Here is a 72,089-nt window from a genome sequence, read left to right as displayed (position 1 = left end):
CAACTTACCCTGCTTGTCCCCTTATGCTATTGAGGTCAAGTAACTTTACAAAGTGGTGTATGATCCATTTATGCCTGGACAATTGTTCATCTGCTAAATACATTTATTGTGTCCTGCTGTCTTAACTTAGTTTGATTGATTGCTAACGAGTAAGGAGAGGAAAAAAAAAGGAAGATCTTAGAACTGGCCTTCTATAAATTCAGAGCTAGCCTGGGAAAGGCATTTATGCAGGGGGGCATTTATGTACATGTAATCGAAGTACATGTATCAAAGTACGCTGCCAGTTATAACATGGCAGTTAGACAGGGCAGGAGACAGGTAAGACAAATAAATCTATTCCCTGTACATTTGGACTACCACAAATATATACATGTATTTGTATAAAACTTATATCCTGGCTGTTGCATTCACTCACACCCACTGCCCTTGCATTAACTCTCTATAATTCAAACATATTGGCCCCTCACTCCTTTCCTCTCCTCTGTATAGCACTCACGCTCTTTTCACATTGCTAAACCTGCACTGATCCCTTCACTCGCACCATCCAACACAAGAGACGCTCTCACAAATCACTTAGCCATCTGCCCACTCTTTCTATCCTCCTTCTTCTAGTTGCAGGAGACACAAAGCTAGGAGGGATAGATAATACTAGAGAAGAGAGAGAGAGGATTCCAAAAGATATAAATAAACTGGAGCAGTGGGCAGCAACTAACAGAATGGTTTTTAACAGGGAAAAATGCAAAGTACTACATCTGGGCAATAAAAATGAAAAAAGCATATACAGAATGGGAGGAATAGGGCTAAGCAACAGCACATGTGAAAAAGACTTGGGTATACTAATAGATCACAGACTGAATATGAGTCAACAGTGCGATGCAGCAGCAAAAAAGGCAAATGCAATTCTAGGATGTATTAGCAGAAGCATACAGTCTAGATCACGTGAAGTCATTATTGGCCTCTACTCCTCTTTGGTCAGACCTCATCTGGAATACTGTGTCCAGTTTTGGGTGCCACATTTTAAAAAAGACATCAACAAACTGGAGCAAGTTCAGAAAAGAGCGACCAGAATGGTGACCGGTCTGCAAACCCTGTCTTATGAGGAAAGGTTGCAGGATTTGGGAATGTTTAGCTTGCAGAAGAGAAGACTGAGAGGAGACTTAATAGCTGTCTACAAATATCTAAAGGGCTGTCACATTGTAGAAGGATTATCTTTATTCTCATTTGCACAAGGAAAGACTAGAAGCAATGGGATGAAACTGAATGGGAGGAGACACAGATTAAATATTAGAAAAAACTTTTTGACAGTTAGAGTGATCAATGAGTGGAACAGACTGCCATGAGAAGTGGTGACTTCTCCTTCAATGGAAGTCTTCAAACAGAGGCTGGACAGACATCTGTCTGGGATGATTTAGCAAATCCTGCTGTGAGCAGGGGGTTGGACCAGATGGCCCAGGAGGTCCCTTCCAACTCTACGATTCTATGATTCTATGATCTCTCCCAACCCTGGCCCCCCATGTCATAGTAAGTCAAACCCCCCAACTGCTACACTTAGAAACCCCTCTAATCTTATTAATATTGCCTGCATGCCTTCTATCTCTTTTAATTGTGCCCTTTGGAATTCTCGCTCAGTGTGTAATAAACTCTCCTTCATCCATGACCTCTTCCTTTCCGATTCTCTTAACCTTCTGGCTCTTACTGAAACCTGGATCCAGCAGTCAGACACCAGCGCTGCTGCTGCTCTTTCATATGGTGGACTACACTTCTCTCATACCCCAAGATCGGACAACAGAGCAGGTGGAGGCGTTGATTTGCTCCTATCACCCAAATGTACCTTTCAGGTTATCCCTCAAGTACCCTCACTTGTCTTCCCTTCTTTTGAGGTCCATGCTGTCAGACTCTACGTCCCCTTCTCCATGCAAGTGGTGGTGGTGTATCGTCCTCCGGGCCCCTCCCGTCAGTTTATGGATCACTGCCACCTGGCTTCCACACTATGTCTCCTGTGACATCCCCACCCTCATCATGGGACACTTCAACATTCCCATTGCCCTTCCCCTCTCAACATCTGCTTCTCACTTTTTATCTCTAACCTCCTCTTTAGGCCTCTCGCAGCTTACTAACTACCCCACGCATGAAGATGGAAACTTCCTCGACTTGGTCTTCTCCCGGCTTTGCTCAGTGAATGATTTCACAAACTCCCCTCTCCCGCTCTCTGACCACAACCTTCTATTATTCTCTATCAAGAACTGCCATCCCGCCCAGGTCACCCCCACTTTCCACACTTAGTAACATACAGGCCATTAACACCCAGAAACTTAGGAAGAACTTGCAGTCATCATTGGCCCCTATCTCCTCCCTCTCGTGTCCTGATCTCAGGAGACTCCTCAGTCGATAGTTTCGGTCAATGGTACACCCTTGCAGGAGACCGTTACCTAGGTCACCGAAGAGATCGAGCTGCAGATCGGACCCCTGCACCGAGAGAAGATCACCTTCCATATCTTGTCAACTATGTGTCACACGCTTCTTCTAGGTCTCCCTTGGCTACGGACTCATGAGCCTACCCTGGACTAGCGTTCGGGCGAGATACTCCGCTGGAGCCCGCTCTGTCAGGAGAAGTGCCTGTTGCCCGTCCATCCGATGAATCCTGCCTGTCCGTCCTCTGCATCTACAGGTTTGCCATCGGCTTACTGGTCCTTTGCAGACGTCTTTGACAAAAAGGAGGCCGAGACTGCCTCTCCATCAGCCATACGATTGTCCGATTGACCTCATTCCTGGTTCTACCCCACCCAGGGGTAGAATATATCCACTTTCCCCTGCTGAAACCCAAGCCATGTCTGAGTATATCCAGGAGAACCTTGCCAGAGGTTTCATCCGTAAGTACTCCTCACCCTCAGGAGCGGTGTTTTTCTTTGTCAAAAAGAAGGATGGCTCCCTCCGTCCTTGCATAGACTACCGATGGCTGAACGATATCATGGTCAAGAACAAGTACCCATTGCCATTGATCCCGGAGCTCTTTGACCGGCTTAGAGGAGCTCGCATTTTCACCATACTGGATCTTCGTGGAGCTTACAACTTGATCCGCATTCGTTCTGGTGACAAGTGGAAGACCGCCTTTAACACCCGAGACGGCCAATATGAGTACTTGGTCATGCCCTTCGGCCTCTGCAATGCCCCAGTGGTATTCCAGGAGTTCGTGAATGACGTCTTCCGGGATATGCTGTACTCCTGTGTGGTAGTCTATTTGGACGACATCCTCGTGTTTTCTCCAGATCTCTCTGTTCACAAAAGAACATGCGTCAAGTCCTCCAGCACCTGAGGGAGAACCGCCTTTACTCCAAGCTCGAGAAATGTGCCTTTGAACAGACGTCCTTGCTATTCTAGGGGTATATTATCTCTGACTCTGGTCTACGCATGGATCCGGCAAAGGTGTCCGCCGTTCTCGACTGGGCACGGCCCCATGGGGTGAAGACAATCCAATGCTTCATTGGTTTTGAGAACTACTACCAACAGTTCATTCCCCATTTCTTCTCGTTGGTTCGCCCCATCTAATCCCTTATCCGCAAGGGAACTAACCCAAATTCTTGGCCCCCTGAGGCTGAAGATGCTTTCCAGTCCGTGAAACAAGCCTTCACCTCTGCTCCGGCGCTTCATTGTCCAGAGGTTAGTAAACCTTTCACTCTCGAGGTGGACGCATCCTCTACCGGGGCCGGCGCAGTGCTTCTGCAGAAATCTTCTTCTGGACGTTTAGTCACCTGTGGCTTCTCTTCTAAAGTATTCTCCCCAACTGAGCATAACTACTCCATTGGCGACAAAGAGCTATTGGCCATTAAATTGGCCTTGGATGAATGGAGATACTTACTGGAAGGTGACATACATCCGTTCAAGATCTTCACGGATCATAAGAACCTGGTGTACATCCAGTCCGCTCAGAGGCTCAACCCTTGACAAGCCAGGTGGTCCTTGTTCTTCGCGCGCTTTGACTTTGAGCTACATTTTCGACCCGGCGATAAAACGTTAGAGCGGATGCGTTATCAAGATCTTTCCTGTCATCTGATATTGAAGAGGAACCTTCTCATATCATTGACCCGTCCAAGGTAATTACCATGGCTCCTATCAAGTTAACCACATTACCTCCGGGAAGAACCTTTGTGGCTGAGAGCAACCGAAAACGTGTGTTAAACTGGGGACATTCATCTAAGATTGCCAGCCACGTTGGTGTCAAAAATACTTTTTCCCTTATCTCTCGCTACTATTGGTGGCCTTCCCTTTCCCAGAATGTTAAAGACTTTGTGGCATCTTGCCCATCCTGCGCTCAGAAAGATACCCAGACAACCACCCTCTGGTCTTCTGCTCCCGCTTCCTATACCGTCGGCTCCATGGCAGCACATAGCCATGGATTTCATTACGATTTGCCTTGTTTCTCCGGTTGTACAGTGATCCTAGTGGTTGTAGAACGATTCTCGAAGATGGCCCATTTCATTCCTCTTCCCGGTCTACCCTCTGCTTCTGACTTGGCGAAGATCTTCAGAATTCACGGCTTCCCTCTGCACATCATGTCGGACAGAGGTGTCCAGTTCACCTTCCGGTTCTGAAGAGCTCTATGCGGGCTCATGAAAGTGTCATTGGATTTCTCTTCCGCCTATCACCCCCAAGCCAATGGGCAGGTGGAACATACCATCCAAATCCTTACATCCTATCTCCGGCACTTTTCAAATGCCCATCAGAATGACTGGGTCAGTCTACTTCCTTGGGCTGAGTTCGCCTACAATAACCACTCCAGTGAACCGTCCACCAAGTCTCCTTTCTTCGTCTTTGGACAGCATCCCAGTGTGCCTCTACAGGTGCTTCCTGTCTTGGGGTACCTGCTGCCGACTCTCTGTCCGTGGAGTTCTCCAGGGTATGGCAGGAGACCAAAACCGCTCTAGAGAAAGCGCAGGACAGAATGAAACTACACGCTAACAAGAGGCGCCTGGTTGCTCCTACGTATCTCCCTGGTGACAAGGTGTGGCTTTCCTCCAGATACATCCGCCTTAAAGTACCATCTTACAAATTGGGTCCCCGCTACATTGGTCCTTTTGAGGTCATCAGGTGTATTAATGATGTTGCATACAAGCTAAAGTTACCCCCTTCGCTCCGTATTCCCAATTCCTTCCATGTGTCACTCCTCAAACCTGTGGTACGTAACCGATTTCCTCCTTCTCCAGGCCACGGCCCCCAGCCTGTTGGCATGGGGATGAGTTTGAGGTGAATGACATTTTGGCCATGAAGAAGGTAAGAGGGAAAATCTTGTTCTTAATTGATTGGAAGGGTTTTGGCCCTGAAGAAAGGACATGGGAACCCAGGGAGAATATTCACGCACCCCAGATTTTGTCTAAGTTCCTCTCCAGCCTTAGAATGAGGAGGCATAAAGGGGGGGTACTGTCATGCCGCTCTCACCTGGGGGCGGGACCTCGGTCCCGACGTCACCTCTTCCGGAGTCGCGGTCGCTCCGGGGGTCCTGTCGGGTGCGCACGTGCACCTCTCGTACTTAGCTTCATGTTTGCACCATGTTCTTTTTGCGCACGTGTGCTCTTCTCATCTTGGTCTCCGGTCCTGTCCTCTCTATGGTATTGGAGGACCTGACCTGGAAGTCCTGGTGATCATGTGCTTTGCCAGGCTGCCTCTTCCTATGGGATGTGCCTGATTATTATTGTGCTTCCTGGGTTGGTCTGCCTTGTCCTTGCCTGGCTGTACTCTGTATTCGGGTCCTCTGCTCTGTGTCAGTTGTGCCTCCTGGCACACGCTCTGATCTTGTCCTCTGCCTTGTGCTCAGTTGTGCTTCCTGGCACACGCTCTGATCTTGTCCTTTGCCTTGTGCTCAGTTGTGCTTCCTGGCACACGCTCTGATCCTGTCCTCTGCCTTGTGCTCAGTTGTGCTTCCTGGCATACGCTCTGATCCTGTACTCTGCCTTGTGTTCAGTTGTTCCTCCTGGCACACGTTCTGATCCTGTACTCTGCCTTGTGCTCGGTTGTGCCTCCTGGCACACGCTTTGACCCTGCACTCTGACTTACGCTTTGTTGTGCCTCCTGGCGCATGCTCTGATCCTGTACTCTGTTGCATCTCCTGGCACACCTTCTGCCTAACTCTATACTCTGACGTGTTCCTTTGCACGTGCCCTGCTTTGCTCGCACCCGGGCGTGCTTGTCTGTGCACGCCATACGTGCTCTCGTGTACTCGCCTTGCACTTTCCTGTATCTAACGCACTCCCATGTACTCGCCTTGTATTGTCCAGTACTCTCTGTGCCTCCGTACACTCGCCCTGTACCGTCCTGTACCCGGCGTGTCCCTGTGTCCATGCTTTGCACGTTCCTGCAGACACACTCACTCATGTCTCCTGTGAGCCGGCCACCTGGTGCCAGCAGTCATGGTACCTCACCCCCTTGGGCTTTCCCCTGACACTCCCTGTATACGGGGTGGTCCTCACTAGACCAGCTCGCCCTGAGAGGGTTGGCGCCACGACCCAGAGGGTCCACTCCAGGAATCATCACAACTTTAGCCCCAACCCTAACCCTAATGGGAAAATGGAAATAAATACATTTTTCTTTAATTTTATTATTTTTCCCTAAGGGGGTGATAACGGGGGGTTTGATTTACTATTTACAGCGGGTTTTTAGGTTTGACAGCTGTCACACACTAAAAGACACTTTTTATTGCAAAAAATAGTTTTTGCATCACCACATTTTGAGAGCTATAATTTTTCCATATTTTGACCCACCGAGTCATGTGAGGTCTTGTTTTTTTCAGGACGAGCTGACGTATTTATTGGGACCATTTTCGGGCACATGACATTTTTTGATCATTTTTTATTCCGATTTTTGGGAGGCAGAATGAACAAAAACCAGCATTTCATTTGGGGGGGTGCGTTTATATCTTTCCGCGTGTGGTAAAATTGATAAAGCAGTTTTATTCTGCAGGTCAGTACGATTACAGCGATACCGCATTTATGTCTTTTTTTTAATGTTTTGGCGCTTTTATACAATAAAAACAAATTATATAAAAAATAATTGTATTTGCATCACTTTATTCTGCGAGCTATAACTAATATAGTTATAGTTAAATATAATATTTTTTCGCTGATGACGCTGTTTGCCGGCTCGTTTTTTGCTGGACAAGATGACGTTTTCAGCGGTACCATGTTTATTTATATCCGTCTTTTTGATCGCATGTTATTCCACTTTTTGTTCAGCGGTATGATGATAAAGCATTGTTTGCCTTGTGTTTTTTTTTTTAAGGGGTTCAGTAAAGGAGTTAACTAATGGGACAGTTTTATAGAGCGGGTCGTTATGGATGCGGTGATACAAAATATGTGTACTTTTAATGTTTTTTTTCATAATCAAATTAATTTATTGGGGTATAGATTTTTTTTCTTTATTTAGGATTTTGTTAAAAAAATTTTTTTACACGTTAATTTTTTTTTTTTTTAACTTTTTTCCATTGTGGGACATTACTATATAGTGATCTAACACTTTGCAGAGCACTTTATCAGATCAGCGATCTGACATGCAGAGTAGGAGGCTTCTCAACACCTGTTCTCAGCAGGCACTGACAAGCCACCTCCCTGCAGGACCTGGAAGGACCCCAAGGCCATCTTGGATCCATGGGCCTGCAGGGAGGAGGCCCTTGGAACAATGCGATCACATCACATTGTTCTGAGGGTCTCAGGGAAGCACGCAAGGAGCCCCCTCCCTGCGCGATGCTTCCCTTTGCCATAGGAACACTGCGATCATGTTTGATCGCAGTGTGACAGGGGTTAATGTGGGAGCGGTCCGTGACCTCACCTGGCACATAGTGCCGGGTGTCAGCTGTGATAATCAGTTGACACCCGGCTGCGATCAGCCGCACTCCCCCCCGTGAGCACGGCTGATTGCGTATGACGTACTATTCCGTCCATGGGAATTAAGTCCCAGGGCACATGGATGGAATAGTACGTCATATGGCAGAGAGGGGTTAAAAAAGAAAAACTGAAATATCACATGGTCATAGGTATTCAGACCCTTTGCTCAGTATTGAGTAGAAGCATCTTTTGAGCTAGTACAGCCATGAGTCTTGGGAATGACGTAACAAGTTTTTCACCCCTGGATTTGGGGATCCTCTGCCATTTTTCCTTGCAGATCCTCTCCACTTCCGTCAGCTTGGATGGTGAACGTTGTTGGACAGCCATTTTCAGGTCTCTCCAGAGATGCTTAATTGGGTTAAGGTCAGGGCTTTGGCTGGGCCAGTCAAAAAAGGTCACAGAGTTGTTCGGAAGCCACTCCTTTGTTATTTTAGCTGTGTGTTTATGGTCATTGTCTTGTCGGAAGGTGAACCTTCGGCCAAGTCTGAGGTCTAGAGCACTCTGGAAGAGGTTTTCTTCCAGGATACCTCTGTACTTGGCCCCGTTCATGTTTCCTTCAATTGCAATCAGTAGTCCTGTCCCTGCAGCTGAAAAACACCCCCATAGCATGATGCTGCCACCACGTTTCACTGTTGGGATTGTATTGGGCAGGTGATGAGCAGTGCCTGGTGGTTTTCTCCACACATATCGGTTAGAATTATCACCAAAAAGGTCTAGCTTCATCTTATCAGACCAGAGAATCTTATTTCTCATAGTCTGGGAGTCCTTCAAGTGTTTATCAAACTCTATGCAGGCTTTTATATGTCTTACACTGAGGAGAGGCTTCCGTTGGGACACTCTGCCATAAAGGCCTGACTGGTGGAGGGCTGCAGTAATAGCTGACTCTGTGGAACTTTCTCCCATCTCCTTACTACATCTCTGGAGCTCAGCTACGGTGATCTTGGGAGTTTTTCTTTGCCTCTCTCACCAAAGCTCTTCACCCACGATTGCTCAGTTTGGCTGGACGGCCAAGCCTAGGAAGACTTCCGGTGGTCCCAAACTTCTTCCATTTAAAGATTATGGTGGAAAATTATTCAGAATTGAGAGTCCTCAGTGGTTGATACCTTTTAATGGCTAACTGAAAAGATGGTAACACATTGCAAGCTTTCGAAACTACTCAGGTCTCTTCTTCAGGCTTGACTAATACAAAATCTAAAGAGTCACATATTTATGCACAATACAGCACAGAAAAAATGCAATAGATAAGAAGTGACGTGAAGCAGAACTATCACTATGGGAGAGGGAGAAACATAAATATTGGACCAGTTCATAGATAAGGAGTCCGGATGTTTTATAGTCCTCTGATTGGGGTCTCCTAATGTGTTGTGATGCCTCAACAAGGTCTTGAAAGCAAATTCCTTAATTGATGTAAAAAGACATAAATCCATGCGACACATTCATTCCAGCACTGAGAGTGTCAAAGGTCGTCACAAATTTATACTCCCAAACACGTCTCTCTCTCTGAGATGTGAAGTTACCTTTCAATACCAGTAATTTCATATCCATGTTGCTGTGATCAGGGATACAAAAATGTTTTGCCACAGGTAGATCCATTCTTTTTTCTCTTATTGTGTGACGATGAGCATTCATCCTTGTTCTAAGCTTTTGCCCTGTCTCCCCCACATACAGACCCCCAGTTGGACATTTAGTATAAATAATTAAGTACACCACATTAGATGTAATGCAGCTGAAAGTACCTGGGATCTTGTAGTTCTGATGTGAGTTGGGGATCTTTATCTTGTCCGTGGTCATTATAAATGGACAGGTTTTACATTTTTTCTGGTTGCAAGGAAAGGTTCCTGCAGCTGTTGGAGAGGACAGGGAGCTTCTGACAATGATGCTTCTTAAATTTGGGGGCTGCCTAAAACACAGCAGTGGGGGTCTGGAAAAATGGACTGTTATCGGGCATCTTTTTGTAGTAAAGGTTGTAATTTCCGTGCAGCTCCCCATAGCACCTCCAGATTTGGGTTGTAGGTGACCACTAGAGGCACCCGGTTATTTTCTTCTTTAGCATTGTAATGTAGCAGGTGATTCCTTGACATTCTGGTGGCTCTTGTAATTTGGTTTTCAATTGTTCTTGGATGGTAGCCCTGATTCAAAAAGGTCTTTTTTAGGCGACCAAGGTGTTTGGCTCTATCCATGGGGTTGGAACATATACGATTGTATCTGATGGCTTGGCTATAGATAATAGAGTTCTTTATGTGTTTTGGATGGAAACTGTCCCATTTAAGGTATGTTGGATGGTCTATTGGCTTTTGATACAGGGATGTCTCTATTTCATTGTTTTTTAGCTTAATGATGGTGTCCAAAAAGTTAATCTCAGTGCTGGAGTAGTTGAGTGTTAAATTGATGGTGGGATGAAATTGATTAAACTGTTCGTGGAAGGTCTTTAGCTGTTGCTCAGACTCCGTCCAGATGATTAAAATATCATCAATGAAGCGGTAGTAGGCCAGGGGCCTGATGGGGCATGAGGACAAAATGTTGCTTTCAAGCTTGGCCATGAAAAGATTTGCATACTGTGGAGCCATTTTACTTCCCATAGCTGTGCCAGTCTCTTGTAGATAGATCTTGTTGTCAAATTCAAAGTAATTGTGGGTGAGGATGAATTTTATAAGTTTCACCACAGCATCAGTCCCTGTGTTTTCCATGAAGAATTTGCAGGCATTTAATCCATCTTGGTGTGGGATATTAGAGTACAAAGATTCCACATCCATGGTGGCCAGGATGGTTCCTTCTGGTAGAGGACCTATTGCTGCTAGTTTATTCAATAGGTCAGTTGTGTCCTGAATGTAGCTAGTTGTATCCTTCACCAGTGGTTTAAGAATACCCTCTACCCATCCAGATACCTGCTCAGTAAGGGTGCCCACACATGAAATAATTGGTCTTCCTGGATTTCCAGACTTGTGGATTTTGGGAAGCATGTAGAATGTCCCTATTCTTGGAGTCTCTGGTATCAGGTCATCGCCGACTCTTATGGACTGGTCAGGAAGGCAAGATACCAACTTGTTTAGTTCCTTGTAATAGTCCTGTGTAGGATCCGACTCCAATTTTCTATAGTAGCGTGTGTCCATAAGTTGCCTGTTTGCTTTCTTCATGTAGTCTGACGTATTCATCATGACTATTGCACCTCCCTTGTCAGTAGGTTTAATGATGATTTCTTCGTTGGTTTTTAAAGACCGTATGGCCTTTCTCTCCTGGGCACTGATGTTGGATGCTTGTCTCCTGTTAGTGTCTATGATTGTGGATTTTATCAAATGTCTGAAGGAGTCTATATATTTATCCAAATGAGGGTTGCGTCCAGGTGGAGGTGTCCAGTCTGACCTTTTCCTAGTTGTTAGGATCCCTTTTCCTTCAGTCTGAGTGTTTTCTGAATCTTCTGTATCACTGAAATATTCCCTCAGGCGCAGTCTCCTGAAATAATGTTCCATATCACTGCGGAGTTCAGTTTTATCTAGGACCTTAGTGGGACAAAATGAGAGTCCTCTAGAAAGCACGGCCAGTTCCACTTTGTTGGGTTTATAATCTGAGAGAGTGATGACACAGTTAGATGCTTTTGTGTCTGGAATGGAGTGTTTGTCCAAGTTGTCAAGTTTTGGATTGGTTTTGTATCTGTTTGTATAGAGTCCTGAATTGAGGCGCAGTCTGTGTAGTTTCTTTTCCTTATTATGAACCAGAAAGGTCCGTAGTTTGTTGTAGTATTGTTGTAATTTTTGCTCTGTGCTTTCTGTAAGTGTTTTCCTCAGAGTTTCATATTGCCCCTGGACTTTACTCCTTATGCTGTAGCAGACATGTAAAAGGTGGTACCTTAGTCTCTCAGAAGTCCTGTGACAAAGGTTTTGTGCATAATGGGTATTGTAGGTATAAAGAATTGGGTTTGTAATCCAGAGTCCTTTGGGAATTAGATTCTCCTTTTTGCATTTAGATAAGAAACAAAATGTCGCTGTCCATTTGTGCACGTTTCTTCAGAAGTGGTTTTAGTTCCATAAAGATGCGGTACATTCTGGTATCCTCCATTTTGATACAGGAAAGATGTACTGTATATCTTTGTACCGTGTTAGCCAGTAGATAGAAAATTATTTAGAATTGAGAGTCCTCAGTGGTTGATACCTTTTAATGGCTAACTGAAAAGATGGTAATACATTGCAAGCTTTCGAGACTACTCAGGTCTCTTCATCAGGCTAGACTAATACAAAATCTGAAGAATCACATATTTATGCACAATACAACACAGAAAAAATGGAATAGATGAGACAAGTGACGTGAAGCAGAACTATCACTATGGGGAGGGAGAAACATAAATATTGGACCAGTTCATAGATAAGGAGTCCGGATGTTTTATAGTCCTCAGATTGGGGTCTCCTAATGTGTTGTGATGCCTCAACAAGGTCTTGAAAGCAAATTCCTTAATTGATGTAAAAAGACATAAATCCATGCGACACATTCATTCCAGCACTGAGAGTGTCAAAGGTCGTCATAAATTTATACTCCCAAACACGTCTCTCTCTCTGAGATGTGAAGTTACCTTTCAATACCAGTAATTTCATATCCATGTTGCTGTGATCAGGGATACAAAAATGTTTTGCCACATGATAGTTCTGCTTCACGTCACTTGTCTTATCTATTGCATTTTTTCTGTGTTGTATTGTGCATAAATGTGACTCTTCAGATTTTGTATTAGTTTAGCCTGAAGAAGAGACCTGAGTAGTCTTGAAAGCTTGCAATGTGTTACCTTTTAATGGCTAACTGAAAAGATGGTATCAACCACTGAGGACTCTCAATTCTGAATAATTTTCTATCTACTGGCTAACACGGTACAAAGATATACATCTTTCCTGTATCAAGATTATGGTGGCCACTGTGCTCTTAGGAACATTGTGTACTGCAGAAATTCTTTTGTAACCTTGGCCAGATCTGTGCCTTGCCACAATTCTGTATCTGAGCTCCTTGGCCAGTTCCTTTGACCTCATGATTCTCATTTGATCTGATATGCACTGTGAGCTGTGAGGTTGCCCTCATCCCTATCCTAGTATGCATGGCCCCATCCCTAACCTGGTATGCAGGGTCCCCCATCTCATCCTAGTATGCATGGCCCCATCCTTATCTTGGTATGCAGGGCCCCCATCTTGTCCTGGTATGCAGGACCCCATCCCGGTTCTGGTGTGCAGGGCCCTCATTTCATCCTAGTATGCATGGTCCCATCCCTATCCTAGAATGCAGGGCCCCAATCTCGTCCTGTAAGCAGTGCCCCCCTCTCATCCTAGTATGCAGGGCACATCTCTATTCTGGTATGATTGGCCCCCATCCCGGTCCTGGTAAGCATGGCCCAATCCTTATAAATGGCGCCCACTTCCATCCTGGTATGCATGGCCCCATCAGAAAACATTAAAAAAATTTTAAAAACACATTACACTTACCTACCCAGCGCTCCCTCACAGTGTCCTGCTCCGATGCTAGCAACTGCCTTATGCTTGTAAGTAGCACATACTCACACCATATCGGGACACATGGTATCTTTACATCAAGCCTCCTGATGAGCCAAAAGGGGCGAAACGCATTGAGGCACTAATTTCCATATGGCAGGTGGCGGTTAATAAGATGAGTATCAATCTTTAATGTGCCATCACAACATTCTCTGTTTTATGTGCCTATTTGATCTTTTGTATTTCCCGGCTGTATAGGTATTGAGACTATGTGGCATATTATCTCTCATCGGGAATATAGGCACTGATTTGAGACACTATCTACAAGATTGTTTTTGATATGCTATGAGACATCATTGTTGTTGTTTCATTTGTCTATTGTTTGTGAATGTTGCTATTTTGCACATTTTTCCACTAAGTGATTTATCTGTGTGGGTTTAATCATGCTCCACCGACATCATGAACTATTCAAAAAGAGAAAAAGAAGCCAGCTCACCTGAAGGCATGTGTAGTGGGTAGCCCGGACCACATGCAGTCTTCACGCAGTAACCAAGGAAAAAGAAAAAAGGTCCAGCTTTGCAAATTCAAGTCCAATTTATTGTTAAAAACAAGTCCAAAACAGGGCAAAAAATGGTGTGCTCACATGAGTAACAAGTAGTAGATTAAGCGTTTCGAACAATAGCTTGTTCTTTCTCAAAACCAAAGAAGAGAAAGAACAAGCTATTGTTCGAAACGCGTAATCTACTACTTGTTACTCCATGTGAACACACTATTTTTTGCTCTGTTTTGGACTTGTTTTTAACAATAAATTGGACTTGACTTTGCAAAGCTGGACCTTTTTTCTTTATCATGAACTATTGATTGTGGAAAGTCTCTTCTAATCCTGCATCATATTTGCTACCGTTTTCCTAATGTGGTCTTTGTTTTTACATTGCTTTGGGGATCTAGGGTCTCCTTAGACATAGGACTGGTCTTTGTTTATTGATAGGGGTCTCTCTAGAGATTGGGTAGTGGGTCTCCCTAGTGGCTGCAGGGTCCCTAGGGACAGCCATCGTGGAGCGGGGGCACCACAACGTTCCCCCCTAGGGTGCCAACCTCCGCATTCAGGAAGGTGTGAGCTTAGGTTGCATACCAGGCACTTCAGTATATCATCAAACATTTTATGTTTTTTTAGCACATTTTTTCGTTTGTTGTTTGTCACTATTTTGGTGTCAACCAGTTTTCTGGTTATTTTAACCAGTAAAGTATTTTTGATAGGGATTTATATGATTTTTTGTTTTGAGGCCTAAGAATCTGTGTATTGACTTGTGATGGTGATAAGGCCAAAATGTTTTTTTTTTTTTTTTTTTAGGACAGTTAAAATGACAAATCCATAAGCAGTGTCTCAGTGGTATGAAGTATGTACCTACCAGAAGTAGAGAGTACTTGTGTGCCTCAGATAGTAGACACAATTGTTATACAGTATGGGACTGTGTTGAATTTGCTGCTGGCTGAGGTCATGAAAAGAACGTACATATTGGCGTGGTACTGGCTTTCTTTGTGCCATAATGGTGATGAGTCCAAATATTTTTAATTACTTTTTTGTTCAGTACAGTTAAAATCCAGAAGCAGTGCCTCAGTGATATGAACTATGTACATACCAGTAGTAGACAGTATTTTTGTGCCTCAGATAGTAGACAAAATTGATACACAGGATGGGACTGTGGAGAATTTTGTGCTGCATGAGGTAATCAAAAATCGTAAGTATGCATGCGCGGGTACACCGCGCAGTTATGGCTGTTACTGGGAATAGTGGTGACATATCTGTAACTTGCGCAGGCGCAGTTCATGGCCGTAAGGCTATTACTGCGGCTGCACAAGTAAAACATAGACATCACCGCTATTCCCCAAGCAGGCACAGTAACAGCCGCGTCGTTACCGCTCATGCACGGGTAGAGCGCGCAGTTGTGGCTGTTACTGCGCATGCATGAGAATAGCAGTGAAGTAAATGTCACCTGTACAAGCACGGTGCCTTATGGGATTTAGGGACAGCGTCCGGATGTCCCAACTGGTGATTATATATGTAGATTGCACTCATTCTTTGACAGACCGCAGCATGGCCATTAGTTAGAAGCTGCTAATGATCTTTGGAGCAGGTGAGTTTTCCCTGAGTGGTACATATTGGGCCGTCTGAAAACGGAGTTTAGTCTAGGACAATTTGTCTGCACTACTAATTAACAGCAGTTACATTACCAAACTAGGGCAGTCCCTATAGGAGGAAAAACACAAGAATTATACTGTATTATCACATACTATCTATTCCTGACACTGGAGTGGCTTATAAACTTACACAGTATATAGTTTGAGGTCTGGGATCTGCCTATATGGGGCTAGTTGTCTGACTGTTTTGGATAACATGATACATGAATTTAGTTTTTTTTGCCTAGTCTCACTTCAATATAAGTCAATATTAAAGAGTCGTCTTTGGTGAGGACGATGAAACCCATAGAAATGAGAGGCTTGGAGAGTGAGTGTGTATACGTCACCTCACCCCATATACTGAACTGTGGGGTACATGTTTTTTCTATTAGTCACCTTCTGACTAACCTTCAGGGGGTGAATTATAGGTATAGCTTTACATTTGGAATTAATAAAGTTTAGTTTTATTCTTTTTTCAGCAAACATGAGGAATGACAAGAGACAACCCATTTAAGAAGATTCAGTTTTGGTTAAACCTATTCCAACATTATGAACATAAAAAAGTCTTCTCCCCTTTGTGACATCTCTGATGTTTATTAACAGTTGATTTCCAAGTAAAATATTTCCCACATTAAGAAAATGAAAAAGGCTTCTCCTCTGTGTGACTGCTCTGATGTCTAACAAGATTCACTTTCCGGTTAAAATATTTCCCACATTCTGAACAGGAAAAAGGCTTCTCCCCTGTGTGAGTTCTATGGTGAGTAACAAAATGTGATTTATCTGCAAAACATTTCCCACATTCTGAACAGGAAAAAAGCTTCTTCCCTGTGGGAGTTCTTTGATGGCTATCAAGATTTATTTTACATTTAAAATATTTCCCACATTCTGAATATGAATATGGCTTATCTGCTGTGTGAATTCTCTCATGTGTAACAAGACTTGAATTCTCAGTAAAACATTTCCCACATTCTGAACATGAAAAAGGCTTCTCTCCTGTGTGAGTTCTTTGGTGTTCATCAAGATTCCTTTTCTGGTTAAAACATTTCCCACATTCAGAACAGGAAAAAGGCTTCTCCCCTGTGTGAGTTCTCTGGTGTGTAACAAAATGTGATTTCTGGTTAAAACATTTCCCACAATCTGAACAGGAAAAAGGCTTCTCCCCTGTGTGAGTTCTCTGGTGCTTAACCAAATCTGATTTCTGGTAAAAACATTTCCCACATTCTGAGCATGAGAAAGGCTTCTCCCCTGTGTGAGTTCTATGGTGCTTAACCAAATCTGATTTCTGGTAAAAACATTTCCCACATTCTGAGCATGAAAAAGGCTTCTCCCCTGTGTGAGTTCTCTGATGTGTAACAAAAAGTGATTGATGTGCAAAACATTTCCCACATTCTGAACATGAAAAAGGCTTCTCTCCTGTGTGAGTTCTTTGGTGTCTAACAAGACGTGATTTAAACGTAAAACATTTCCCACATTCTGAGCATGAAAAAGGCTTCTCCCCTGTGTGAGTTCTCTGATGTGTAACCAAATATGATTTATGTGCAAAGCATTTCCCACATTCTGAACATGAAAAAGGCTTCTCCCCTGTGTGAGTTCTCTGATGTGTAACAAAATGTGATTTATGTGCATAGCATTTCCCACATTCTGAACATGAAAAAGGCTTCTCCCCTGTGTGAGTTCTCTGATGTATAACAAAATGTGATTTATGTGCAAAATATTTCCAACATTCTGAACATGAAAAAGGCTTCTCCCCTGTGTGAGTTCTCTGATGTGTAACAAAATGTGTTTTATGTGCAAAATATTTCCCACATTCTGAACATGGAAAAGGCTTCTCTCCTGCATGAGTTCTTTGGTGTCTAACAAGACGTGATTTCAACATAAAACATTTCTCACATTCTGAACATGAAAATGACTTCTTTGCTTTAGGAGCAGTTTGTTTTTTAATGCCTTTTTTGTGACTTTGATTTCCTTTAGTAGTCGGTAATGAATCAGAAAATGGGACCTGTTTCAAAGGATCAGATGACAGATCTTTGCTGTGAATGGATGATGATATATCTGGAGTAATAGCAATCACTTCAGTTGTATCTTGTAGGATCTCAAGATCATCAGATTTAAAAATTGAAGATGTCAGCTGTCCATCTGATCTCCTGGTACAGTCATCTGCTAAGATCAAAACAAATTTAAAAAAAATATATCCTTGAGTTTTATATTTATATTTTTGAATGTTTCTACTTAAACTCTCCATAAAAATGGCAAGCTATGTAAAAAACTTTAAATATTTACCAAGACAATGACAGTTCACAGTCTAATAGAAAACCTTGTTGGATGAGCCAGTAGTGTGTGGTGTTCAACTGTTTGTTCATTCTGCCTCCCAAATATCGAATAAAAAGAAACCAATCAATGTTATGTAGACAAAAATAATACCAATTCTCATCTCACAAAAACAAGTCCCCACTCAGGTCCATCATCTGTCATTGGAAAAACAGAGGTTCCCACACTATTAGTGGCTCAAAGGCTGTTGAAAAGCAACAAGGTTTCTATAAACCGATCCAGCAAAATCCGCTCTCACTTCGGAGTCTTGCAGTGTGCGCAAACAACATTTAGGATCTCTGTATTTAGCAATACTATAGTGAGAAGAACCCACTTAATTTGTGGTGTCTCCTGGAGCACAATCTGGGCACTATGTGCTGGGTAAGAAAATGACAAATGTGTAATTTTCACTCTCCAACATCCACTGTGTGTTAATTTCCGGAAAGTGACTGTGGAATCAAAATATTCACTCCTCCTACACACGTGGTCAATGTTGTTGGTACCCCTCGTTTAATGACAGAAAAACCCACAATGGTCACAGAAATAACTTGAATCTGACAAAAGTAATAATAAATCAAAAATCTATGAAAATGAACAAATGAAAGTCAGACATTGCTTTTCAACCATGCTTCCACAGAATTTTAAAAAAATAAAACTCATGAAATAGGCCTGGACAGAAATTTTGGTACCCTTAATTTAACCGCTTTGTAACCGCCAACAGTAGATAAACGTTAGCGCTAGCAGGGCTTTGTGCAGTACCGAAATTTGTCTACGGTCGGCGGTTTTGTGCTCATCGGGACCTCCACATACCTTATAACGAGGGGATTCTGGCGCACAAAGCTTCCTGTGACCTCATCTAGACCTGATTGGTTCAGGTCCTGATGACATCAGCATCACACTAGCCAATGATACAATTCACTAGGAAAGTTTGTGGTAGCAGCGAGAGATTAGAGGAGAAACAGTGTTACAAGTGCTGCTGGTAACAGCTGTGTCAGCGATTGTGCTATAAAGTACAAAAACAGATAAGGCAGGTTAGGGTTAGTGCTATGGTTAGGGTTAGTGTTAGGGCTACTGCTAGGCTAAAGTTAAGGTTTATTCTAAAGTTAGGGGTAGGCTAAAGAATTAGGCATTTCTCAATTGTCTCCCCAATAATTTGGTCACGTCAGAGTTTTCTATTTCGGGAAAAAAAAAAAAAGAATAAAATGGCCGGTCAATATTATAGTACAGAGGAGGCTTATGCACTTTTATGTTCTGACAGTAAAGAAAGTGCAGTGTCAGATGGTGATGTAGATTTCGAGGGCTTTAGTAGCAGCGACAGTGATAGCTCAGAAATGAGCAGTGATTCTGGTCCATCCTCACACACAAGGACCAGTACAACAAGAAGGACAAATAGCGCTTCTCGAGAAATGTCTCCAACTCAGGGAACAATGCCCAGTACTAGCGCTGTCCCTAGTGCTCGTGAATTGGCGCACACCAATGTCCAAGGGGCTTTGCCTCTTGATGTAGCATTTCCCAGATGGGAGGCTTCGGATTCGGCTACTCCATTCATCTCTAATTTTAATGCCATTACTGGTATAAATGTGGAGGTGGAAAATTTCAGACCAATTTTTTTAAAAATTTGTTTCTGAGAGATAGCTTGCTAGAGCATATTGTCCTACAAATGTATATGCGTCCCAATTCATCTGCCAGAATCCACAATCCTATTATGTTAGGTCGAATTTATGGACACCAACAAATGTCTAGAAATAAAAGAAGAATATTTAGAATTGAGAGTCCTCAGTGGTTGATACCTTTTAATGGCTAACAGTTAGAAATTAAAATAATAATAATCTTAATAATCTTTATTTTGATATAGCGCTAACATATTCCGCAGCGCTTTTACAGTTTGCACACATTATCATCACTGTCCCCGATGGGGCTCACAATCTGAATTCCCTATCAGTATGTCTTTAGAATGTGGGAGGAAACCGGAGTACCCGGAGGAAACCCACGCAAACACGGGGAGAACATACAAACTCCTTGCAGATGTTGTCCTTGGTGGGATTTGAACCACTGAGCCACCGTGCCGCCCAAATTAAAAGGTATCAACCACTGAGGACTCTCAATTCTAAATATTCTTCTATCTACTGGCTAACACGGTACAAAGATATATATCTTTCCTGTCTAGAAATGAAAACATTTTAGGACTTACATTCGCTATGGGGCTTGTTAAAAAAAATGAGCATTCTGTCCTATTGGTCCAACCGCCCTGTTCAAACCACCTCAATGTTTTCTGCCGTTCTTCCAAGGACCCGTTATGAGATGCTCATGAGATTTTAGCATTTTAACAACAATAGGCAATGCCTGCCCAGAAATGCCCCAGAACATGACAGACTATTCAAAATTGGAACCATCATCAAAGACTTGACAGAAAAGTTCTTAACCACTTTACCCCCAATGGTGGTTTGCACCTTAATGCCCAGGCCAGTTTTTACAATTCTGACCACTGTCCCTTTCTGAGGTAATAACTCTAGAACGCTTTCATAGATCCTGGTGATTCTGACATTGTTTTCTCGTGAGATATTGCACTTCATGTTAGTGGTAAAATTTCATACATATAATTTGCGTTTATTCGTGAAAAAAATGGAGATTTGGTGAAAATTTCGAAAATTTTTGCAATTTTCCAACTTTGAATTTTAATGCCCTTAAATCGCAGAGATATGGCACACAAAAAACTCAATAAGTAACATTTCCCACATGTTTACTTTACATCAGCACAATTTTGGAACCAAAAGTTTTTTTGTTAGGAAGTTATAAGGGTTAAAAGTTGACCAGCGATTTCTCATTTTTACAACACCATTTTATTTTTATGGACCACATCACATTTGAAGCCACGTTGAGGGGTCTATATGATAGAAAATACCCAAAAGTGACACCATTCTAAAAACTGCACCCCTCAAGGTGCTCAAAACCACAATCAAGAAGTTTATTAACCCTTCAGGTGCTTCACAGGAATTTTTTTGAATGTTTTTAAAAAAATGAACATTTAACTTTTTTCACAAAAAAATACTTCAGGTCCATTTTTTTTATTTTACCAAAGGTAACAGGAGAAATTGGACTGGAAAAGTTATTGTGCAATTTGTCCTGAGTACGCTGATACCTGATATGTGGGGGGAACCACTGTTTCGACGCATGGCAGAACTCGGAAGGGAACGAGCGCCGTTTGAATTTTTCAACACAAAATTGGCTGGAATTGAGATCGGACACCACGTCACATTTGGAGAGACCCTGATGTGCCCAAACAGTGGAAACTCCCCACAAGTGACCCCATTTTGGAAACTAGACCCCCCCAACGAACTTATCAAGATATGTGGTGAGAACTATGAACCCACATGGGCTTCACAGAAGTTTATAATGTACAGCCGTACAATTAAAAAAACATATTTTTGCCAAAAAAATGATCTTTTCACCAACAATTTTTATTTTCCCAAGGGAAACAGGACCCCAAAAGTTATTGTGCAATTTGTCCTGAGTACGCTGATACCCCATATGTGGGGATAAAACACTATTTGGGTGCATGGCAGAGCTCGGAAGGGAAGCAGTGCCATTTTACTTTTTTGGCTGGAATTGAGATCGGACGCCATGTTGCATTTGGAGAGCCCCTAATGTGCCTAAGCAGTGGAAACCCCCCACAATTGACACCATTTTGGAAACTAGACCCCCCCAAGGAATTTATCTAGATGTGTGGTGAGCACTTTGAACCCCCAAGTGCTTCACAGAACTTTATAATGTAGAGCCATACAAGTAAAAAAAATTATATTTTTTTCCACAAAAATGATATTTTTGCTCCTAATGTTTTATTTCCCCAAGGGTAACAGGAGAAATTGGACCCCAAAAGTTGTTGTGCAATTTCTCCTGAGTAGGCTGATACCCCATATGTAGGGGTAAACCACTGTTTGGGCGCATGGCAGAGCTTGGAAGGGAAGGACCACCGTTTAACTTTTTTAACGCAGAATTGGCTGGAATTGAGATCAGACGCCATGTTGCGTTTGGAGAGCACCTGATGTTCCCAAACAGTGGAAACCCCCCAATTATAACTCCAACCCTAACCCCAACACACCCCTAACCCTAATCTCAGCCCTAGCCCTAACCATAACCCTAACCTTAGCCCTAGCCTTAACCCTAACCCAAATGGGAAAATGGAAATAAATACATTTTCTTTTAATTTTATTATTTTTCCCTAACTAAGGGGGTGATAACGGGGGGTTTGATTTACTATTTATTGCGGGTTTTTACGCTTGGCAGCTGTCACACGCTAAAAGACGCTTTTTATTGCAAAAATAGTTTTTGCATCACCACATTTTGAGAGCTATAATTTTTCCATATTTTGGCCCACAGAGTCATGTGAGGTCTTATTTTTTGCGGGACGAGTTGACGCTTTTATTGGTATCATGTTCGGATATGTGACATCTTTTGATCGCTTTTTATTCTGATTTTTGGGACGCAAAATGAACAAAAAAAACAGCATTTCATGAATTTCTTCTGAGGGGTGCGTTTACACCGTTCCGCGTGTGGTAAAATTGATAAAGCGGTTTTATTCTTCGGGTTAATACGATTACAGCGATACCTCATGTATGCTTTTTTTAAATTTTGACGCTTTTATACAATATGAATATGTGGTGCTCTGCTTACATATTCATCTGTATTGGCTTATGACAGGTCGCTGATCCCTCACTGACCTGCCCCCCATTATTACATAATGCATATAATAGCATTGATATTATTGGTGATAATGCCTATAATATTATGGCTATTGTGAGGCTTAGAAAAAAAAATGACATCCAGAAAAATGTCACCGGCGATGGTGGGCTTACATGCTACAGGATGGTGGGGAAGGAGACAGTAAGTTGGGGGGTTGCAGCTGCTCCAGTGATGGAGAGGCGGTAGCTCCAGTAGTGGTGAGGAGGCAGTGGGGATGATTGCAGGCTGTAGGCTTGGGTTTTCAGGTTCCGTTTGATGGATCCGAGTGTGGTTAGCCGGACGTGTTGGGGCAGGGAATTCCAGAGGATGGGGGCTATTCGTGAGAAGTCTTGGAGGCAGTTGGGTGAGGACGAATGTGTGGAGGTGAGAAGGAGGTCTTGGGAGGACCGGAGATTACGTGAGGGAAGGTATCGGGAGATTAGTTCAGAGATGTATGGAGGAGACAGGTTGCAGATGGCCTTGTAGGTCAGTATTAGTAATTTGAATTGGATACGCTGAGGGAATGGGAGCCAGTGAAGAGATTTGCAGAGGGGAGAAGCGGAGGATTAGTGAGGAGAGAGATGAATTACTCGGGCGGCAGAGTTGAGGATGGACTGGAGAGGTTCGAGGGTGTAAGCAGGGAGGCCACAGAAAAGGATGTTGCAATAGTCGAGGCGGGAGATGAGGGCATGCACAAGTAGTTTAGTAGATTGAGGGTTGAGGAAGGGATGGATTCTGGAAATATTTTTGAGCTGGAGGCGACAGGAGGTGGAGAGAGCTTGGATGTGTGGTTTGAAGGACAGGGCAAAGTCAAGGGTTACTCCGAGGCAGCGGACCTCCGGTACGGGGGAAAGCATGATGTCATCAATTGTTATAGAAAGGTCGGGTAAGGAAGATCTGTGAGATGGTGGAAAGATGATTAGTTCAGATTTGTCCACATTGAGTTTGAGGAAGTGAGAGGAGAAGAAGAAGGATATGGCTGATAGACACTCTGGGATTCTGGAGAGCAGAGAGGTGACGTCTGGGCCAGAGAGGTAGATCTGCGTATCATCGGCATAAAGGTGGCACAGGAATCCGTGGGACTTTATGAGTTGCCCCAGGCCAAGTGTGTAGATTGAGAAGAGTGGGGGTCCTAGAACAGAGCCTTGGGGGACTCCAGCAGAGAGAGGGTGGGATGAGGCGGTAGTGTGGAAGTGGGAGACACTGAATGTGCGGTTGGAAAGGTATGAGGAGATCCAGGATAGGGCGAAGTTTTTGATGCCAAAGGAGGAGAGGATCTGTAGTAGGAGGCAGTGGTCAACTGTGTCGAAAGCAGAGGACAGGTCTAGAAGGAGAAGTATAGAGTATTGTCCGTTAGCTTTGGCTGCAAGTAGGTCGTTGGTAATTTTGGTCAGGGCTGTCTCAGTGGAATGATGGGGGCGGAAGCCAGATTGTAGATTGTCAAAGAGCAAGTTAGATGAGAGGTGGGAGGAAAGTTCAGCGTGGACATGCTGCTCCAGAAGTTTAGATGCGAACGGGAGCAGTGATATTGGGCGATAGCTGGACGTGGCTGTTGGATCGAGGGTTGGCTTTTTAAGGATAGGCGTGATTGTGGCATGTTTGAAAGCAGAAGGGAAGGTACCAGAAGTTAGTGATAGGTTGAAGAGGTGGGTTAGGGATGGGATAAGAGTGGTGGTGATGTTGGGGAGGAGGTGGGATGGGATAGGGTCAAGTGCAAAAGTGGTGAGGTGTGATTTGGAGAGAAGATGAGCAAGCTCCCCTTCAGTGATGTTAGATAAGGAGGTTATGGGGTTTGGGCATTGGTCTGGTATACAAAGGGGTTGTGGTGGTTGGGCAATAAAGACTTGCTGTGTTTGGTCTATCTTGTTTTTGAAGTGTGCGGCAAAGTACTCGGCAGAGATTAGGGAAGTTGGAGGGGGCAGGGGTGGGCGGAGGAGGGAGTTAAAAGTATTGAACAATTGTTTGGGGTTGTGGGATAAGGAAGATACAAGGGATGTAAAGAAGGCCTGTTTAGCAGAGGTGAGGGCAGATTTGAATGCGAGTGTTGCTTGTTTGAGTGCAGTGAAGTCGTCTTGAGAATGTGTTTTCTTCCAGCACCGTTCAGCAATTCTGGATGCTTGCTGAAGCATTTTAGTGATGTTATTGTACCAGGGTTGTCCATTGATTTGTCGCACTCTGTTATGCATGACAGGGGCGACCGAGTCGATGGCATTGTAGAAATTAGTGGCAGTGTCTGTGTCGTGGAGTGAGGATATGGAGGACAGTGGTAGAATAGAGTCAGAGAGCGTGTGGGTGTCTAGGTGTGCAAGGTTTCTGCGGGGGTGCACATGTTGCTGGACTTGGATGACAGGAGAGGACAGGGATGAGAAAGTGAGTCGGATAGAGGAAGAGGGGAGGTGGTGAAGTTAGAAAGAGAGCAGAGGCGGGTGAAGACCAGGTCTAATGTGTGTCCGTCTGTGTGGGTGGCTGAGGAGGACCACTGAGTAAGTCCAAAAGATGAAGTAAGGGACAGGAGTTTGGAGGCAGTTGACTGGTGGGTGTCAATGGGGATGTTGAAGTCACCCATGATGATGGTGGGAATGTCAGCAGAGAGGAAGTGAAGGAGCCAGGTAAAGAATTGGTCAATGAAGGCAGTGGCCGGGCCTGGATGTCGGTATATGACGGCCACTTGGAGGTTGGAGGGAGAATAGATGCAGACAGAGTGGACTTCAAAAGAGGGGAGGATAAGGGAGGGAAGTGGGGGTGTGGACCTTGCAGATCAGGTTTTACAGCCATACCAGGTATCAAGAAAACCATATATCTGGTATAAAAAGTTAGTCATGTATTTGTTTAACGTAGCCACATATAAATCTTTTGGGTTATGCAAAAAAAACGGAAATGCAGACACTTTCCTTGATTATCAGGAAAAGGTCACTGAAAATCTTGTTTTTGATAATTTTGTCCCCGCCAATCTTCTCACATCTTCAGATTCTAAAAGACTCACTGAGCGACATTTTATTGCACTCATCCCAGTAACTGAAACAAGAAAGAACCCCCAGAGAAGATGTCGTGTATGTTCCTAGAGAGGAATGAGGCATGATACCCGCTATTATTACCCACAATGCCCATCATTGCCAGCCTTATGCCTCCATGACGGCTTTACAATCTTCCACACAGAACCACGTTTTTGAACTGTTTTGCCATTCAAGCATTTGGATTATTTAGTGACAGACACATTTGAGTAGAGCGGACTTAACAATTTCCGGGGGTAGGTGGGGGGAGGTCTCCAGAGACACAAGCTGGGCACAATATATTGGGCACTACAATGACATTTTTGCTCTAAAACTTCCTCTACGTGTTTCTGGAAATCATCCATGTAGTGAAAATGGTCACTATATCCATAGATATAGTGCCCTTAAAATGCATTTATTCAGACTGTCCTACCACCTCAACACATTAACCTAATCTATCCCTGTGTGGCACAGCCAAAAGTTGCACCATAACCAGGTTCCCCGCATCATGTTCCCACATGCTTTATGCATCCATTAGTCCTCTGTGTCTGTACTGTTACACACTTAACATTATGGCTGGTCCATACAATCAGGGCAACTGTTACCACCCACCTTTCGTGTCTCCCTCTTTCCTCATAGATTGTAAGCTTGCGAGCAGGGCCCTCATTCCTCTTGGTATCTGTTATGTTATGATCTATGTGATTATTGTTATGCTGTAATGTCTATTGTCTGTACAAATCCCCTCTGAAATGTAAAGTGCTGCGGAATATGTCGGCGCTATAGAAATAAAATGATTATTATTATAGATGAATTCTCAGAGGGGTGTCATTTCCAAAATGGGGTCACTTCAGGAGGATTCTGTTGTTCTGGCACTTAGCGGATCTCCAAAGTGCCATAACAGCAGATTCCCCCCTGAAGTGACCCCATTTTGGAAATGACACCCCTCTGGGAATTGGAAATTACACCCCTCTGTGAATTCATCTATGGGTGTAGTGAACATTTACCTATCTACCTATTTTCCAATGTAAAATCTGGGGTAAAACAACATTTTAGTGGTAAAAATATACCATAAGACTATAAGACACATTTTTTCCCAAGAAATTTGGGGGTGGAAATGGTGCGTTTTATAGTCGGAATATACTTACAAATGTTGCGGCGGCGCTCTGTGCTGCGTGGAGGGCTCCGCCGGCATTTTGTCAAAGCCCGGAGACCCCCGCAGTGGTCTCCGGAAAAATTACCACTGTGGGCGGCGCATGCTCAGAATCAGATCTCATCCCAAGATCTCGTTGCCGAGATCTGAATGTGAGCATGCGCCACCCCAGCTGCCATTTTGCCGGAGGCCACCGCATCACAGCAATGGAGCAGCAGGGGCCTCTGGCTTTGACATAATGGCGGCAGAGCCCCTCACGCAGCAAAGAGTGCCACCGCCCCAGCACAGAGTGCCACCGCCCCAGCACAGAGCGCTGCCACCGCCGCCCCAGCACAGAGCGCCGCCGCCCCAGCACAGAGAGCCACCGCCCCAGCACAGAGTGCCACCGCCCCAGCACAGAGTGCCACCGCCCCAGCACAGAGCGCTGCCGCCCCAGCACAGAGTGCCACCGCCCCAACACAGAGTGCCACCGCCCCAGCACAGAGCGCTGCCGCCCCAGCCTGGGATGGGATTTTCCGGAGGCCACCACACCAGCCTGGACCATCAAACAACCTCTGTGTCCACTCTTGCACCTGTGCTGATTCCCCCCGGTAAGGTGAATTCAGACTGATAGATGAACCCCCATTTAGCATATTTTTTCCCCTATTTTCCTTTTGAAAATTTGGGGTGCGTCTTATAGTCCGAAAAAATACAGTAATTATTTTTTCTTCACTGCCCAATAGTATAATTTTCTATGGAACAGCTGTGGTGTCAGTATACTCACTGCACCACTAGAAGAATTCATTCAGGGAAGTATTTGGTAAAATGCAGTCACTTTTGGGGGCTTATGCTGTTCTGGCACCTCAGGGGCTCTGACAATGTGACATGTCACCCACAAACAATTCCAGCAAAATCTGCTCTCCAATATGGCACCCCTTCCCTTCCGAGCCCTGCCATGCGCCCAAAGAGTAGTATTCTCCCACATATGGGGTATCGGCGAGCTCAGGAGAAATTGCACAACAAATTGTATTGTCCATTTACTCCTGTTACCCTTGCGAAAGTGAAAAAAAATTAGGTCTAAAGGAAAATTTTTGTGAAAGAAAAGTAAATGTTTTTTTCTTCCACATTCCATTTATTCCTGTGAAGCCCCTGAAGGGTTAATAAACTTCTTGAATGTGGTTTTCAGCACCTGGAGGGGTGCAGTTTTACAATGGTGTCACTTTTGGGTATTTTCTGTCATATTGACCCCCAAAACTCACTTCAAATGTGAGGTGGTCCCTAAAAAATGGTGTTGTAAATTTTGTTGTAAAAATGAGAAATCGCTGGTCAACTTTTAACCCTTATAACTTCCTAACGAAAAAAATTGATACAGTTGATATAGATGCTACTGTGCAGGCGCCGCCATCGCCGGTGACATTGTGCTGGATGTAATTTTTTTCTAAGCCTCACAATAGCCACAATATTATAGGCATTATCACCAATAATATCAATGCTATTATATGCATTATGTAATAATGGGGGCAGGTCAGTGAGGGGTCAGCGACCTGTCATAAGCCAATACAGATGAGTATGTAATCAGAGCACCACATAAAGCCCCACCCACAGCCCACCCACAGCCCCGCCCCAGAGCACGAGAATCTCATTAACTGAAAACTACAAATACAGATTACACAACAGTAAACCAGAGTTGCCCTCATTTATGGTGGACCATTGGAGCTACTATGAATCCTGAGCAGAAGATTAGAGAAAATAATATTGCTCCCCATTTCAGGAGAGATTGTGCAGTAATCTGAATTCCTTAGGATCAAAAACAATGTAATTGGCTGTAAGTTCTATAGAAAAGGACTTTCAATACCCAAAGTCAATTGAACAGTTTTGGGTGGAGGAGAATGTTGTGGTCTAGAGACAAAATGGCGATCATGGTAATACGGCCGGACTACACCACCGATAAAGCAGCCACAGCCGGTGACTGAGAGGAATCTGTGACTTCTCTGCATTCAGTGGTTACTACTCACCTGGGTAGTCATATGTGGGAATCTCCTCTTTATACCACTCATCACCCCTCACATATGTCTCTGTAGTATTAATATGGGTCAGATCTTCACCCTGAAACAAATATTGTAAAAGTCACCGACAGATGGAGAAGTCCCATCTATGACCAGCTCTAATCCTGCCATCTCCACCGCTCTCATTACACAAGTATAAAACATATAATACTGGTGGATAAAACAAGACTGAGCACAAGACCTTCACAGCCGTCTACACATCATAGGGGAGATCTCCTGACACCTCTCCATCTACCTGAGGATCCTGAGGAGCACTGGGATCTTCTTGTTTACAGTCCGGTGGAAGAAGAGGAAGGGGACATCTCTCTGGTGTTGTCCTCTTACTGGATAGATCTGGAGGAAACACATACAGGGACTGAATTCATTCTCTACATACAGATAATTATAGGCCGTGTGTATTTAGTCCTGTCTATTACCTGGAGATGTGAGGGGCTGGGGAACCTCCATTATGACGTTCTTATACAGATCTCTGTGTCCTACTAAATACTCCCACTCCTCCATGTTGAAATAGACAGCGACATCCTGACACCTTATAGGAACCTGACACATACAATGATACCGTCATCCCCCGATCCCTTCATAGTGTTACTGTATAATGTCCCAGCATTCCCAGCAGTGTCACCTCTCCAGTCAGCAGCTCAATCATCTTGTAGATGAGTTCTAGGATCTTCTGGTCATTGATGTCCTCATGGATCAGGGGGTGAGGTGGAGGCCCCGTGATTGGGCTCAGGGGTCTTCCCCATCCCTCAGACACAGGGTCCTGACAGCGATCACTAGAGGTCTTCTTCACCACTGTGTAATCCTGGTTATGGAGAGACACATTAATAAATCTCACTACAGACATTTCCAGAGTCCTCACCTCTCCAGTTCTGTCCATCTGTTATTCCCATAGATAAGAATGATGTAATGTGACGTCATCAGAATCTCTCACCTCTCCAGTGAGACGGAAGAGGATCTCTAGGGTGAGGTGTAACATCCTCTCCGCCATCTTGTCTCTGTCCATATCCATCCTTGATGGGTAAATCAGGAAAATTCTCTTCTGTAGAAGATCTTCACTGAGAGGATCCGATATTGTAGAGACCTGAATGAGAAGATGATCCGATGTAAAATCATAATAATCCTGTGTAATAATACAATTACTGGGGATAATAAGGGAAACATATGAGGAGATTTATTATCTTACAGGGTTTAGTTTTCTCCCCTGACATCTACTAATAAAACCTATATATTTAGGCCACAGACAACAAGCAGTTTCCTCCTCGGAGTCGGCAGCTGAACACGTTCCTCATAGACTCATCTTCCATAACGCTAATTCTCGTCTCATTACCGACACTGGAATCGGCATTAGTAATACTGCAGGAGATATTCATTACACGCGACATGAGAAATAACTCCTTCATGATGAGGACGACATCTCCATCTTCTACTGTGGCTCTAGAGACAGATGTGGCCAGAGTCGGTCACTGCCTCCATCCCCACCGGCCGTCTATATGAAGGTTTCCCGTCTTCCCCGCACTGTAATCTTCTCTCACGTTAGATCTCAGCTCTGAGTCACACACAGAAGTTTGAGGCTTTTAGAAAAGATATTTTGTTTCCACAATCACAACAGACAGAAATGATCTGATCCCAAAGTCTCCATGTACAGTGATTTATGGGGATTATTTCTGGCCTTAGACTTTCCTATATTACAAGATGGATGTGAAGACTTTTCTGCCCAATGATGATATAAGTATTCTAGGAGTGACGCCTTTATAACCAGATAATAGTATGTTTGCAGCTTGCAGAGCACAGCGGCTCCTTCTTCAGGCAGCTGTAACAATCCAGTCTCTCTCTCAGCTCTGACAGCTTCTATGGCTGCTCTGGGGAGAAAACTGTTTTTTGTGGTAAAATGTAATTATTTTTTCCTTATCGCCCAATGGTATAAAATTCTAGGAGAAAGATGCGTAATTGAGAGGTGGCGGGTGTAACATGGCTCCTCTTATTGGGGGCTCTGATAATGTGACATGGCCCCTAACACCATAAGAGCAGACTCTGCCCTGTCAGACGGCGCTCCTTCCCTCCTGAGGAGTGTCCGGCCCCTTATGGGGTATCGGCGCTCAGGGGAAATTGTGGAACAAGTGGTTTCTGTTTTCTCCTCTTCTCCCGTGTGATAATTACAGACTTGGGGACAGAGCGACATTTTAGTGGGAACATTTCATTCCTCCGCTCAATGTTACACAATTCTGTGACCCCCTGAGGGTTAATAATCCTCCCTGCCCCCTAGATGAGCCCCCCAGAGGTGGAGGGGGTAACATGGGGCCACGTGTGGGGTCTCTGCTGTTCTGGTGTCAGAGCTCTTCACACGTCACACGGCGTCCGCCGTCTATCCCAGCCACAATGGCGCCCCTTCCCTCCCGAGCCTGTGGGGTATCGGCACTCAGGAGACACAGCGCACTGTGCGGCCTCAGCGCTCCTGTCACCTGTAGGACAATGATACATTGGGGGGAAAGTCACATTTCTGTGAGGAAAACAGGAAAATTGTCATTTTTTCCTTCCACATTGCTGAAATTCCTGTCACACTGTCCGAATTCAGAGATTGTCCTGTCAGAAAGGAGAAGACAGGGAGCGAAAGGGTTAATAGGACTCACAGGAGGAACCGGCCCAGAAAGCAGAAGGTCCAGGAGCGTCCGCCACATATATGACTGCTCTGTGCACACAGGACCTGTGATGAGGTCACAGGAGGGGAGGAGTCAGGGGTCACATGATCAGGGGCCTCAGTGTCTGCCACGGTAGCCATAGCCCCAAAGGAAAGGGGTGCGGGGAGGAATGTGAGGTACCGGCCATGGTAAAGTGCCCGAGGCAGCTGGTTGTGGGGCAGAACCCTGCTTACAGGGGCATAATGGGGGCATTACACTGTGTGGGGCCAAGAAAGGGGCCCTGTACTATGGGAACACTCCGTCTCCTCACTGCCTGTCCTCCATAGTGGGGTCGTATGTATCTATTACAGGAAACAGAAACGTGATGATTCTTATAAAGAGTCTCAGTGCAGAAGGGGTTAATGTCCCCTGCGCTCAGTAATGGGGAATCTCCACATACCTCCACCTGCAGAGCCGCACTCCACATATATGGCTGCTCTGTGCACAGGACCTGTGATGAGGTCACAGGAGGGGAGGAGTCAGGGGTCACATGATCTCCGGAGTGCAGACCTCCATGGAGCCTTCTCCTCAGTCAGTGACATTCCCGCCATTATTCGCCCCTCACTACTGGCACAATTACTCCGCGCCGCCTTCTCTACACAGTGTTATGTGTGGAATGTAACGTGTGGTTTCTCTGGAGGGAAATAGACCCCACACATGAGGGAATTCTCCCCAGTTACCGGCCGTCTACTATATGGCGGCATATGATTGTGCTATCGACTCCACACCAGGAGCTAAAATGCCCAAATCTCTAATGTAACCGCTATAAGAGAAGATATAACAAATTTCCCCTAAACTCACACAGCGGAAGAGGCCTCACTTGGAGCAATGTGACTCGCGCACAGAAAATCTATTCCCGGTTCTGTGATAAGTTATCGGCCGACAGGAAGAAGAAAGGTCTGAATTACAGCCCAGACTGGAGGAGAAACTGCAGGAGTTAGAATTGGCCAATCAGCGCTCTTCACCCCTATACTTATCTACACAAATACAAGATATGAAATGACAATCAGACGCCATTCTCACCACCAGAACGGAGAGGCGCTAACTTGGAGTAAAGCCGCGTTTTATCACCATGCCAATAAGCCTAATAAGATGCCGCTCGTAAGCTCAGAATGAGAGAGTCACTGCATATAATCTCCTCTATAAAAGACCCTAAGGGTCAGATCTCAGCCCACCCCGATGTCATGTATAGCACTTATAATGAATACCCCCAGAGTTTGTATTCCCCCCACAATCACCCCCCCCTCACTACTGGAGTCATTCCTTCACACACTACATCTACCTAACCTGACTGAGTCCGCGGCACAACAACTCCATTTACACATCTCTGAGGAGGAAATAGTTTCACCAATCAAAAAACTAAAAAGAGGAAAGGCCCCGGGGCCGGATGGTCTTACATCAATATATTATAAAAAATGCAGCGATGTGCTGACACCACATATAAAAACCTCTGTAATTCACTACTAAATGGCTCACAGCTGCCCCCTGAGCTCTACGTGGCGCATGTAACCGTAATCCCTAATCCTAAGAAAGATCATCTCACAACAAATTATAGACCTATATCCCTCTTATACATTGACTTCAAAATCTTTACATCCATTGTGACTAACAGGACCAATAAAATCCTCCCTCACCTCATCCATCGGGATCAGGTTGGTTTTATACCAGCGCGACAGGCCCCAGATAATATTAGGAGAGCGTTAAATATTATTCATACAACTAACCTACAGCGAAAGCGACTTCTCCTGCTTGCATTAGATACTGAGAGGGCTTTCGATTCGGCGTCCTGGACATATCTCTTTACGGTTCTATCGGAAGTCGGATTCTCCCCTAAACTTATAAAGTGCCTCCAATTGTTATATGATAGCCCTATCGCTTATATAAAACTCCCGTCACCACACCCCCCTCCAATTAATATTCAGAGGGTACCAGGCAGGGCTGTCCTCTATCTCCGGATCTTTTTGCACTTGCAATGGAACCCATTGTGGAAGCAATAAGGAGAGATCAGAATATCCTGGGCCCTGAGAATATGGGAGACCAATATAAAGTCAGCCTCTTTGCGGATGATCTCCTGCTAACATTAATAAGTCCCCACACTACACTCCCTCACTTGTTTTCTCTCCTTCAAGAATTTGAGAAGATCTCAGGGTTAAAGATTAACATTGATAAACCCAAAGCATTATTTGTAAATTTTCCTAAGACAGAGCAAACTAATATAGCCTCCCATTTTGGGTTTATACACAAAGAACATTATCTAACATATCTGGGTATCAACTTAACAGCCAACAGGTCACCTCTGTTTAGGTGGAATTACACTCCACTGATCCAAAACTTCCAGAGGGACCTGGATAGATGGGCTTCCTCAAAGTTATCCTGGCCCGGCAGAATACATGCATTAAAAATGTTGTCACTGCCTCGCTTCTTACATCTATTTAGGTCCCTCCCAATTATGGTACCAGCCAGAACATTCACTCATTCACACTCTATGATGTCTAAGCTTCTTTGGCTCGGAAAAGAACCCAGAATTGTGCAAAAACTTATGTTCTGTCACAGAAAAGAAGGGGGTTTATCCCTCCCTAATTTTACACTTTATTACAAGTCGGCACAGATTGCTCCATTAATAAGTGCGTGTTCATATCCCAATAGTCCAAGATGGGTTATTCTGGAATCATTTCTCTCCAAACCATTCTCTTTATCAGGCCTAATGTGGACCACAGACCGACTTCCACGGGGGTTAATGAATGTGGCTCCTTTTACAGTCCACTTGTTGCTTCTTTGGAGGAAAGTCAGGTTTAAATATAACTTACAATCAAGCGCTTCTCCCCTGACAGCTATATTACAAAACCCCATGTTCCCGCCAGGCCTTGAGCCACAAATGTTTTCTTGGTAGAAGCTGAAAGGTATTCATATACTAAAATATTTGTGATCCCCATTTAATATCTTACTTGACAGACAGGAATTTGTTCAAACATTTGAACCTCCAGCTAGGGAGGTAATGCGACTGAACCAGATCTCCCACTTTGCAAAGCAGATCCTCCCAAGCGGTACTACTCTCAGGGCAACAAGTTTTGAAAATAAATGTCTAAATGACCCTTTGGGCAGGGGAACAATCTCATTGATCTACAGTCATGGCCAAAAGTTTTGAGAATGACACAAATATTATATTTTCACATGATCTGCTGGCCTCTGGTTTTTATATATTTTTGTCAGATGTTTTTATCACATACAGAAATATAATTGCAACAATATTATGAGTAACAAAAGGTTATATTGACAGTTAGAATGAGTTAATGCAGCAAGTCAATATTTGCAGTGTTGACCCTTCTTCTTCAGGACCTCAGCAATTCTCCCTGGCATGCTCTCAATCACCTTCTGGATCAAATCCTGACTGATAGCAGTCCATTCTTGCAAAATCAATGCTTTTATTTTGTCTGAATTTGAAGGTTTTTGTTTGTCCACCCGTCTCTTGATGATTGACCACAAGTTCTCAATGGGATTAAGATCTGGGGAGTTTCCAGGCCATGGTCCCAAAATCTCTATGTTTTGTTCCCTGAGCCATTTAGTTATCACCTTTGCTTTATGGCAAGGTGCTCCATCATGTTGAAAAAGGCATTGTTGATCGCCAAACTGCTCTTGGACGGTTGGGAGAAGTTGCTCTCGGAGGACATTCTGGTACCATTCTTTATTCATGGCTGTGTTTTTAGGCAAGACTGAGAGAGAGCCCATTCCCTTGGCTGAGAAGCAACCCCACACATGAATGGTTTCAGGATGCTTGACAGTTGGCATGAGACAAGACTGGTGGTAGCGCTCACCTCGTCTTCTCCGAATAAGCCGTTTTCCAGATGTCCCAAACAATCAAAAAGGGGATTCATCAGAGAAAATGACTTTACCCCAGTCCTCAGCAGTCCACTCCCTGTACCTCTTGCAGAATATCAGTCTGTCCATGATGTTTTTTCTGGAGAGAAGTGGCTTCTTTGCTGCCCTCCTTGAGACCAGGCCTTGCTCCAAGAGTCTCCGCCTCACAGTGGGTGCAGATGCACTCACACCTGCCTGCTGCCATTCCTGAGCAAGCTCTGCACTGCTGGTAGCCCGATCCCGCAGCTGAAACACTTTTAAGAGACGGTCCTGGCACTTGCTGGTCTTTCTTGAGCGCCCTGGACCCTTTTTGGCAACAAGGGAACCTCTCTCCTTGAAGTTCTTGATGATGCGATAGATTGTTGACTGAGGTGCAATCTTTCTAGCTGCGATACTCTTCCCTGTTAGGCCATTTTTGTGCAGTGCAATGATGACTGCACGTGTTTCTTTAGAGATAACCATGGTTAACAGAAGAGAAACAATGATGCCAAGCACCAGCCTCCTTTTAAAGTGTCCAGTGGTGTCTTTCTTACTTAATCATGACAGATTGATCTCCAGCCCTGTCCTCATCAACACCCACACCTGTGTTAATGGAGCAATCACTGAAGCGATGTTAGCTGGTCCTTTTAAGGCAGGGCTGCAATGATGTTGAAATGTGTTTTGGGGGATAAAGTTCCTTTTCTAGGCAAATATTGACTTTCCAAGTAATTGCTGTTAAGCTGATCACTCTTTATAACATTCTGGAGTATATGCAAATTGCCATTAGAAAAAATGAAGCAGTAGACTTTGTAAAAAATTAAGATTTGTGTCATTCTCAAAACTTTTGGCCATGACTGTACTATGCTATAAATACTCCACAAGATGATACAAAATTGAAGTATACACTATGTTACAGTGGGAGGAGGATCTGGGGTTTGAACAGTCAATTGATGAATGGTATCGTAGCTGTGACACCCTATCGAAAGGTAGTCACCAGACTTCCCTTGTTGAGACCTCCTTAAAACTATTGCACAGAGTCTATTATGTACTGGAAAAAATTCACAGCATTTTTCCTAAAATCTCAGGAGACTATTTTATTGGCTGTGGAATATCTGGTGACATGAGACATATTTGATGGTCTTGTATGGTGGTTTCTGGGCTTTGGGAGAAGGTGAAGCGTCTGATAGCACAGATGTATGGTTGACCAGTTGATCTGGAATCTTCTACCCTTTTACTGGGAACCAGGCCTTCCCGGCTTCCAAAAAGCTTTCAGAAGCTAGTAAACTACTTATGTATGGCCACTAAAATCCACATTGCGGAAAAGTGGAAGTCGCCCTCATTGTCAATATCTGTGGTGAAAGAGAAGATGAACGACATTATGTTATTCTCATTTGTGGCCCCAGCGTTTCTTGTAGAATAAATCCCTTTTTCACACAGTCCTGTAGTAATGACTTTGTTCTCATGTTTTGTAGGAGGGTTCGTCTGATTCCATCTTATTTTATCAGCATAAGTGCGAGAGATGAGAAGACCGACGACCACAGTTTTACCGTGTGTGTCCGGCATCAGTTCTATAGTGTGAGAGATGCAGGGTCTGTGACCGAAGCTGGGGGTATATGGGTATATACAGTGTACACAGGGGTCTACGACCGAAGCTGGGGGTATACGGGTGTATACAGAGTACACAGGGTTCTGCGACCGAACCTGGGGGTATACAGGTGTATACAGTGTACACAGGGGTCTGTGACCAAAGCTGGGGGTATACAGGTGTATATAGTGTACACAGGGGTCTGCTACCGAAGCTGGGGATATACGGGTGTATACAGCATACACAGAGGGGTCTATGACCGAAGCTGGGGGTATACGGGTGTATACATCATACACAGGGGGGTCTGTGACCAAAGCTGGGGGTATACAGGTGCATACAGCATACACTGAGAGGTCTGTGACCGAATCTGGGTGTATACATTGTACACAGTGGTCTGCGACCATAATTGGAGATATACAGGTGTATACAGTGAACACAAGGGTCTGTGACCGAAGCTGGGGGTATACGGGTGTATACAGTGTACACAGAGTGGTCTGCGACTGAAGTTGGGGGTATACGGGTGTGTACAGAGTACAGAGAGGGGTCTACGACTGAAGCTGGGGGTATACGGGTGTATACAGCGTACACAGAGGGGTCTGTGACTGAAGCTGGGGGTATACGGGTGTATACCCTCCAAGACTTCTCCCGAATAGCCCCTATTCTCTGGAATTCTTTGCCCCAACAAGTCCGACTATCAACCACATTTGGATCCTTCTGATGGAACCTGAAAACCCACCTCTTCAAGAAAGCCTACAGCCTGCAATGACCCCGCTACCTCCTTCTCTCTCACCACTACCGGCGATATCACCTCAACCAACACTGGAACCGCTGCAACCCACCAACCTACTGTCTCCTTCCCCACCATCCTGTAGCATATCAGACCGAAAGGGCAGGGTCCTCTCTCCCCTCTGTATCAGTCTGTCATTGTTAGTTTGTTTACTGTAAGTGATATCTGTAATTTGTATGTAACCCCTTCTCATGTACAGCACCATGGAACCAATGGTGCTATATAAATAAATAATAATAATAATACAGCATACACACAGGGGTCTGAGACTGAAGCTGGGGGTATATGGGTGTATACAGCATACACTGAGGGGTTTTGTGACTGAAGCTGTGGGTATACGGGTGTATACAGCATACATAGAGGCGTCTGCAACCGAAGCTGGGGGTGTACGGGTGTATAAAGAGCACACTGAGGAGTCTGCGACCGAAGCTGGGGGAATACAGGTGTATACAGCGTACACAGGGGTCTGCGCCCGAAGCTGGGGGTATACAGGTGTATACAGCGTACACTGAGGGGTCTGAGACCGAAGCTGGGGGTATATGGGTGTATACAGAGTACACAGAGGGGTCTGCGACTGAAGCTGGGGGTATACGGGTGTATACAGTGTACACAGAGGGGTCTGTGACCGAAGCTAGGGGTATACGGATATATACAGTGTGAGAGACACTGGGTCTGAGACTGAAGCTGTGGGTATACGGGTGTATACAGCATACACAGAGGGGTCTGCGACCGAAGCTGGGGGCTTACAAGTGTATACAGAGTACACAGAGGGGTCTGCGACCGAACATTGGTGTATACGGGTGTATACAGCGTACACATAGGCGTCTGCGACTGAAGCTGGGGGTATACGGGTGTATACAGCATACACACAGGGGTCTGAGACTGAAGCTGGGGGTATACAGGTGTGTACAGTGTGAGACGCGGGGTCTGCGACTGAAGCTGGGGGTATACGGGTGTATACAGAGCACACTGAGGAGTCTGCGACCGAAGCTGGGGGTATACGGGTGTATAAAGAGCACACTGAGGGGTCTGCGACCGATACAGCATACACAGAGGGGTCTGTGACTGAAGCTGGGTGTATACGGGTGTATACAGAGGGGTCTGTGACTAAAGATGGGGGTATACAGAGGGGTCCACAGAAAAGCGGCTCCGCTCCGTACACCTTGTACACACTCACACAGCTCCGCTCCGTACGCCTCGTACACACACGGCTCTGCTCCGTACACCTCATACACACATGGCGCCGCTCTGTATACCTCATACACACATGGCTCAGCTCCGTGCACCTCGTACACACACGGCTCTGCTCCGTGCACCTCGCACACACACGGCTCCGCTCCGTACACCCCGTACACACGGCTCCGCTCCATACACCTCGTACACACACGGCACCGCTCCGTACACCTCGCACACCCCGTACACACGGCTCCATTCCGTACACCCCGTACACACGGCTCCGCTCCATACACCTCGCACACACACGGCTCCGCTCCGTACACCCCGTACACACACGTCTCCGCTCCGTACACCTCGTACACACACGGCTCCGCTCCGTACACCTTGTACACACACGGCTCCTCTCCGTACACCTCGTACACACACGGCTCCTCTCCGTACACCTCGTACACACACGGCTCTGCTCCTTACACCTCGTACACACACGGCTCAGCTCCGTACACCTCGTACACACACGGCTCCACTCCGCACACCTCGTACACACACGGCTCAGCTCCGTACACCTCGTACACACACGGCTCCGCTCCGTACACCTCGTACACACAGGGCTCCGCTCCGTACACCTCATACACACACGGCTCCGCTCCGTACACCTCGTACACACACGGCTCCTCTCTGCACACCTCGTATACACGCGGCTCCGCTCCGTAAACCTCGTACACACGCGGCTCCGCTCCGTACACCTCGTACACACACGGCTCCACTCCGCACACCTCGTACACACACGGCTCAGCTCCGTACACCTCGTACACACACGGCTCCGCTCCGTACACCTCGTACACACAGGGCTCCGCTCCGTACACCTCATACACACACGGCTTCGCTCCGTACACCTCGTACACACACGGCTACTCTCCGCACACCTCGTATACACGCGGCTCCGCTCCGTAAACCTCGTACACACGAGGCTCTGCTCCGTACACCTCGTACACACGCGGCTCCGCTCCGTACACCTCGTACACACACGGCTCCTCTCCGTACACCTCGTACACACGCGGCTCCGCTCCGTACACCTCGTACACACGCGGCTCCGCTCCATACACCTCGTACACATGCGGCTCCGCTCTGTACACCTCGTACACACACACGGCTCCGCTCCGTACACCTCGTACACACAGGGCTCCGCTCCGTACACCTCGTACACACACGGCTCCGCTCCGTACACCTTGTACACACACGGCTCCTCTCCGTACACCTCGTACACACACGGCTCCTCTCCGTACACCTCGTACACACACGGCTCTGCTCCTTACACCTCGTACACACACGGCTCAGCTCCGTACACCTCGTACACACACGGCTCCACTCCGCACACCTCGTACACACACGGCTCAGCTCCGTACACCTCGTACACACACGGCTCCACTCCGTACACCTCGTACACACAGGGCTCCGCTCCGTACACCTCGTACACACAGGGCTCCGCTCCGTACACCTCGTACACACACGGCTCAGCTCCGTACACCTCGTACACACACGGCTCCACTCCGCACACCTCGTACACACACGGCTCAGCTCCGTACACCTCGTACACACACGGCTCCACTCCGTACACCTCGTACACACAGGGCTCCGCTCCGTACACCTCGTACACACGCGGCTCCGCTCCGTACACCTCGTACACACACGGCTCTGCTCCGTACACCTCGTACACACACGGCTCCGCTCCGTACACCTCGTACACACACGGCTCAGCTCCGTACACCTCGTACACACAGGGCTCCGCTCCGTACACCTCGTACACACACGGCTCAGCTCCGTACACCTCGTACACACACGGCTCTGCTCCGTACACCTCGTACACACACGGCTCCGCTCCGTACACCTCGTACACACACGGCTCAGCTCCGTACACCTCGTACACACTCGGCTCCGCTCCGTACACCTCGTACACACACAGCTCCACTCCGTACACCTCGTACACACACGGCTCTGCTCCGTACACCTCGTACACACACGGCTCCGCTCCGTACACCTCGTACACACGCGGCTCCGCTCCGTACACCCCGTACACACGCGGCTCCGCTCCGTACACCTCGTACACACATGGCTCCGCTCCGTACACCTCGTACACACAAGGCTCCGCTCAGTACACCTCGTACACACACGGATCCGCTCCGTACACCTCGTACACACGCGGCTCCGCTCCGTACACCTCGTACACACACGGCTCTGCTCCGTACACCTCGTACACACACGGCCCCGCTCCGTACACCTCGTACACACACGGCTCAGCTCCGTACACCTCGTACACACACGGCTCCGCTCCGTACACCTCGTACACACACGGCTCAGCTCCGTACACCTCGTACACACACGGCCCCTGATCATGTGACCCCTGACTCCTCCCCTCCTGTGACCTCATCACAGGTCCTGTGCGCACAGAGCAGCCATATATGTAGCGGACCCTCCTGGATCTTCGGCTGTCTGGGCCGGTTCCTCCTGTGAGTCCTATTAACCCTTTCGGTCCCTGTGTTATTCTTTCCTTAGTTTCCCTGTCTCTGTGTTTCGGGTCGTTGTTCTGTTCGAAGACCCAGCCTCCACCCATCTTCAATGCTGTTACTGAGAGAAGGAGGTTGTTGGCCAAAATCTCCCGGTACATGACCCCATCCATCCTTCCTTCAATACGTTGCCGTTGTCCTGTCCCCTTTACAGAAAAGCCCCCCCAAAGTATGATGTTTCCCCCACTAGGCCCTGTGTTCTTGGGGTTGTACCCATATATTACATATAGATAGAAGATTCCAGTGCGGGGAAGACGGGAAACCTTCATATAGACGGCCGGTGGGGATGGAGGCAGTGACCGACTCTGGCCAAATCTGTCTCTAGAGCCGTAGTAGAAGATGAAGATGTCGTCCTCATCATGAAGGAGTTATTTCTCATGTCGCGTGTAATGAATCTCTCCTGCAGTATTGCTAATGCCGATTCCAGTGTCGGTAATGAGACGAGAATTAGCGTTATGGAAGATGAGTCTATGAGGAACGTGTTCAGCTGCCGACTCCGAGGAGGAAACTGCTTGTTGTCTGTGGCCTAAATATATAGGTTATATTAGTAGATGTCAGGGAAGAAAACTAAACCCTGTAAGATAATAAATCTCATATGTTTCCCTTATTATCTCCAGTAATTGTATTATTACACAGGATTCTTATGGTGTTACATCGGATCATCTTCTTCTCATTCAGGTCTCTACAATATCGGATCCTTTCAGTGAAGATCTTCTACAGAAGAGAATTTTCCTGATTTCATAGAATCATAGAATCGTAGAGTTGGAAGGGACCTCCTGGGCCATCTGGTCCAACCCCCTGCTCAAAGCAGGATTTGCTAAATCATCCCAGTCAGATGTCTGTCCAGCCTCTGTTTGAAGACTTCCATTGAAGGAGAACTCACCACTTCTCGTGGCAGCCTGTTCCACTCATTGATCACTCTAACTGTCAAAAAGTTTTTTCTAATATCTAATCTGTGTCTCTTCCCATTCAGTTTCATCCCATTGCTTCTAGTCTTTCCTTGTGCAAATGAGAATAAAGTTGATCCTTCTACAATGTGACAGCCCTTTAGATATTTGTAGACAGCTATTAAGTCTCCTCTCAGTCTTCTCTTTTGCAAACTAAACATTCCCAAATCCTGCAACCTTTCCTCATAAGACAGGGTTTGCAGACCGGTCACCATTCTGGTCGCTCTCTTCTGAACTTGCTCCAGTTTGTTGATGTCTTTTTTAAAATGTGGTGCCCAAAACTGGACACAATATTCCAGATGAGGTCTGACCAAAGAGGAGTAGAGGGAAATAATGACTTCACGTGATCTAGACTGTATGCTTCTGTTAATACATCCTAGAATTGCATTTGCCTTTTTTGCTGCTGCATCACACTGTTGACTCATATTCAGTCTGTGATCTATTAGTATACCCAAGTCTTTTTCACATGTGCTGTTGCTTAGGCCTATTCCTCCCATTCTGTATATGCTTTTTTCATTTTTATTGCCCAGATATAGTACTTTGCATTTCTCCCTGTTAAAAACCATTCTGTTAGTTGCTGCCCACTTCTCCAGTTTATTTAAATCTTTTTGAATCCTCTCTCTCTCTTCTCTAGTATTAGCTATCCCTCCTAGCTTTGTGTCATCAGCAAATTTACCCATCAAGGATGGATATGGACGGACACAAGATGGTGGAGAGGATATTACACCTCACCCTAGAGATCCTCTTCCGTCTCACTGGAGAGGTGAGAGATTCTGATGACGTCACATTACATCATTCTTATCTATGGGAATAACAGATGGACAGAACTGGAGAGGTGAGGACTCTGGGAATGTCTGTAGTGAGATTTATTAATGTGTCTCTCCATAACCAGGATTACACAGTGGTGAAGAAGACCTCTAATGATCGCTGTCAGGACCCTGTGTCTGAGGGATGGGGAAGACCCCTGAGCCCAATCACGGGGCCTCCACCTCACCCCCTGATCCATGAGGACATCAATCACCAGAAGATCCTAGAACTCACCTACAAGATGACTGAGCTGCTGACTGGAGAGGTGACACTGCTGGGAATGCTGGGACATTATACAGTAACACTATGAAGGGATCGGGGGATGACGGTATCATTGTATGTGTCAGGTTCCTATAAGGTGTCAGGATGTCGCTGTCTATTTCTCCATGGAGGAGTGGGAGTATTTAGAAGGACACAGAGATCTGTACAAGAACGTCATAATGGAGGTTCCCCAGCCCCTCACATCACCAGGTAATAGACAGGACTAAATACACACGGCCTATAATTATCTGTATGTAGAGAATGAATTCAGTCCCTGTATGTGTTTCCTCCAGATCTATCCAGTAAGAGGACAACACCAGAGAGATGTCCCCGTCCTCTTCTTCCACAGGACTGTAACCAAGAAGATCCCAGTGCTCCTCAGGATCATCAGGTAGATGGAGAGAAGGTGTCAGGAGATCTCCCCTATGATGTGTAGACGGCTGTGAAGGTCTTGTGCTCAGTCTTGTTTTATCCACCAGTATTATATGTTTTATACTTGTGTGATGAGAGCGGTGGAGATGGCAGGATTAGAGCTGATCATAGATGGGACTTCTCCATCTGTCGGTGACTTTTACAATATTTGTTTCAGGGTGAAGATCTGACCCATATTAATACTACAGAGACATATGTGAGGGGTGATGAGTGGTGTAAAGAGGAGATTCCCACATATGACTACCCAGGTGAGTAGTAACCACTGAATGCAGAGAAGTCACAGATTCCTCTCAGTCACCGGCTGTGGCTGCCTTATCGGTGGTGTAGTCCGGCCGTATTACCATGATCACCATTTTGCCTCTAGTCCACAACATTCTCCTCCACCCAAAACTGTTCAAATTACTTTGGGCATTGAAAGCCCTTTTCTATAGAACTTACCACATGGAGGATTCACCTACCCCCTGGTATTAGTGTGAGGGTGATCCCTTAAAGAGAGATCTATATGATCGCTTGTACCTGACCCAATATAGGCCGAGTGTGCGCTTAAAGGGTCACACTGAACGCAAAGTTAGGCCGGGATCACACTACTTTGTGTGATGCAAGAAACTTGCACGAGTCTCTCGCATCAACACCCGTCGCTGCTGCCGCTACTCGGAACTGGAGCTGTGGCTGCATAGAAATCCTAAATTTTATTCTCAAGACAAAGAGACAGGAATTAGACAGGTAACAGCCAGAGCCTTCTAAACTATAAAGCCAAATGACAGCGTACATAGAATGTGCTGACAAGATAGAAAATCACTTGAAGAAAAGTATGCTGGGCTTGTAAGAGAAAGCGGAGGGTAATGATGCTGTTGGTTTCCTAGATCCCTGAGATCTTATCAGATGAATCTACCTTTTCTCCCTTCTGTGCTGCTGAATGTCTCATGGTCACTAGGGATGAGCGAGTCTACTCATTAGGATTTGGTACTTGGCGAGTAATGCGGTACACGCGGTACTTGAATCCTGGCGATTATTTTACAACTCGCCTCTCCAAACTGCGTGGCTGATGGCTGAAATATACATTTATTCATGCCTGCAGGATCTGTGTTGGCATGGCTTGAGCCTTGGTATCATGGATTCACTCCACGTCATAACTTACATTGTTTTTGATCCTAAGGAATTCAGATTACTGCACAATCTCTCCTGAAATGGGGAGCAATATTATTTTCTCTAATCTTCTGCTCAGGATTCATAGTAGCTCCAATGGTCCACCATAAATGAGGGCAACTCTGGTTTACTGTTGTTTAATCTGTGCAACGGGGTCTTCCTATCTCGGGTACCTCTTTCAGTACCACCCCGTGTTTCCGGAGGTCCATTCTGCTTTGGCAGGAGTCTGAATGAAGGACGCTGGCTGGAATTCCTTGGTTACATGGGCACATATAAAAGATCACTGCTTCTCCACGTATTTCCAGTCTGACAACACTTTACTCACAGGTCACAGAATATATCACACAGATACAGAGGGCAGGCCAATAGAAAAGCGGCAGGCCAGACATACATTACAATAGCCGCTGGTGGCCGGAGCCTGCCGATATTTAGGAGGGGGGCGGCAGGCCGCAGCCTGTGGGCTGATGCATTAGGGACATGCATCTCCCATAGAACCTACTATACATACATATAACTGCACAACATATTCTGGGTGCTGAGTGGTTCCGTAACACGGCTCCCCTTTTCAGCGACGCGATCGGCATACACAGTCTGATCCTTAACGGATCGGTTTGGGGATGACCGAAGTTTATGGGTTTGGTACAAGTTCCATTTGTCGACTTAGTCCATTGGCGTTACCGTTTTGTTTGCCGGGTCTGTAGTGGATGGTGAAGTCCAGAAGATGTAGGGCTAAACTCAACCGCTGCAATCTGGCGTTGTCTCTGGAGACCCGATTAAGCCAAACTAGGGGATTATGGTCCATTAGGAGGGATAACTGTCGTCCATACAAATATGGTTGCAACTTTTTGAGTGCCCATACTACCACCAGGCACTCCTTCTCGATGGCCGCATAGCTTACTTCACGGGACAGTAGTTTCCGACTCAGGTAAGCTACCGGGTGTTCTTTGCCGTCCAGCCCGACTTGGCTCAGCACTGCCCCCAATCCAAACATAGAAGCGTCTGTGTGAACCAGGAAACGTTTAGTTGGATCGGGTGCGGCCAATACAGGGGTATTGGTGAGGGCGTCCTTTAGTTGGCGGAAGGCTTCCTCACACTCTGAGGTCCAGGTTACCTGGCGGGGTTGGTTCTTACGGGTCAGATCAGTGAGGGGCTTGGCTACGCTGCTGTAATTGGGAACGAATTTCTTGTAATACCCCGCTGTCCCTAGAAACGCCATGACCTGGGTTTTAGTGCGTGGGGTGGGCCATTTGGCTATGGCCTCAATCTTGATTGGTTCTGGTCGCTGTTTCCCACTTCCCACCCAATGCCCTAAATACTGAACCTCTGCTTTGCCCACGTGACACTTGTTTGGGTTCAAGGTGATTCCGGCCAGGTGGATCCTGTCCAATACTGTCTCTAGGTGATTTAGATGCTCTTCCCATGTCGCACTGTAGATGGCATTGTCGTCCAGGTAGGCACAAGCATAGTCCTGGAGACCATCCAGAAGCCGGTCAGCCAGCCTTTGGAAGGTCGCCGGGGCATTCTTCATCCCGAATGGCATAACTCGAAACTGGAATAAGCCGAACGGGGTGACAAATGCCGACTTGGGAATAGCGTCAGGACTAAGGGGAATCTGCCAGTAGCCTTTGCATAGATCGATGGTGGTCAAATACTTTGCCCCCGCCAGCCGGTCTAACAACTCATTCACACGCGGCATGGGATATGCATCCGTCACTGTTTTCTCATTGAGCTTACGATAGTCTACACAAAACCGTGTAGTCCCATCCTTCTTGGGCACTAACACTACTGGGGATGCCCAGGGACTATCTGACTCTTCAATGACCCCTAAACGCAGCATCTCTTGTATCTCTTGACCAGAAAAACCAGGGGAAGAGTCTTGAGGAGATCATTTGCATATTCCCACTGCCTTCTGGGATAAGTGAAGAGTCTCCGCGAGCTCAACGATCACTGGGTTTTGGCTGTTGCAGCTGAAAAGAGGAAATCGTAAAGCCGCGCGCCGAATTTTGGCTCATCTTTCATCGTTTTTAAGAAATCGCAATATGGAAGAGGCCAGGAGCCATTTGGTGAGCTGCATTTCTTGATACATGTTCACAGACTTACCAGTGGAAAAGCCAAACTTCACATGCCACAAATGCAAGCTTGTGTCCCTGTTGGAGGAAAAGTTGCAAAGTCTCGAAGAGAGGTTAGCTACGTTGAAGATCATTAAGGAAGGCGAAGAGTTCTTAGACAGAGCAGAATTATCTCTTCATGTTACAGAAAGAGAAGAAATTCGAAGTGCACCTGAAGAAACAGAGGAATGGAGACATGTGACCCAGAGAAGCAGGAGGATCAGGAGGCAGTCAGCACCCATACTCCTCAGGAACCAGTACCAGGCTCTCACGCAGGAAACCAATGAAGAAATATATCAGGATAAGACTTTGCCCACAAACAGCAACCTTGTACGCCTTCAGAGTCCTACTGGATGGAGAAAGAAAAATGTTGTGAAGAAGAAACGGAGAGTGGTGGTCATGGGGGATTCCCTGTTGAGAAGAACAGAGGCCGCTATCTGCAGACCGGATATAACTTCAAGAGAAATGTGCTGTCTTCCAGGTGCAAAAATTAAAGATGTGTCTGACAGGATATCAGGACTCTTCAGACCTACAGATGACTACCCATTCCTGTTACTACATGTGGGGACAAATGACACCGCAAGAAACGACCTGGAAACCATCTGCAGAGACTTTGAAGACTTAGGCAAGAAAGTGAAAGAACTGGGAGCTCAGGTGGTCTTCTCTTCCATCCTCCCAGTGGATGGCCATGGAACAAGGAGGTGGAATAAGATTCTGCAGGTGAACAACTGGCTACGTCGATGGTGCCGTCAGCAACGATTTGGATTTCTGGATCACGGAGTGAGTTACCTTTACGATGGACTACTTGCTAGAGATGGGGTGCACCTTACGAAGACTGGAAAACATGTATTTGGAAGTCGTCTTGCTACACTTGTAAGGAGAGCTTTAAACTAGAACAACATGGGAAGGGAAGCAAAAGACCAGAAAAAGCCATACACCTGACAAATGCTATTGAGAACTCTGCTATTAGAAGTGGAAAGGAAGAACAAAGACAAAAGAATCTAATTAATAAAAATATTGGAGAAAGAGAAACCAATCACAAACTAAAATGTTTCTATACTAATGCACAAAGCATGGGCAACAAACAAGGAGAATTGGAACTACTAACGCAGGAGAAAAAATATGATGTCATTGGAATCACTGAAACTTGGTGGGACAATACACATGATTGGAATACAAGACTAGAAGGATACAACTTATTTGCAAGAAACAGACTTGATAAACGAGGAGGAGGTGTCGCGTTGTATGTTAGAAGTGCGTATATCTGCACAGAGATTGAAGCTTCAGAGAATGGGAGTTCTGTGGAAACTGTTTGGGTAAGAATACAAGGACAGAACAATGGAAAGGACACCATTGTAGGCATTTACTACAGGCCGCCTGTGCAAGCTGAAGATATGGATGAACTCTTAATGCATCAAATGGCCAAGTTCTCCCAAAAATATGACATAGTTGTCATGGGAGATTTCAACTATCCAGACATTTGTTGGGAATCTCTCTCAGGCAAAACTAACAGGTCAAGGAAATTCTTATCCTCTGTAAAATAATGCTTATCCTGTAAAATACTCAGGACTAGTTAGCAGATAAAAATGTAGTGGTTTATTTGGTTTCTTCCATCAAAGAAAAGATTATTACAGAAAAACATAAAAATAGGTGAAAGAGAAATTGTCCGTTATTGCAAAAGCTTGTCATCTTCTTTCTCTAAGATCCCACATGGCAAATGGCCTCTGGCTCTCTTAGGCTTCTTTGTAGTAAAGTAACATACCAGTTGTTCAGTTATGTCATCTTGCGTCTGTGTCTCATGATGGGGAGGGAGCAAGAGCGACCTCTACAGTTAGCCATGAATTATATACGTCTCCTAAAGCACGTGGTCTCTACATATATGGAGCTGTCTTTCTACCATGAGCCAAGCTTAAAAATAGCCTATGTCGTGTAAGCTAAAGCAATGTACAGAGCTGAGTCTTATAAGAAATTAATGGATTATTAATATTTAACAATTCCCCCTTTTGAGGGAGACAGACATTAATTGGAACCCTCAAAATATAATGAGATCTTTTTTCTTCTTTTCTTCTTCTTTGACAAAATAATTTAATATTAATAATAATAATAATAATAATAATATCAGATTACCGTTATAAGTACTCAATGACATAATTGATGTGAATTCATGTTATGGTAAGCCGTGAACAATATTCATATACAATATGTATAATTATACTTCCCTAAATCTAAATTGAAGCATCTCAGGTCCAGTCATCATCTGATGTCATCTGGTCTTCATTTTGATGTCTTCTGTCTTCTTCTTGGTTCTTTTAGAAACACAGTTTTTCTATAGCATATAGATGTTGTAGAAATCGTGTTGTGTAAAAATCAAAGTCCATAAATTCAAATGTTGATAAGAAACAAAGTCTATAGATGAAATGCAGCTTTAATATCTGTGCAGTGTCACCTTTAAAAACCTGGGCTTACATTGGCTCGCCTTGGATATTCTGGAATCCTCCATCGGCACTGGTCTTTGAACAGGTGTGACGTCTTTGGTCAGCAAAGCAAGGGTTAAAATGACTCTTCCTTGCTAAACATAGCACCATAACCAGTCCTTGTCCTAATGCACAGGACACATGTCAGGGTTGTAGCTTCCTGATAATTACCTTCATTGTTTACCAGCTTTACATTGAAGCTTTACAGGTGATTAGAAACCTCTGGAACTTGGTAAGAACGTGATAACACAGTTCATCTCAGCATCATAGGATCATCGTCCTCTGGTTGTCAGGTTAGACACTTTAATTGTGACTGTCAGTGGTGGATACCGCACTTGTGACTGTCAGTGGTGGATACCGCACTTGTGACTGTCAGTGGTGGATACTGCACTTGTGACTGTCAGTGGTGGTTACTGCACTTGTGGCTGTCAGTGGTGGATACTGCACTTGTGACTGTCAGTGGTGGATACTGCACTTGTGACTGTCAGTGGTGGATACTGCACTTGTGACTGTCAGTGGTGGATACTGCACTTGTGGCTGTCAGTGGTGGATACTGCACTTGTGGCTGTCAGTGGTGGATACTGCACTTGTGACTGTCAGTGGTGGATACCGCACTTGTGACTGTCAGTGGTGGATACCGCACTTGTGACTGTCAGTGGTGGTTACTGCACCTGTGACTGTCAGTGGTGGATTCTGCACCTGTGGCTGTCAGTGGTGGATACTGCACTTGTGACTGTCAGTGGTGGATACTGCACTTGTGACTGTCAGTGGTGGATACTGCACTTGTGACTGTCAGTTGTGGATACTGCACTTGTGACTGTCAGTGGTGGATACCGCACTTGTGACTGTCAGTGGTGGATACCGCACTTGTGACTGTCAGTGGTGGATACCGCACTTGTGACTGTCAGTGGTGGATACTGCACTTGTGACTGTCAGTGGTGGATACTGCACTTGTGGCTGTCAGTGGTGGATACTGCACTTGTGACTGTCAGTGGTGGATACCGCACTTGTGACTGTCAGTGGTGGATACCGCACTTGTGACTGTCAGTGGTGGATACCGCACTTGTGACTGTCAGTGGTGGATACTGCACTTGTAGCTGTCAGTGGTGGATACTGCACCTGTGACTGTCAGTGGTGGATTCTGCACTTGTGGCTGTCAGTGGTGGATACTGCACTTGTGACTGTCAGTGGTGGATACTGCATTTGTGACTGTCAGTGGTGGATACTGCACTTGTGACTGTCAGTGGTGGATACTGCACTTGTCGCTGTCAGTGGTGGATACTGCACTTGTGACTGTCAGTGGTGGATACTGCACTTGTGGCTGTCAGTGGTGGATACTGCACTTGTGACTGTCAGTGGTGGATACTGCACTTGTGACTGTCAGTGGTGGATACTGCACCTGTGACTGTCAGTGGTGGATTCTGCACTTGTGGCTGTCAGTGGTGGATACTGCACTTGTGACTGTCAGTGGTGGATACTGCACTTGTGACTGTCAGTGGTGGATACTGCACTTGTGACTGTCAGTGGTGGATACTGCACTTGTGACTGTCAGTGGTGGATACTGCACTTGTCGCTGTCAGTGGTGGATACTGCACTTGTGACTGTCAGTGGTGGATACTGCACTTGTGACTGTCAGTGGTGGATACTGCACTTGTGAATGTCAGTGGTGAATTCTGCATTTGTAATTAACATAGTTACTCAGTAATCATAGCTTTGTTACCTTCTGGGACTTCTGGATCGCGGCATTCTTCTTCTTGCAACTGATAAGAATCAATTTTAATATGAAAAGTCTTTATTAACGTAATTTCAGTATCTTGCTTGAAGTCTTCATTCCCTATTCTATACCAAATCTGGTAATTTTCCTATCCTATAATATCACAGCGTACCATAGCAATCAGTAATATCCATATAATTATCAGAATTTGTACCATATATAGATTTCAATATTTGAAATAATAAACTAATAATAAGTGATAATACATTATTATCCATATTTTTCATGTGATAGAACATTTTTTATGTCATAGGTGTAATTACCTTTTTCAACCCATAGGTGTCACTGTGTTTTAAGTAACCAGTGTTATCATCTTTATTAATAAGGAATATATTTATTATACTAATAATATGTAGGAATGTATAGCCATGAACCAAAATAAGAATATATGAGTGAGTGAATGAATGAATAAAAGAATTGTTGCATATAACTCAGAAGTGAAACATTTCCTTTGTAATAAAACCATATCATTGCTATATTTAATGAAGCAATATTCTCAGTAGATATTACTTTACTAAATATTGGTGAAAGAATTAAAAATAATGAAAAGTAAGAATAAAAATAAAAATAAGAATAAGTCCTTTATGTTGATGCAGAGTAGTTATATCTTCAGTAACATATACCCTTAATATTTCCATGATCTGGATTATTTCATAATTGTCATAAACTTGTGTTACCAAAATATTCAAATTATGCAACTTTGCATATAATATTCCTCTTACTGTAAAGAAATGACTCTTTATAATACTTAATGTTATTATACCCAATACTTATACCATTGAACCTTATTTATTTATTTCCTATTAAAATGTGTGAAGAAGAGGTATTAATCAAATGTGACGATGTAGTCAGGATCAAAAAACATAGTTCCCCCTTAATACCAAAAAATATTGTTTCATGAAATAATTCATTTATCAAAACCAAAATTAAAAATAATTAATGTATAAATTATGTGAATTTATACTTGCTTATACCATTATTTGTCTGAAGATGTGTAACCATCAAAATTAATTTGAATATCATAAAATTATCCTTTGGAAAAATTAATTTGCATAAACCATTTTGATGTGCGATTGCACTTTGCACTTATCCACAATTAACTAAATCAAGAAATAATAATTACTATAGAAATATATGTTGTATAGATAATATTTCATTATATATCCTAATATTCTAATAATTTAACTGATCTGCATATTTCTCCTAAAGATAAAGGCTTTTGGTTTTTTGTTTTTTTTCTCTTTTTTTCTCTCTCTCATTCAGAATCCTGAGGTCTCATACAAACGTATCACATTACTCGCTCAGCAGCTGCTCATACACTCAGTCACTGTCACTCAGACTGTGTCACATATTTAAGTTTAAACCAAATACCTCACATACGAAGGTGTGATGAATACACGTATTTTAACCCAAATTATCCTAATTATCAATGCATTGTAAACTATTTAAATTTAGTCTCTTAATATTTCTTAGAATATTCCCCAAATACACATGACATAAATATATATTGTATAGCTATACTTGACATTTAGGCCTGGAAAAAAAATTCCATTGGTTTGCAAAAGTTGAGACCCCTTAAAAATTCTTTTCCTAAGAACAGGGACATAGTATACTGGTATACTTGTATTATTAGAACAAGGTTCAAATTTCACATGCTGTGGTTGTCATTCAAGCCATGCAGGAAAAGCACACACACACATTTTAAAATGCAATTAGTTATTTCCTTTTAAGGGTTAGATATATATAAAATCATACACCTATTGCAACTTCCTGTGTAAATAAAGTCATAAATCCTTGTAAGAGAATTTTTCCCAATTAAGTCCTGCTTTGAAATGAAAATTCTAAGGAAAAATAAAAGAGAAGGTTAATATCATATTCATAATTCTAAATTTTATTACTGGAGTAGATTTTAATTTTCACTAAAAAATACAGTTCTACTATTTCTACTTCTACAAACACTCTATATCTACTGTATGAATATGTATATATCCACAAACCATAAAACTACAGGATTATACTCTATAAAATAATTACATATAACTCACTAATTGTATAACACTGTTACACAATATATATTACTTTTTTCCTAGCCAATTCCTACACCCATACTTATTTCTCTGCAAAAAATATCCTGAAAGGTTCTTGCCATTTTGAAGCTGATAGATTCTTGGAGCAGAGTATTCAGTTTACAGGCCATGATGTCACTCACCACCTGTTTCTGTCTGTCACATTCGGCCATCTTTGTTACAGAAAGAAAATCAGAACTCATCATTTTTCTTAATTCAATCTGTGTCTTTTCGGTGTTTCTTTGCATCATTCCATATGGCTTATAACAAACATGTGATTTTCTTTGTTCTTCATAGATTTGATTTTGAGGAAAACTCATTTTAGAAGGTTTTGCTAATGCAGGCTTCTGATAAGATTTTACTCTGCCTGTCTTCACAAAATTAGCACAATTTACTTTCCTTTCACGATTCTCGTGTTTTCTGGCAAAATCAAGGGATTGCGCACATTCAAACAAAGAATCTTTTTGTGACGCAATAACACGAGATGCAGGATTTAAAAACCAAAATTTGCTTACAAAACTCCTTATGAGGGACTGTGTTTTGACATTCTCACTCAGCATTCTATACAAACGTTCATATATGGACATGAACGTAAAAATACATTCCTTCCGACCAATCCTTAATTTTTGAAGAATATCAATATCTGGATGATTTTCATTTGATGAACAAAAAATAAGAATCTTTAATCTGTCCTTATCAGTTAAATTCTCATGTGTTTCACCAGATAACTTTAAAGTCAATCTCCTAGCAAAATTTACAGGGATCCACATTTTGAACAACTGATTCTTCTCCTCGTTAGATAAATCAAATTTATCAACACAACTTTCAAAAACCTCAGAGTTTCTACAAACATGGATTGTATTATCATATGCAGGTATTATTTTGCATATCTTTAGCAAAGTTTTTCTTACTTTACTTTGTATTTTGGCCTGTGAGTCGTCTATTTTTAGTGGTACGTCTTTCCCTTGTACGTCCTCTACGTCAGTTCTGAAGTCTCCTCCTACTTCTCCATCTTGTTCCACGTCTGCAAGGTCACCTTCAATGGCTGCTGCTACTTGTAACTGTTTCTCCACATTACAGTGAATCTCGGGAACATCACTATCCTCTACACAATCATTTTTGGATTTCTCTGACACAGATCTATGAAATATATCTACCATCTGTAGAATATTTTTTAATCTCTCTCTTTCTCTATTGAAGAATTTACAGTCTAACTTCTGATTCGCCAGTTCGCACTCAGCATATAATCTTAGCCATAATACTTCTGGATTAGACTTGTCTACAGACTTAAATTTCAATCTACTCTGCTTAGCATAAGAATTAATTACATCCATTTCTCTTACCTTGAAATTTCTCAGCTTGTTCCTTTAATGGACAACGCTGGGCTCTTGTCTTCACACGTCTTGGCTTCAGCACGTCTGGCACCTTGGCACTTGTAGTACTTCTCAATCTATCTGGCAATTCTTACTTCTAGGTTCTGTGTGATTCTTGTAAGTAGTAGATTTCCTGATAACTTGCACATATGACGTTAACAAAGTTCAATCCCCTTTTGGGCAAGTGGATGGAAATCCACAAAAAAGTACAAAAATACAGATCTGGCTGGCTCTCCAATGTAAAATAATACTTATCCTGTAAAATACTCAGGACTAGTTACCAGATAAAAATATAGTGGTTTATTTGGTTTCTTCCATCAAAGAAAAGATTATTACAGAAAAACATAAAAATAGGTGAAAGAGAAATTGTCCGTTATTGCAAAAGCTTTTCATCTTCTTTCTCTAAGATCCCACATGGCAAATGGCCTCTGGCTCTCTTAGGCTTCTTTGTAGTAAAGTAACATACCAGTTGTTCAGTTATGTCATCTTGCGTCTGTGTCTCATGATGGGGAGGGAGCAAGAGCGACCTCTACAGTTAGCCATGAATTATATACGTCTCCTAAAGCACATGGTCTCTACATATATGGAGCTGTCTTTCTACCATGAGCCAAGCTTAAAAATAGCCTATGTCGTGTAAGCTAAAGCAATGTACAGAACTGAGTCTTATAAGAAATTAACGGATTATTAATATTTAACATCCTCTCTTGCTGACAACTTTATCTTCCAAAAGGTAGGGGAGAAAACAAGGGGAACTGCTACCTTGGATCTAATCCTTATAAACAGGGAGGAAATGGTTGAGGAGGTAAAAGTGGCTGGGACCCTAGGAGGTAGCGACCATGCTATTTTAGAATTTTGGATAACTAGAGGAGGAAGATCTGTGAAGACTCAGACGTCAAGGTTAGATTTTAGAAAGGCAGATTTTAAGGGATTCAGAAAGAGAATTGGAGGGATCCAATGGCTGGATATCCTTAAAGACAAAAATGTCCAGGAAGGATGGGATATCTTGAAAAATGAAATTCTCAAAGCACAATTGTTAACAATTCCAAAAAGAGGGAAGAATAGGAAGCATTTAAGGAAGCCAGGATGGATGAACACAGAACTTAAGCACATGCTAAAAAGGAAGAAAAAAATGTTTATAAAATGGAAAGAGGGAGGCATATCTAAAGAAGAATATAATGCTGTCTGCAGAACCTGCAGGGCACAAATCAGATTAGCTAAAGCTGACAATGAATTGAGGCTTGCAAGAGATGTCAAAAGCAATAATAAAGGATTTTGGGGATATGTCAAAAGTAAAAGAAAAGTCAAAGATGCTATAGGATTTTTCCAGGATGAAAATGATGAAATGGTAAGACAGGATGTTGAGAAGGCCGAACTTTTAAATTCCTATTTTGCATCTGTTTTCTCTCAGAAAGGAAATGTGACATCAACTGTTATTCACTGTCCTATTAAGGGAATAGAAGAATCCAGGATATCTATAAACAGAAAGATAGTGAGGAAACACTTAGCTAACCTAAATGAATTCAAGTCTCCAGGTCCAGATGAATTACACCCCAGAATACTGAAGGAGATAGCAGAAGAAATTTTTGAACCCCTCTCCATAATCTTTGAAAATTCTTGGAGAACAGGAGAAGTCCCAGAAGACTGGAGAAGAGCAAATGTTGTTCCTATCTTCAAAAAGGGGAAGAAGGTGGACCCAGGCAACTATAGGCCGGTGAGTCTGACTTCTATACCAGGAAAGACCTTTGAACAAATTATTAAACAACATGTATGTCAGTACCTGGATAAGAATGAAGTGATTAAACAGAGTCAGCATGGGTTTGTAACTAATAAGTCATGTCAGACTAACTTAATTTCCTTCTATGACGGAATCACTGATTGGGTGGATCAAGTAAATGCTGTAGATTTAGTATATCTTGACTTCAGCAAAGCATTTGACAAAGTATCTCATACAATCCTTATTGAAAAAATGACTAAGTATGGAATGGACAAGGCAACTGTTAGGTGGATTCATAACTGGCTTAGTGATCGGACCCAAAGAGTGGTCGTAAATGGCTGCACATCCAGTTGGAAGAATGTCTCAAGTGGGGTACCACAGGGCTCTGTCCTGGGCCCTGTATTGTTCAACATCTTTATCAACGATTTAGATGAAGGAATTGAGGGTAAACTGATTAAATTTGCTGATGACACAAAGGTAGGAGGGATAGCTAATACTAGAGAAGAGAGAGAGAGGATTCAAAAAGATATAAATAAACTGGAGAAGTGGGCAGCAACTAACAGAATGGTTTTTAACAGGGAAAAATGCAAAGTACTACATCTGGGCAATAAAAATGAAAAAAGCATATACAGAATGGGAGGAATAGGCCTAAGCAACAGCACATGTAAAAAAGACTTGGGTATACTAATAGATCACAGACTGAATATGAGTCAACAGTGTGATGCAGCAGCAAAAAAAGCAAATGCAATTCTAGGATGTATTAACAGAAGCATACAGTCTAGATCACGTGAAGTCATTATTTCCCTCTACTCCTCTTTGGTCAGACCTCATCTGGAATATTGTGTCCAGTTTTGGGCACCACATTTTAAAAAAGATATCAACAAACTGGAGCAAGTTCAGAAAAGAGCAACCAGAATGGTGACCGGTCTGCAAACCCTGTCTTATGAGGAAAGGTTGCAGGATTTGGGATTGTTTAGTTTGCAAAAGAGAAGACTGAGAGGAGACTTAATAGCTGTCTACAAATATCTAAAGGGCTGTCACATTGTAGAAGGATCAACTTTATTCTCATTTGCACAAGGAAAGACTAGAAGCAATGGGATGAAACTGGATGGGAGGAGACACAGATTAGATATTAGAAAAAACTTTTTGACAGTTAGAGTGATCAATGAGTGGAACAAGCTTCCACGAGAAGTGGTGAGTTCTCCTTCAATGGATGTCTTCAAACAGAGGCTGGACAGACATCTGACTGGGATGATTTAGCGAATCCTGCTTTGAGCAGGGGGTTGGACCAGATGGCCCAGGAGGTCCCTTCCAACTCTACGATTCTCTGATTCTATGATCCCCTCTCGTACAGACTCAGGGACGCGGAAGGGGTTTTGTCGCAGGGGGGTCTGATCCTGGGTCTCAACCTTGTGTTGTGCCAGGCGAGTGTGCCCTGGTCTCCTCGAAAACATCCTCTGTCGCTGCCTCAACAACTCCTCCGCCTGCTGTCTCTCCCGGGGGCCTAGGTCTTCACCCAAGTGTACCTGGTCCCATGTTTCAGACTGAGTCCTTTCCCCTAAGACATCCGGCAAGGGAAGTCCGGCTAAATCCTCTGCTTCAGGTGCACAGATGGCCACTACCTCTTCAGGGTGCTCCCGGTAGGGCTTCAGCATATTCACGTGGAACATGCGGATAACTCTGGGGTCGTCACAATCGGTGACATTATAGGTTGTGTCGGCTATTTTCCCCACTACCTGGTAGGGCCCCTGCCATGCAGCTTGGAACTTGTTCTGCTTAGTGGGCTCTAACACCAGGACCTTCTGTCCTATTTCCAAGGTGCGCTCTCTGGCCCTCCGATCGTACCATACACGCTGGCGCCGCTTGGTCTCCTGCATGTTCTCACGTAAAGCCTGGGTCAGCTCCTGTAGGCGGTCCCGGAATTCCAGCACATAGGGTACAATAGGTACCCCTTCTATGAGGCCCTCCCCTTCCCAGTGTTCTAGCACTAAGTCTAGGGGTCCCCTTACCAGTCTCCCGTATACCAGCTCGAACGGGGAGAACCCCGTGGATTCTTGGGGTACCTCCCGATAGGCAAACAGGAGGTGTGGCAAGAATTTCTCCCAGTCCCTGTAGGTCCTAGTAAAAGTCCCAATGAGCTGTTTTAATGTCCTGTTAAAGCGTTCACACAACCCATTGTGTTATAAATGAGTCACCGGAGGAGGAAAAAAACAAAAACACAAACTAAGTCCAGAAAACCGGAGAGGTTGGTAACTTGCAGATTGCAGACCCCTGATCCTATTCACCACAACTAACAGTAGCCGTGGGGGGTTCCTACGGTGCCCTAGACCACTCATCACAGCCGGAGAGCTAAATAAGCTTAAAGAAAGAAAGGGGAAATCTAAACTGCCCCAGAGCAGTCCCCAAAGCAATAGACAGCCCCCAACATGTATTGTCGGTGAAAAACAGATGAAAACACAAACACAGACAGAAAGACAGGCTGAGCAAACGATGGGGCCCAACTAACTAGATAGGAAAGGACAGAAAAGATGCTGGCTGCAACCCGTAAAAAAACCCTGCCAAAAATAATGTCCAACACGTCTGATTGAAAAGGCCCTGAAGTCACTAGACTTCAAAATCACTATATCAGCACTCAGGTATATTCTGAAGACAGAGCAAAGAGATCAACTGATCAGAGGCAAAAATGGAGTTCAGCCCATCCCAACCAGGGCAGGCTGAACACAAACACTAAGTAAACAGACAAAATCTCATGGAAAAAATAGCAGAGCAAAAACTTAGCTTTTAGTAGACAGGAACTAAACTGGATGCCAGAGCTCAGAGCAGAAAGGATCACCAGCAACCCTGCAAGGGCGTCGGCTGCCTTATATCCACTCAGAAATTCCGGATGTCCAATCACACTCCACCTGTTCAGATGACAGGTTCTTCCCATCCAGATCAATTTCACTAACTCCTTTCACCAGCAGAGGGAGTTCATCAGACATCAGAGGTGAAGGAGAAAATGAACTCATAACACCATTGGTTTGCGGGTGGTACGGGGCACTTCTAATGGGCTTTACCCCGCAGTTCCACTTCCACAGTTGGTTGGTCACCTCTGCTGTAAACTGGGTACTCTGGTCCGAGATAATCTCCCGGGGAAATCCTACCCGTGAGAAAACCTGGAGCAGGGCGGCCGCCACCGACTCTGCCAGTATGTTAGGTAATGCAACTGCCTCTGGATACCGTGTGGCATAATCTACCACTGTCAATATATACCTTTTCCCTGACGGACTGGGTTTGGCTAACGGCCCTATCAGAAATGGTTCCTCCACAATGGGGAGGGGGCGTAATTTGGCCTTGCATCGATTCCCCCCTCTTGCCAATGCGCTGGCAACTGTCACAGGTCTGGCAGTACTGACGAACATCATAGGTTACCCCCGGCCAAAAGAAGTTTTGTGTCAGACGATGCCTGGTGCGACTGACGCCGAAGTGCCCGGCCAAGGGTATATCATGAGAGATTCGCAGTAGCTCCTGCCTATACTTCTTGGGAACTACCAGCTGTTGTTTTATAGTGGAGCTCGTCCCTGTGTGGTGCTGCTCTGTGATCCGGTAGAGGAGTCCCTGCTTCCATGCAAACTGTTCCCCTTCCAGTACCCCTTTCCCCTCCTGTGCCTTCCCACGATATCCCTCCAATGAAGGATCCTCAAGTAACTCCCTCTTAAATTCATCTGGGGTGGCCCAAGAAATGTATCTGGCTATGGGAATACGTGTAGGGCTGGGATGTCTTACCTGGGCCTCCTCTGAGTGTGATTCCACCTCCGCAGCTCGAACTTGTCTCCGGGTGGTCACAGGATATGTCTCAGCCAGAGGGGAAACCGAGAATGCAGACAACATGGGCCCCAAGTCGTTTCTCAGCAAGACGTCTGCAGGCAAATCCTCTATCAAGCCGACCTCAACAAGGCCATCCCCGACTCCCCAGTTCAGGTGAATCCTGGCAGTGGGCAGTCGATGTATAGCTCCCCCTGCTACACGGACTGCCACTGTCTGGTCCGTCTTCTCTTAGTCCCGGACGAGATGAGGCTTCTCAAGGGTCAAAGTTGCCCCGGAATCTCTTAGTCCCTGCATACGTTTCCCATTAACCCACACGACCTATCGATGCTGTTGTCGATTATCTGCCCGGGCTGCCTGCACAGGGTCTACTTCATGCAGCACTTCCTCCATTTCTTCCACCCCTTGATTAATCGTAGCCCCCAATGCTGGGTCAGCTTCGCCCTGGTAGCAGTGTACAGCCCGGCTGAAGGTAGCCGTTCCCGCCTTTGGCCACTGGGTATGCTGAGTCCGGTTGCAACATTGTCTTTGCAGGTGGCCCAGCTGACGGCAGGTGTGGCATCGCGCCCCAGGGGGACTGTGGTAGGCCGGGTTTCTAGCTGGTCCCCCTACAATCTTCGGTGGTTTGGGGCCCTCCAGGTCCATGGGCGGGCCCCTAGTAACCATCTTTGATCCGGACAACTGAGGCCTCCTGGCATCATGATGCTCATCGGCCAGACGAGCGGCTTCCTCCAGAGTCGTTGGCCGCCTGTCCCGAAGCCATTCCTGTGTCTCGGGGGTTAGTCCATTAAAGAATCGTTCTAAGAAGAAGAGCTGGAGGACGTCCTCCTTAGTGGTTGCTTGGCTCCCTTGTACCCACTGTAGCAGTGACCGCCGTAATTTACAGGCCCATTCAGCGTGGGTATCGGTTACGCGTTTTATAAGTCCACAGAACTTTTGGCGGTATGCCTCTGGTGTCAGCGCATACCAGGCCAAGATTACTTCTTTGATCCGCTCATAGTCCATACAGTCCTCATCAGGTACCGTGCGATAGGCGTCCGCTGCCCGGCCTGTCAGCTTGCTGGCCAGAATCTGAACCCGTTCCTCTGGCTTTACTTGATGAAGGGCACACTGCCGCTCAAAGTCCTGCAGAAAGCCATCAATGTCTTCTGCCTCCCCCAACTGTCGGAAGGCATTATACTGGATCTTTTTGTGGCTTACTGTTGAAGGTACCTGGTCGAAGGCCACAGCTCCCTCTGCTCGCTGACTATCCTCTTTCCGCTCTGCCATCTCCATCTTGGCCAGCTCCACTTTGGTCCGCTCTGCCATCTCCATCTTGGCTAGCTCTATCCTGGTCCGCTCGGCCATCTTTTCCTTCAGATCATTACGCACATCAGCCATCACCTCTCATATGATCTCTACTGCAGGGTTCGGGCCATAGAACGCCAGTCTGTTCTTTACCTCCCTCTGGAATTCAGTCTCCTCCATGTTCACATTGGGGGGCGCTGCACTGTCGTGTTCCATGATGGCTGCTATCAAATCCGCTTTTGTTTTGTTGCTGGCGATCAACCCTCGGGCTTCCACCAGATCTTTTAATGTAGTCCTCTTTAACTTCTGGTATTTCCATTCATTCCTTTCCTCCTGTAGAAGGGGTATCATATCCCACCGCTGTCACCAGTGTAACGGGGTCTTCCTATCTCAGGTACCTCTTTCAGTACCACCCTGTGTTTCCGGAGATCCACTCTGCTTTGGCTGGAGTCTGAATGAAGGACGCTGGCTGGAATTCATTGGTTACATGGGCGCATATAAAAGATCACTGCTTCTCCACGTATTTCCAGTCTGACAACACTTTACTCACAGGACACAGAATATATCACACAGATACAGGTGGCAGGCCAATAGAAAAGCGGCAGGCCAGACATACATTACAATAGCCGCAGGTGGCCGGAGCCTGACGATATTTACTGTGGGAATTACAAAGGTGGGGGGGAGGGGGGCGGCTGGGCGCAGCCTGTGGGCTGATGCATTAGGGACATGCATCTCCCATGGAACCTATTATACATACATATAACTGCACAACATATTCTGGGTGCTGAGTGGTTCCGTAACACGTAACAATCTGTATTTGTAGTTTTCAGTTAATGAGATTCTCGTGCTCTGGGGCGGGGCTGTGGGTGGGGCTCTGGGGCTGGGCTGTGGGTGGGGCTTTATGTGGTGCGATGATTACATATTCATCTGTATTGGCTTATGACAGGTCGCTGATCCCTCACTGACCTGCCCCCATTATTACATAATGCATATAATTGCATTGATATTATTGTTGATAATGCCTATAATATTGTGGCTATTGTGAGGCTTAGAAAAAAAATTACATCCAGCAAAATGTCACCAGCGGCCCCTGTCCAGTAGCCTCTATCTCTTACTTATAGATGCTACTGCGCAAGCGCCGCCATCACCAGTGACATTTTGCTGGTTGGCACTATCTTCTCTGCTTTCCATATCCCAAGGATTGCCTCGCTCATCGCCCTTTAACACCATTACATGGATCTGGACTTACACAGGGATCCCTAGGCTTGGACTATGGTGTTACCTGCTATTCTGTGGTGTTAGATGGCAAGAAGACTAGTCAGGTATCTGGGTCAGAACCAGAAGGCCAGAATACAGAATCAGAAGACACAAGAGTAGTCAGTAAACGGGCCACGGTCACAGCAGGAAACAAATACACAAGCCGCAAGCTGAGCACAGAGGACTGAACCAGAGGAGAACAGCGCTGTATCTGGCAGATTCTGGCCATGTGCTTTGCGCTTTAGTAGGGTGTGGTACTTTCCAATTGGCTGAAGTATGGAGCAGATTACTCCAGCTGGACATCAGGAACAGATTCCAGATGAGATTGGACACACCATATGCAGAAGCCCTAATATAACTAAATGACAGAAACCAGAATAGTAGAAATCCCCATAAAGTGATTCCATTTTATAAATTAATTCACTGATGGTTGTAAACTATACACACGTGGTCAAAATTGTTGGTACCCCTTGTTTAATGACAGAAAATCCCACAATGGTCACAGGAATAACTTGAATCTGACAAAAGTAATAATCTATCAAAAATCTATGAAAATGATCAAATGAAAGTCAGACATTGCTTTTCCACCATGCTTCCACAGAATTAAAAAATAAATAAAACTCATGAAATAGGCCTGGACAGAAATGGTGGTTCCCTGAAAATAGTGTGCAAAAGGGACATGATAAATCGCGGAGTGTCCACTAATTAGCATCACAGGTGTCTACAATCCTGGAATCAGTGAGTGGCCTGTATAGAGGCTACAGATACTCATTGTGCTGTGTGGTGACATGGTGCGTATCACATTCAACATGGACCAGAGGACGTGAAGGAAAGAGTTGTCTCAGGAGATTAGAAAGAAAGTTATAGACAAACATGTTACAGGTAAAAATTATAAGACCATCTCCAAGCAGCTTGATGTTCCTGTAACTACAGCTGCACATAATATTTGGAAATTTAAGCTCCATATGACTGTAGCCAACCTCCCTGGATGTGGCCGCAGGAGGAAATTTCATGGCAAATCAAAGAGATGGATAATATGAATGGTAACAAAAGAGCCCAGAAAAACTTCTAAACAAAAGGTGCACTTCAAGCTCAAGGAACATCAGTGTCAGATCCCACCATCACAACAATTTTCCTTTAAACCTAATTTTTTTTACTTTCGCAAGGGTAATAGGAGAAAATGGACTATAAATTTTGTTTTGCAATTTCTCCTGAGCATGCCAATACCCCATATGTGGGGGAAATCTACTGTTTGGGCGCATGGCAGGGCTCGGAAGGGAAGGCGCGCCATTTGATTTTTTGAATGTAAAATATGCTGTAATAATTAGCGGTTGCCATGTCGCGCTTGGAGAGCCCCTGATCTGCCTAAACAGTGGAAACCCCCAATAAGAGACACCATTTTGGAGATTAGACCCCTTCAGGGAACTTATCCAGATGTGTATTGAGCACCTTGAACCCACAGGTGCTTCATAGAAGTTTATAACATAGACTTGTTGAAATAAAAAAAATAACATTTTTCACAAATAATTGATTTTTAGCCCCATATTTTGCATTTTCATAAGGGTAACAGGAGAAATTGTTCCATACAATTTGTTGTGCAATTTCTCCTGAGCTCGCCGATACCCCACATGTGGGAGAATACTACTGTTTGGGCGCATGGTAGAGCTTGGAAGGGAAGAAGCGCTATATTGGTGAGCAGATTTTGCTGGAATTGTTTGTAGGTGACATGTCAAATTGTCAGAGCCCCTGACGTGTCTAAACAGTGAAAACCCCCATGTGACCCCATTTTTGAAACTAGACCCCCAAGGCGCTTATCTAGATGTGTGGTGGGCTCTTTGAACCCCCAGGTGCTTCACAGAAGTTAATTATGTAGAAACGTGAAAATAAAAAATCATATTTTTTTTTTTAAAAAAAGATCTTTTCGCCCTCCAATTTTTATCCAAAGGTTAACAGGAGAAATTGGACCGCAAAAGTTGTTGTGCAATTTGTCCTGAGTATTTTGACACCCCTTATGTGGGGGTAAACCACTGTTTGGGCGCATGGCAGAGCTTGGAAGGGAAGGAGCGTCATATTGGAAAGGAGATTTTGCTGGAATTGTTTGTGGGTGACATGTTACATTATCAGAGCCCCTGAGGTGCCAGATAAGCATAAGCCCCCAAAAGTGACTGCATTTTACCAAATACTTCCCTAAATGAAACCTTCTCATGGTGCAGTGAGCATACTGACACCACAGCTGTTCCATAGAAAATTATACCATTGGCCAGTGAAGAAAAAATAATTACATTTTTACCACTAAAATGTTGTTTTAACCCCAGATTTTACATTGGAAAATAGGTAGATAGGTAAATGGTCACTACACCCATAGATGAATTTGCAGGGGGGTGTCATTTCCAATTACCAGAGGGGTGTCATTTCTAAAATGTGGTCACTTCAGGGGGGATTCTGCTGTTATGACACTTTGGAGAGCCGCTAAGTGCCAGAACAACAGAATCCCCCCTGAAGTGACTCCATTTTGGAAATGACACTCCTCTGGGAATTCATCTATGGATATAGTGATCATTTTCACTACATGGATGATTTCCAGAAACACGTAGTGGAAGTTTTAGAGCAAAAACTGCAAAAATATCATGGTAGTGCCCAATATATTATTATTATTATTTATTGTTATAGCGCCATTTATTCCATGGCGCTTTACATGTGAGGAGGGGTATACATAAAAACAAGTACAATAATCTTAAACAATACAAGTCATAACTGGTACAGGAGGAGAGAGGACCCTGCCCGCGAGGGCTCACAATCTTCAAGGGATGGGTGATAATACAGTAGGCGAGGGTAGAGCTGGTCGTGCAGCGGTTTGGTCGATCGGTGGTTACTGCAGGTTATAGGCTTGTCGGAAGAGGTGGGTCTTCAGGCTCTTTTTGAAGGTTTCGATGGTAGGTGAGAGTCTGATATGTTGTGGTAGAGAGTTCCAGAGTAGGGGTGATGCGCGAGAGAAATCTTGTATGCGATTGTGGGAAGAGGAGATAAGAGGGGAGTAAAGAAGGAGATCTTGTGAGGATCGGAGGTTGCGTGCAGGAAAGTACCGGGAGACGAGGTCACAGATGTATGGAGGAGACAGGTTGTGTATTGCTTTGTATGTCATGGTTAGGGTTTTGTAATGGAGTCTCTGGGCAATTGGGAGCCAGTGAAGGGATTGACAGAGGGGAGAAGCTGGGGAATAGCGGGGGGACAGGTGGATTAGTCGGGCAGCAGAGTTTAGAATAGATTGGAGGGGTGCGAGAGTGTTTGAGGGGAGGCCACAGAGCATGAGGTTGCAGTAGTCAAGGCGAGAGATGATGAGGGCATGGACTAGGGTTTTTGCAGATTCTTGGGTGAGGAATGAACGGATGCGTGAAATATTTTTGAGTTGAAGTCGGCAGGAAGTGGAAAGGGTTTGGATATGTGGTTTGAAGGAGAGATCAGCGTCAAGGATTACTCCGAGGCAGCGAGCTTGTGGGACTGGGGAGAGTGGGCAGTCATTTACTGTAATTGATAGGTTCGTAGGGGGGGTCACGTGAGATGGGGGAAAGATGATGAATTCTGTTTTGTCCATGTTGAGTTTCAGATATCTAGTGGAGAAGAAGGATGAAATAGTGTACAGACATTGAGGTATTCTGGTTAGTAGGGAGGTGATATCTGGTCCAGAGATGTAGATCTGTGTGTCATCAGCATAAAGATGATACTGAAAGCCATGAGATTCTATGAGCTGTCCCAGGCCAAAGGTGTAAATAGAGAACAGCAGGGGCCCAAGGACTGAACCTTGTGGGACTCCGACAGATAGGGGGCGAGGTGAGGAGGTGGTGTGTGAGTGGGAGACGCTGAATGTCCGGTCTGTTAGGTATGATGAGATCCAGGAGAGGGCCAAGTCTGTGATGCCGAGGGATGAGAGGGTCTGTAATAATAGGGAATGGTCCACTGTGTCAAAGGCAGCCGACAGGTCCAGGAGGAGGAGGACAGAGTAGTGTCGCTTGCTCTTGGCAGTTAAGAGGTCATTGGTGACCTTAGTAAGGGCAGTTTCAGTGGAGTGGTGTGACCGGAAGCCAGATTGTAAGCGGTCGAAGAGGGAGCAAGAAGAGAGATGGGAGGACAGTTCAAGGTAGACGTGTTGTTCCAGTAGCTTGGAGGCGTATGGGAGAAGTGATATAGGGCGATAGCTAGATACAGAGGATGGGTCAAGAGAGGGCTTTTTGAGGATAGGTGTGATGGAGAAATGTTTAAAGCTTGAGGGGAAAACACCAGTTGTTAGTGACAGGTTGAAGAGATGGGTTAGGGTTGGGATGAAGACTGTGGTGAGGTTTGGGATGAAGTGGGATGGGATCGGGTCGACTGCACAGGTGGTGAGATGTGATCGTGAGAGTAGAGTGGAGAGTCGATCTTCTGTAATGGTGGAGAAGTTGGTTTTGAAGGTGGAGGGCTGGGAAGTCGGGAGGAAGGGCTCTGGGGGTTGTTGACCAAAACTGTCCCTGATGTTATCAATTTTCTGCTTGAAAAATGAGGCAAATGTGCCCAGCTTGTGTCTCTGGAGACCTCCCCCCACCTAACCCCGGAAATTGTTAAGTCAACTCTACTCAAATGTGTCTGTCACTAAATAAACCAAATGCTTGAATGTCAAAACAGTTCAAAAACGTGGTTCTGTGTGGAAGATTGTAAAGCAGTCATGGAGGCATAAGGCTGGCAGTGATGGGCATTGTGGGTAATAATAGCGGGTATCATGCCTCATTCCCCTATAGGAACATACACGACATCTTCTCTGGCGGTTCTTTCTTGTTTCAGTTACTGGGATGAGTGCAATAAAATGTCGCTCAGTGAGTCTTCTCACATCTTCAGATTCTAAAGGATTGGCGGGGACAAAATTTTCAAAAGCAAGATTTTCAGTGACCTTTTCCTGATAATCAAGGAAAGTATCTGCATTTCCAGCTTTTTTGCATAACACAAAAGAATTATATGTGGCCACCTGAAACAAATACATGACTAACTTTTTATACCAGATATATGATTTTCTTGATACCTGGTATGGCTGTAGAACCTGATCTGCAAGGTCCACACCCCATATATTTGTTGTAGTCAATGACAGACACAGGTTTTGGAGTAGTGGATCCCTGTTGGTCTGCAGTGGCCCTTGTGGCTTCTGTGTGGATCGAGCTCAGGATAAAAATATCTTTTTTATCCTTATACTTAAGGGCAAGCAGCTCTCCATTGTGTAAAGCCCCTGACTTCCCCTTTCGGAACTTTTTGCTGACCAATGATTGTGGAAACACCTGACAGTTTTTGCGAATGGTCCCACAAGCCCCTATGTTATGTTCAACCAGACTTTTAAATAGAGGTATGCTGGTGTAGTAGTTGTCAACATACAGATTGGAGCCTTTTTATAAAAATGGAGTTATCATCTCCGAAACGATTTTTCCAGATGTCCCCAGATAAGTAGGGCCTCCTGGTGGGTTTAGTTTGCTGTCTTTCCCCTCATAAATGTGAAAAGCTGATGTGTATCCGGTTGAACTCTCGCACATTTTATAGAGCTTTATTCCGAACCTTGCCCTCTTAGAAGGAACAAATTGCTTGAGGTGCAGTCTTCCTCTGAATTTTACAAGGGACTCATCAATGGAAATGTTTTCTGTTGGGGTGTAAAGCTTTAAGAACTTTTCTGTCAAGTCTTCGATGATGTGTCTGATTTTGAATAGTCTGTCATGTTCTGGGGCATTTCTGGGCAGCCATTGACTATTCTTGTTAAAATGCCAAAATCTCATGAGCATTTCATAACGGGTCCTAGGAAGAACGGCAGAAAACATAGGGGTTGCTTGAACAAGGCAGTTGGACCAATAGGACTGAATGATCGTTTTTTAACAAGCCCCATAGCGAATGTAAGTGCTAAAATGTTTTAATTTCTAGGACATTAGTTGGTTCCATAAATTTGACCTCACATAATAGGATCGTGGATTCTGGCTGATGAATTGGGACGTATATAAATATGTAGGACAATATGCTCTAGCAAACTGTCAGAAACAAATTTAAAAAAATAATTGTTCCAAAATTTTCCACCTCCACATTTATACCAGGAATGGCATTAAAATTAGGGATGAATGGAGTAGCTGAATCCGAAGCCTCCCATCTGGGAAATGCTACATCAAGAGGCAAAGCCCCTTGGACATTGATGTGCGCCAATTCACGAGCACTAAGGACAGTGCTAGTACTGGGCATTGTTCCCTGAGTTGGAGACATTTCTCCAGAAGCGCTATTTGTCCTTATTGTTGTACTGGTCCTTGTGTGTGAGGATGGACCGGAATCACTGCTCATTTCTGAGCTATCACTGTCGCTGCTACTAAAGCCCTCGAAATCCTCATCGCCATCTGACACTGCACTTTCTTCACAGTCAGAACATAAAAGTGCATAAGCCTCCTCTGCACTATAAAACTGACGGGCCATTTTATTCGTTTTTTTTTTTTTTTTTCTGGAATTAGAAAACTCTGACATGACTGACATGACCCAATTATTGGGGAGACAACTGAGAAAAGCCTAATTCTTCAGCCTAACCCTAACTTTAGAGTAAACCCTAACTTTAGCCTAACAGTAACCCTAACAGTAACCGTTACTTTAGCTCCAGCATTAACCTTAACTATAGCACTAACTGTAATCTACCTTATCTGTTTTTCTATTGACAAATGATGGACCTGAGTGGGGACTTGTTTTTTGTGAGATGAGAATTGGTATTATTTTCGCCTACATAACATTGATTGGTTTCTCTTTATTCGATATTTGGGAGGCAGAATGAACAAACAGTTCAACACCACACACTACTGGTTCATCCAACAAGGTTTCCTATTAGACTGTAAAGTCTCATTGTCTTGGTAAATAATTATAGTTTTTTTACATAGCTTGCTATTTTTATGGACAGTTTAAGTAGAAATATTCAAAAATATAAAACTCAAGGATATTTTATTAAAAAATATGTTTTTTATCTTAGCAGATGACTGTACCAGGAGATCAGAAGGACAGCTGACATCTTCAATTTTTAAATCTGATGATCTAGAGATCCTACAAGATACAACTGAAGTGATTGCTATTACTCCAGATATACCATCATCCATTCACAGCAAAGATCTGTCATCTGATCTTATGAAACAGGTCCCAACGCCTGATTCATTACTGACTACTAAGGAAAGTCAAAGTCTCAAAAGAGGCATTAAAATACAACCTGCTCCTAAAGCAAAGAACTCATTTTCATGTCCCGAATGTGGGAAATGTTTTAACAAGAAATCTCATTTTGATACACACCAGAGAACTCACACAGGGGAGAAGCCTTTTTCATGTTCAGAATGTGGGAAATGTTTTACATGGAAATCACATTTTGTTACACACAAAAGAACTCACACAGGGGAGAAGCCTTTTTCATGTTCAGAATGTGGGAAATATTTTAACCGGAAAGAGAATCTTGTTAGTCACCAAAGAACTCATACAGGAGAGAAGCCTTTTTCATGTTCAGAATGTGGGAAATGTTTTACTCAGAATTCAAGTGTTTTTACACATCAGAGAATTCACTCAGCAGAGAAACCATATTCATGTTCAGAATGTGGGAAATGTTTTAACAAGAAATTTCATTTTGTTACACACCAGAGAACGCACACAGGGGAGAAGCTTTTTTCGTGTTGTGAATGTGGGAAATGTTTTAACTGGAAATCACAATTGGTTAATCACCAGAGAACTCACACAGGGGAGAAGCCTTTTTCCTGTTCAGAATGTGGAAAATGTTTTAACCAGAAAGCGCTTCTTGTTAGACATCAGAGCAGTCACACAGGGGAGAAGCCTTTTTCCTGTTCAGAATGCGGGAAATGTTTTGACCAGAAAGCGATTCTTGTTAGACATCAGAGCAGTCACACAGGGGAGAAGCCTTTTTCCTGTTCAGAATGTGGGAAATGTTTTACACAGAAATCACATTTTGTTAATCACCAGAGAACTCACACAGGGGAGAAGCCTTTTTCCTGTTCAGAATGTGGGAAATGTTTTAACCAGAAAGCGATTCTTGTTAGACATCAGAGAAGTCACACAGGGGAGAAGCCTTTTTCCTGTTCAGAATGTGGGAAATATTTTAACCGGAAAACGCTGCTTGTTAGACATCAGAGACGTCACATAGGGGAGAAGCCTTTTTTATGTTCATAATGTTGGAATAGTTTTAATCAAAATTGAATCTTCTTAAATGGGTTGTCTCTTGTCATTCCTCATGTTTGCTGACAAAAGGATAAAACTAAACTTTATTAATTCCAAATGTAAAACTATACCCATAATTCACCCCCTGAAGGTTAGTCAATAGATGACTAATAGAAAAAACATGTACCCCACAGTTCAGTATATAGGGTGAGGTGACGTATACACACTCACTCTCCAAGCCTCTCACTTCTACGGGTTTCATCGTCCTCACCAAAAGCGACTCGTCAGGAGACTATTTAGCACTGACCTATATTCAAGCGAGACGAGACAAAAAAATAAAAAATAAAATCATGTATCATGTTATCCGAAACAGTCAGAAAACTAGTCACATATTGGCAGATCCTCAAACTATATATTTCGTAAGTAAGTTTATAAGCAACTCCAATGTCAGGAATAGATAGTATGTGAAAATACAGTATAATTCTTGTGTTTTCTCCTATAGGGACTGCCCTAGTTTGGTAATGTAACTGCTGTTAATTAGTAGTGCAGACAAATTGTCCTAGACTAAACTCAGTTTTCAGACGGCCCAATATGTACCACTCAGGAAAAACTTACCTGCTCCAAAGATCATTAGCAGCTTCTAACTAATGGCCATGCTGCAGTCTGTCAGGGAATGAGTGCAATATCGGTATAAAGACTAGGGATATGTGCAATCATAATGTCTGGGAGATCTGTGCCATTATTTAGTATGAATATGGAAATTATCTCTGAAAGGTAAGTGTTCCCTGAGCGGTATATACGGTATTTTCACATACTATCTATGGAGTGGCTTATAAACTTACAAAGTATATAGTTTGAGGTCTGGGGTCTGCCAATATGTGGCTAGTTTTCTGACTGTTTTGGATAACATGATACATGATTTTAGTTTTTTGTTTTTTTTTGTCTAGCCTCGCTTGAATATAGTTCAATATTAAATATTCAATGAATCCAATGAATATTCATTTCTCTTAAGTAGCGGCACACGTGACCGCCAGCAGCAGCAGGAAGTCGGTGGCTGACACTGCGCGCTACTGAAGAGCAATGAATACGCACTGCGATCTCCGATGAACAGTCCCGGTGAGTAC

The 72,089-nt window shown here is 44.4% G+C and overlaps 2 protein-coding genes across 2 annotated transcripts; one reads left to right on the top strand and one right to left on the bottom strand.

The window, feature by feature from the left end:
* Positions 1 to 15,942: 15,942 nt before the first annotated feature.
* On the bottom strand, positions 15,943 to 34,366 carry LOC141082474 (uncharacterized). The gene is made up of 6 exons (XM_073566414.1): positions 34,340 to 34,366; positions 29,342 to 29,521; positions 29,136 to 29,259; positions 28,955 to 29,052; positions 28,669 to 28,759; positions 15,943 to 17,665 (listed from the first exon to the last, which is right to left on the bottom strand). The coding sequence occupies exons 1-6, from the start codon at positions 34,364 to 34,366 to the stop codon at positions 16,140 to 16,142; spliced, it is 2,046 nt and encodes a 681-aa protein (XP_073422515.1). The 3' UTR covers positions 15,943 to 16,139.
* A 6,823-nt stretch (positions 34,367 to 41,189) lies between these two features.
* On the top strand, positions 41,190 to 71,015 carry LOC141082473 (uncharacterized). Its single transcript, XM_073566413.1, has 6 exons — positions 41,190 to 41,280; positions 42,919 to 43,047; positions 43,177 to 43,356; positions 43,439 to 43,562; positions 43,949 to 44,032; positions 69,788 to 71,015. Exons 2-6 carry the CDS (start codon positions 42,970 to 42,972, stop codon positions 70,975 to 70,977), a joined length of 1,656 nt encoding a protein of 551 aa, XP_073422514.1. The 5' UTR covers positions 41,190 to 41,280; positions 42,919 to 42,969; the 3' UTR covers positions 70,978 to 71,015.
* The last annotated feature ends 1,074 nt before the right edge of the window (positions 71,016 to 72,089 follow it).

This window comes from Dendrobates tinctorius, unplaced genomic scaffold, assembly GCF_039654945.1.
Source record: "Dendrobates tinctorius isolate UK_male_01 unplaced genomic scaffold, ASM3965494v1 ptg000017l, whole genome shotgun sequence".
Classification (NCBI taxonomy): Eukaryota; Metazoa; Chordata; class Amphibia; order Anura; family Dendrobatidae; genus Dendrobates; species Dendrobates tinctorius.
This window is presented reverse-complemented; position numbering and strand designations above follow the sequence as displayed.

Excerpts from the sequence above, each read along its gene's own strand:
- LOC141082474 (XM_073566414.1), bottom strand. The coding sequence starts at position 34,366 with ATGTTTGAACAAATTCCTGTCTGTCAA. Across the intron at positions 29,522-34,339 it reads AACAAATTCCTGTCTGTCAA|GATTACACAGTGGTGAAGAA; the intron begins GTAAGATATTAA and ends CTCCATAACCAG. Across the intron at positions 29,053-29,135 it reads CCAGCCCCTCACATCTCCAG|ATCTATCCAGTAAGAGGACA; the intron begins GTAATAGACAGG and ends TGTTTCCTCCAG.
- LOC141082473 (XM_073566413.1), top strand. The coding sequence starts at position 42,970 with ATGGATATGGACGGACACAAGATGGTGGAGAGGATATTACACCTCACC. Across the intron at positions 43,563-43,948 it reads CCAGCCCCTCACATCACCAG|ATCTGACCCATATTAATACT; the intron begins GTAATAGACAGG and ends TTCAGGGTGAAG. Across the intron at positions 44,033-69,787 it reads TCCCACATATGACTACCCAG|ATGACTGTACCAGGAGATCA; the intron begins GTGAGTAGTAAC and ends TTATCTTAGCAG.